This window comes from Amphiura filiformis, chromosome 11 (assembly GCF_039555335.1).
Source record: "Amphiura filiformis chromosome 11, Afil_fr2py, whole genome shotgun sequence".
NCBI lineage: Eukaryota > Metazoa > Echinodermata > Ophiuroidea > Amphilepidida > Amphiuridae > Amphiura > Amphiura filiformis.
In genome coordinates, this window is record NC_092638.1 from 52,379,369 (window position 1) to 52,451,457 (window position 72,089).

At 37.0% G+C, this 72,089-nt stretch overlaps 3 protein-coding genes and 1 long non-coding RNA gene across 5 annotated transcripts; all 4 read left to right on the forward strand.

Moving 5' to 3' along the window:
- The first annotated feature begins 1,134 nt into the window (after positions 1-1,134).
- Positions 1,135-5,414, forward strand: LOC140164988 (uncharacterized). The gene is made up of 3 exons (XR_011860617.1): positions 1,135-1,228; positions 3,110-3,238; positions 5,341-5,414. It is a non-coding gene; the product is annotated as an uncharacterized lncRNA (long non-coding RNA).
- Positions 5,415-15,564: 10,150 nt separating this feature from the next.
- On the forward strand, positions 15,565-38,240 carry LOC140164986 (death-associated protein kinase 1-like). Of its 2 annotated transcripts, XM_072188392.1 has the most exons (15): positions 15,565-15,681; positions 16,297-16,398; positions 17,392-17,493; positions 17,839-17,937; positions 18,641-18,739; positions 18,940-19,014; positions 19,341-19,469; positions 20,162-20,392; positions 20,866-20,977; positions 21,075-21,229; positions 22,187-22,363; positions 22,677-23,852; positions 23,991-24,024; positions 24,550-24,900; positions 38,109-38,240. In XM_072188392.1, the coding sequence occupies exons 2-15, from the start codon at positions 16,345-16,347 to the stop codon at positions 38,141-38,143; spliced, it is 2,829 nt and encodes a 942-aa protein (XP_072044493.1). In that variant the 5' UTR covers positions 15,565-15,681; positions 16,297-16,344; the 3' UTR covers positions 38,144-38,240. The 2 variants fall into 2 exon arrangements, with proteins under 2 accessions (XP_072044493.1, XP_072044494.1); XM_072188393.1 differs by lacking the exons at positions 15,565-15,681; positions 16,297-16,398; positions 17,392-17,493; positions 17,839-17,937 and having other exon boundaries at positions 18,682-18,743; positions 38,109-38,238.
- A 565-nt stretch (positions 38,241-38,805) lies between these two features.
- On the forward strand, positions 38,806-40,378 carry LOC140164987 (lengsin-like). Its single transcript, XM_072188394.1, has one exon. The coding sequence runs from the start codon at positions 38,808-38,810 to the stop codon at positions 39,585-39,587; it is 780 nt and encodes a 259-aa protein (XP_072044495.1). The 5' UTR covers positions 38,806-38,807; the 3' UTR covers positions 39,588-40,378.
- Positions 40,379-63,395: 23,017 nt separating this feature from the next.
- LOC140163763 (uncharacterized) lies at positions 63,396-67,144 on the forward strand. The gene is given in 4 exon segments (XM_072187079.1): positions 63,396-64,601; positions 64,603-64,861; positions 64,864-66,152; positions 66,599-67,144. Coding segments are annotated over 4 exon segments (2,844 nt in total). The 5' UTR covers positions 63,396-63,851.
- Positions 67,145-72,089: the final 4,945 nt, after the last annotated feature.

The following is a 72,089-nucleotide window of genomic DNA, read 5'->3' on the forward strand; positions in this document are numbered from 1 at the left end:
AAGTTGTTGTTAAAATCGCAGGAAATATTTAAAAAAAAATGCAAACAATTGTAAATCACAGGAAATAATCTGAAAACATCCTAACATTTATAGAATTCCAGGATATATTTTTACAATGTCCCAAAAATTGCGAAAACACAGTAAATATTTCAAAATGGGTAAAATATAAGTAAAATCACAAAAATGGCTTCAACAATTAAAAAAAAAGAGTGAAATTGGGAAATATTCAAAAATCGCTTTAACGATATTTAAAACAAAAGTAAAATCACTGGAAAAAATCTAAAATCGCAACGCATTTAGAAAAATAAAAGTGGAAATATGTCAAATATGTTTATAATAACAAAATGAAAAACATTTTGAAATAATTAAAAAGAAAAATTGCTTCAGTGTGATTTCCCATTTTCCACCATGAAACACTCCCGGGGAAACACTCCCGATCCCCCGGTCGTTACACCTCTGAATAAAGGGCAGGGCAGAACAAATTTTTTGTCTAAATTTTTAGGCTTGGGAATTCCCAAAAATTTTGGCTAAAATTTGCTTGTCTTCTTTAGGGACACCGGGAATTCCCAATTTTTAAAGCATTTTTTTTCTGACAGTGGGAATTCCCAAAAAAAGGGGCAGCATATTGATGAAACCCTAAAGAAGACATGGGAATTCCCAAGAAAAGTGCCCCTTTTTTAGGCTTGGGAATTCCCAAAAATTTTGACAAAAATTTGTATGTCTTCTTTAGGGTCACTGGGAATTCTCAAGTTTTTTGAGCATTTTTTTTATCAAAATGGGAATTCCCAATTTTTTTTGCTAAAATTTTGGTATGGGAATTCCCAAAAATTTTGGCAAAAATTTGCATGTCTTCTTTAGGGTCACTGGGAATTCCCAATATTTTTAAGCATTTTTTTATCAAAATGGGAATTCCCAATTTTTTTTGCTAAAATTTTGGTATGGGAATTCCCAAAAATTTGGCAAAAATTTGCATGTCTTCTTTAGGGTCACTGGGAATTCCCAATATTTTTAAGCATTTTTTTATCAAAATGGGAATTCCCAATTTTTTGGGATAAAATTTTGTTCTGGGAATTCCCAAAAATTTATGGTACAAATTCACATGTCTTCTTTAGGGGGGGTGCCATTAATTTCTGGAATAGCCCAATGCCTGCTGCCGAATTTGAACATTTTTGGTAAGGACAAGGATACACACCACATTATGAAGAGAACCTGGGATTTCGGCAAAAATGTAAGAATTTGTTGTTTCACGAATTTACGACCAATTAAAATTGCATGTCGAAACTTTTTCAATTAAATGTCCGTCAAGAAAACAATTGCTTAAATTTTTATTAAAAAGAAGAGAAGAAAGCTCTCCTCTTTAAATGTTTGTTTGAAGGGAGCGAGTTGTTGTCATTGAACTGGAAAACAGACCGGCAACCATGGGCGTCAATCCCGGGGACAGTGGGGACATGTCCCTCCACATTTTGAGATGGGGGGCCAAATATCAACCCCCCCCGACGTTTCGGCAAATACTTCCTTGGTCTAAGAAGTTACTGTAAAAATGCAAGCAATATTCGGTATTATACTTTGATTTTTGGCTAAAATAATATGAACTTGTAAATTTTATCCTCTATATACATGCAAATTCACATTGATTGGGCTTGGGGGCTAATATATAACTTGGATCTCGGTGATTCATTCATCTTCAACATTGACCATTGCGTTTAGGATTTGAAATCAGCACACTGCAAAGGTATATAGACCTAAGTGATTAAGGTTAGCAACTATTTTAAACTGTTGCGATTTAGTAGTTCACAGCATCTTGCGAATGTTGGTGAGCTTTGGCAAAAATTGTATTGATCATTTCATAGCGAGTGTGTAGAAGAATTCAAATATCACAGATATACTTTTGTTGGCCCTGTTGTTCTTGAGTTATGTTGTAAAGAGGGCTGAAACAGCAACACTTTTGTAAAACGTACATAACTCATTAACAACAATATATCAAGCAAGTTTTCAAAGTACACCAGACACAAAAAGAAACTCGTCAGTTATATTAATCCTTGCTGTTCAATAACTTGATAATTTTGAATTATTCTGAAATATACATTTTGTTAATTGGACTTTGCTTTCTCATTTGACACCCTGTTCGTGAAAAATGAACAAGAATTGACCAAGATATGCGCCTCCAAAGCCTCAAACACCAAAATCAAAAGTTGCATTTTCAACGATTTTCAATGGGAACGCATCGTTGTATTGCACACAAGCACCACGGGCCAATCAATAAAGCACACAGTGTACATGGTGTAACAGGCACAATTGAATCGTTAAAATTGCAACTTGTGATTTTGGGGTTTGAGAGTTTGGAGGCGCATATCTTGGTCAATTCTTGCTCAATGTTCACGAACATGGTGTCAAATGAGAAAGAAAAGTCCAATTAACAAAATGTATATTTCAGAATAATCCAAAATTATCAAGTTATTGAACAGCAAGCATGAATATAACTGACGAGTTTCTTTTTGTGCCTGGTGTATATGATTTATAGAATGAACTTGTACAAAACATCAAAGTGTTATTTTTCAATAATATATTGATTTCGATAATGAAAACCGATTTTTTTTGGCTGCTTCGACCACCAAATACATCGTGTACCCCTAACTATTGCAATCACATACTACATTGATCCACACTATAAAAAAAATATAGATTGCTTCATGGCCTATGTAAATTAACATTAAAAGCTAAAAAGTAATGAGTATTCAATAAAAATTTAACAGTTTTTTTGTTAGTATTGGCAAACCGACATGATCCATGATATTATAAGCTGTTGAGCAGATGAATAAGGGGTGGTCGTCGAGAAAGTTACCAGTATATTTATTAAACGTGATTTGTTAAACTCAAATGGCAAAGATGTCCATCTGAGCTTCTCCCGGGACCGGCAGCTACTATATAGATAATGTTCTCATAATTGATAATGACATGATTCAATCGGAAAATTAGAACCCCACTTCTGCCATTCAAGTGCAAGCAGTTTTTATAATGTTTTAAAGCGTCCTATACTGTACCATGCAGGCTTATTATAAGAACTAATATAAAAATCTGAAAAACTTGGTATTGCATTTTTTACATTGAGGATTCGGACTCGGAAGCCGCAGAGGACTGGTACTCGGATGATGAGGACTCGGACATCCGCACCTACTCGGAATTGGACTCGGATTCCCAGGGCTCGGACTCGGATACTGAGGACTTGACTACAAAATTGGTGTGTATAGGCCAATTAAGTTTTTTTAAACAATTATTTTTAGCATTTTTGAATTTGAACCTGGTGTAAACTTTGACCTTGTATGTTCGGATTGCCCATATGAACGCCCAATAATTTCATATATCGACTCGGACGTACGTCAACATAAAACAAAACAATGTTATTCTTATATGACCTTTTCGGTAAATCCCATAATTCTTTGCGGTTATACCCGATATATCGTCATGTGACGTCACGCCGATGCGCACATCGTCCCAGCAAACACAAAACGTTTTCGACATCATTCGGAAAAAGTTATAAAAGGTTGTCAGAAAACGTTTAAATGTCGGGTTATATAAAGGGTATATTAAGAGTATAAAACGTTTTCATAACTTTAAAAAACATGTTTTGATAATCTACAGCTCAGCAAACAAAAATGTTTTACAGAAAACGTTTGAATGTCGGGTTATATAAAGGGTATAAAAACGTTTTAATAACATTCCAAAAACATTCTTGAAAACTTGATCTAAAACATTCTAAACAGAATGTTATTTTGGGGTTGAAAAAATATTTTGCAAAAAATATTTGCCCAAAATATTTTCAATAACGTTTTAAAAACGTTTTCATGACCTTTATATAACCGACATTTAAATGTTATTAAAAGGTTTTGAAAAATACATTTTAAGAACATTTCTGTGTTTGCTGGGTTCAAACATTTTAACATAATGTTATTTAAGTATTGACACAATATTTGGCAAAAATGTTTGTAAAAATAGTTTACAATAACATTTTTTGATAACATTTAAAAATATTGTTGTAGTGTGTTTTCATACAAAACGTTTTAAAACGTTATCATTACCTTTATATAACCCGACATTTTAATGTTATTAAAACGTTTTTACCTAAACCAAAAGCCAAAATATAACCTATTTAAAACGTTTTTAAAACGTTTTTGTGTTTGCTGGGATTTACAATGGTTTAGCCAACATCGTTACTGCGCATTGCAATTCGGCGTGACGTCAAATGACGATATCTCAGGTCTAACCGCAATAAATTATGGGACCGAAAAGGTCAATTCTAGTTTTCAGCCAAGATTTATACAATTTTGTCGTCGTCATTGGTTTAGCATGTTAAGGGAAGGGGTATGAACGTTTGGACAGTATTTATTGTGGGACATTAGAGCACATCAGACATATCGAATTGCATTCTGAATACGAAGAATGTCCTTCTGATATCAAATAATTTTGATTTTTGAAATTCGCAATGTAATACACATTTTATGGCAAATCATTAAAATTGATATTTTTAATATTTAACAGTACTCGAAGTAAACTTTATAAATCTGATGATTTATACTTGAAGTGTATGTAGGTGGGATGAAATGCCGACGATCAATTGAAAATTTTGACCTTTCGTATTGAAGATATGGATTTTTTTCCCAAAACACCAAAAAAAATTAGAAAAAAAAAAAAAAAAATCCATATCTTCAATATGAAAGGTCAAAATTTTCAATTGATCGTCGGCTTTTCCTCCCAGCTACATACACTTTAAGAATATATCATTAGATTTATAACATTTACTTCGAGGACTGTTATATATCAAAAATTTGAAAATATCAAATTTTTATAATTTGTCATAAAATTTGTATTATATTGTGATTTTTAAAATATGAAAATTATTTGATATCAGAAAGACATGCTTCGTATTCAGAATGCGATTCGATACGTCTGAGGTGCTCTCATGTCCCATAAAAAATACTGTCGAAACGCTCAAAACGCTCATTCCAGATCCCTTAACCCAAAACTATAATATGACAAATAATTCTGAAAGTGCAAATTTTATCAAGCAATACAGTCTAAATCCGTTGTGATGAGATAGATCACTCCAGTATACATATAAAGTTTTTTTTTACAGTTTTTTACTGTTTTTCGTGTACGGTTACGATATTTTATGATATAATTTTCAATGATTTGTAAACGACGGACAAAATGGAGTAGTAAGAAATCTTGTCTGCCACGTGGGATTCCCGGGTTCGAATCCTGGCAGAGGAACTAGTTATTTGTTTTTGTCCATTTTGTTTTGTCACTCGCGCATTTGTTTATCTGTGTTTGTACATTTTACAGGACGAAAAGACAACACTTTACAAAGCTGTCGAGACGGGTTCTATTGACAAATGCCGCTTGTTGCTCGCCGCAACCCCAGGCCGCAACAGGACAAGACCTGGACGCCCGAAACGAGGCAAGCTTTTTAAAACATTGCCATCATGATTAGGCCCACAGCCCTATACACAAATAGATTTTTGATTTTACGAAAAAAAAAACCGTTTCCCTTTAGTTCGTAATTTTGGGAGGATGATAGAGTATATTTTAAGATGTGTAATAGGTCTGTCTTCGTGTTATAACATAATATTCGGAAATAACATTCTCAATCATGAAACAACTGAAGGTCCCTTTACTGATAATATTTGAAGCAAGAACGCATAAGCCTACTACCATAACATTCAACGGATATCAAAATATTGAATTTCTTTCTTATTTATTTTTCCGATCCTCTTCTGTTGTTATTCTTTCCCTTTTCCTTCTCTTCCTTAATGTCCTTATCCTTTTCTTCTTCTAGGATGACCAATCAGCGCTTGACATTGCTGTGTGGAAAGGGGATGCTGCCATTACGCGTCTCCTAATTACTGCGGGAGCGAGTTGTACAACTACAAATCAGGTATACTTAAGGGGTGGTGCAATAATTATGTGTACCCGGGGTGGTGAATTCCGAAAATGGTCTGCCAAAAATCTTTGCCCCCCTTTGGCCGTGCCAAAAATCTTTGACCCCCTTTCGATGTGCCAAAATACCTTTGTCCCCCTTTCTATGTGCCAAAAAATCTTTGCCCCCCTCCCTTATACACATGAATTTAAAACCTTAAATTGTCTTATCATATATTTACGAGGGCAGCGAGCAGGAACTTTTTCATATTAGAACGTGTTCCTAACGTTTTACTACACCTTTTTTAGGGCGTAATATAGAAACGGTGCCAAAATATCTGTGCCAAAAATCGCTTGCCCTCCGCCCTTTCGACCTGCCAAAATCGCTTGACCCCACTTTCGACCTACCAAGAAATGCTTGCCTCCCTTTTGGCCTGCCAAAAAATCTCCCCCCCCCCTATAATTCACCACCCCGGGGTACACATAATTATTGTACCAAACCTAATAATGCCAATAATCACATTTATATTTCCAAATATCAAGCCTTGGTATCTCTCTTTTAGAGCCCATACTATTCTTCTTGTGTGCCAGCTTTATTTGTCTCAATATTTGAGTGCAACCAGGCGAACCGCCTTAATGTGATGTAGCTTGATGTATTTGGCACTGTGTCCGAACTACGTTAACGAAGGCTGCCAATTTGGGTTTACTAAGCTAGTCCAGTTGATATTAAATACCGTAAAACCTCGTCTACAAGCATTATATAGAGTGTTTTTAATGAAAGCTAAAATTAACATATGCCAATACAATAGACTGGTCTTACAATAGTACTTGTTTGTATATGCGTGTATCAGTAATTTAATTTTGTCGATGGATGGCGCATGGACTAATTTAGCTTTCATCAAAAGTACTCTATATGCTTGTAGACGAGGTTTTACGATAATTAATAATTAATTATTTATGAATTGATAGCGACTTTACGATTAATTATTTCAGTTCAATCAAACGGTACTTCGGTTGGCAGCAGAATATTTGTTTACTCATATGCAAGAAATGAAAGCGGAATCACCTCAACAGTCAGGATTTGACATTGGACGCCTTACGGAAGAGAATAATCAAATCTTCAAAAAGAGACGCATGGAGTCCACCGACGTTGTTTCCTCGAATGAATTGGAAGGACAGCATTCGTCTGATGAGGACGACGAAAGTGATGAACATGATGACGATTATGCCGCTTATCTGGAAACTTTTCGAGTTTTGCTGGTATCAGGGGCTGATCCGAACACAATCTGGGTAATTACTAATTCGTGATATAAGAAAATGTTTTGATAGATAAAAGTCGAAAAATCGTATCTCTACGAAAGATAAAAAGCCAAATTTGTTCTCCATCGCTGAGCGATTGGTATTTGATCAATGAGGTAGCGCGCTTTTCCCAACTCAACAAAAAGCGCGCTACATCATTGGCTAGAAACCAATCACTCGTCACTCAGCGAACGAGTATAAATTCAGCTTAATGCCGGTTTCATTCTTTCCTGCCGATTTGCCGCTCTGACGACGATTTTGCTTCATTGCGCAGTCACACCAGAAACACTAGCGGTGACCAGCGGCAAGCTCGAACACTCCGTGTACCGCTTTGCCCAAAAGCGGCAGATAGGGTTGAATATAAGTCAACTCGGGAGCAGCGCCGCTCTGATGTATGAGAACAGGAAACAAATTTTGGCGGTGTTGAGCGGCAACATTGGCTTTTATAGCTATCTCTCTGCTCTGCAGTGGCGTGCCGCTCCGCTTGCAGAAAAGTACAATGAGCGGCATGATGAAGCGTCCCGCCGCTCAGCACCAAGAGCCAGAAAGTATGAAAACAGTAGCGAATTAATTATAGAAATTATGTGTAGATCTATATACTTCTAAACGTTGTGTTTTCTTTATACCTTATGCATGGTCCCGGTACATGGTATGAATATCTATAGGACCAAGAGTCACATCAAACTTTACTGAGCAAAGCAGCACAAGAGGGGTACGTTGAACCATGCAAGCTGCTGCTACTTGCCGGAGCCGATCCTAACCTCTCAGATGGGGTAATTATATTATCTGATATTTAAAAATTGAATTCAATTAGTTGTTTAGCATGTTAGGTACCTGAAAAGGGTATATGAAAAGTCAGATAAATACAAGAAACCTCTTTGGAACAGTGCATTTAGACCTATTTTTAACACTGTCAGAGACATGGTCAAATTCTCAGAGGTAGCTTAAAAGTAAATCACTAAGTACAGGGTGAGTAAAAAAACTGCAATAGAGCAAAGAATCAATATTTATGTAAGAACCAAGTCGAACTTTCCTAATTTTGAAAAATGTTATAAATGCTACACTCAATGGCCACCTTCTGTGAAAATATGAAGTGAATCGCGAATACCGTTTAATTTTTATGAGTCCTTTTGCTGCGATACCCAATTTCGTTATTTGTCCACGAGGTACCATGTATTTTGAATGAGAGCACAGAGTGCACGATAAAGACACCAGATCTTAAACTGACTTTAACTTAAATAAGGTTGTTTTGGCGTTATTTCAATTTCTTCTTTTTTTTCTGTTCAAACAAACTTTCTAACATTACTTTAAGTCCTTCATACCTCACTTGACTCCAACACCAGTTTTTTTAATCCCAATATGTCCAACTTTTTGGATATTTTGAAATTCACTCCACTTCAATTTGCGCGCATTTCATTTTGACATTTGAAAAACCCGCCTACAAATTTGTATCTTTTTGATAGAGAAAAACATCTTTAAAGTAAAGGTAAAATGAAAATAACAACAAATAATGTTTCTTCTCCTTAAACAAGACCAAGGGCAATAACAATTTGGGTGCTCCATTTTATTTTAATGCCAATGAGGTTAAGAAAATGGCAGTTGTTCCAAATCTACCTAACACAGAGTGGGCTGATATTCAAATTTTAGATGTCTCTTGGACAAATATTAAAATTGGGTAGCGCTATAAAATGTGTCATAAAAACAAAACGGTAAATGCTAATTCCTTACTTTTTTCACACAAGGTCACTGATGGATATACCATATATAAAATGTTTTAAAACCTAAAAAGTTCAACTCGGTTCTTAAATAAAAATGGATTCTTTTCTCTATTGCACTTTTTTTGACTCACCCTGTATTACAAGGAGCATCCCTCATTGTTCCATACATGATATTACAATTTATTTTCCATATAATTAATGTTTATACAGTTGCTTAATACTGCGTTACATTCTGCAATCCAACGTGATAATGAATTGGTCTGCAAACTATTGATGACATCGGACACTGAAATAGTACATGCCAAAAATCAGGTTAGATTATTATCGTTTAAAGAAAACAATATAAAAACGATCTTTATCAGTTTATTTTAAACGCTTAATTGTTTTAGAAGATACTTAGTACTTTTCGGTAGATTTATTTGTCATTTGTCAAAAGTTTTTAAGTAAATTTTATCAGTGTCTTGGTAATTTATTTATTTAGTGCTTATGTATCTTGTTTGATTGCTTGCTCGCTTGCTCGCTTGCTTTATTGATTGATTGATTGATTGATTGATTTCATTAGATGGGAAGATCTGTTTTACATCTAGCGGCACACCGGAACTTCTCTGGCATATGTGAATTGCTTATACGACAAGGAGCCAACCCTTGCGTCGAAGATGAGGTAAAAATGTCAAAAAGCAAATATATTCCCCAGTTGTTTCTTCAATTAAGTTTTAAAGTTTGGTCGAAGCCATGCAATTAACCAGATACCGTAAAACCCCGTCTACAAGCATATAGAGTGCTTCTGATAAAAGCTAAATTAATCCAGGCGCCATTATGGAATTAGAGCAAATAAATGATAGATCCAAGCACATACAAACAAGTATTATTGTAAGACCAATCTATTGTATTGGCATATACGCATGTATCGTATTAATTTAACTTTCATCAAAAACACTATAGGCTATGCTTGTAGACGGGGTTTTACGGTAGTGCGAATCACAAAAAGGGAAATCCTTTAATATTAAGGCTTACATGCAGACCGGTATATAATCTCGCCTGTCTTAGCGGTGTTTGCGCTCGAATATTGAAGCAAATTAAGCTGACACACAAGAGGAATGGTATGGGCTCTATCATTTCCGCCCCATTTGCATGATTTTTCTTAAGAGAGGGAAAACACCAACCCTGTAACTAATTTCCCATAAGATCAGTTATAATATCAATATTTTTACTTAAGAAAAATAACGGCTTCTGCAATCCAACTCGCCTTAGGACAACATTCATAGCACACCTTAAGGGATCTAAAATTAGCGTTTATTGCGTTTCGACAGTATTTTTTGTGGCACATGAGAGCACCTCAGACCTATCGAATTGCATTCTGAATACGAAGCATGTCTTTCTGATATCAAATAATTTTCATTTTTTGAAAATCACAATATAATACAAATTTTATGACAAATTATAAAAATTTGATATTTTTCAAAATTTTGATATATAACAGTCCTCGAAGTAAATTATATAAATCTAATGATATATTTTTAAAGTGTATGTAGCAGGGAGGAAAAGCCGACGTTCAATTGAAAATTTTGACCTTGCATATTGAATATATGGATTTTTTTCCCAAAAAGACCTAATTTTTTTTGGTGTTTTGGGGAAAAAATCCATATCTTCAATACGAAAGGTCACAATTTTCAATTGATCGTCGGCTTTTCATCCCACCTATACACTTTTAAGTATAAATCATCAGATTTATAAAGTTTACTTCAAGTACTGTTAAATATCAAAAATTTCAATTTTTAATGATTTGCCATAAAATGTGTATTAAATTGCGAATTTCAAAAAATCAAAAATATTTGATATCAGAATGACATTCTTTGTATTCAGAATGCAATTCGATATGTCTGATGTGCTCTAATGTCCCAAAATAAATACTGTCCAAACGTTCATACCCCTTCCTTAAACACTACATCAGGCATGACAGACCAATTTTAAACTGATATTTCTTGCAGAGTGGACAATCCCCGATTCTTATTGCCGTTACTGGTGGTCATTTAGAGTCGACTCAAGTTCTTCTCCAATCACTTCAAGTTGACATAGGACATAAGTATGCGGTAAGTAAGATTTTCATTCAAATGCCAAGTCCAACTTTCACCCAATTAAATAGTTGGCTAGGCTCTATATATGATCCGTATGCACAAAAGAGTTAGATCGGGTCTAAAATTAGACCTGGTCTAAGTGGAATTTAGTTCCATCAGGAATGGTCCTTTTGTCTTATTTTCTTCCTAGAGTAGCTAGTAAATTCTAAAGATTTTAAAAATGCAGAGTACAAAAATAATACAAAATAACTTAAGCAAATGTAAAGGAAAATGTCCTTTCTCCTGGGACTAAATTCCATTTGTTAGATTCTAAAGGAAAATTGTCATGCATGTCGCAACGGAACGGTGCACGAAAAACGTCGACCTATAGACGAATCCAACGAGCCAAGTCATGGTCAGGATTTGGTCGGCCATCTTTGGTTTCCCGCTAGCACCAACCTGGTGTTTTGAGTTTGATTGTGCAAATAAAAGCCGCCTAACACCTAGAGAAGATGCAAAGACGAGGAGGGTTAATAGAATAATATATACAATAGAGTAATCCTGTCGCATCTATTCATATATAGTCCTTTTGTTCATCCATTTGTACATCTATGAATAGATGCGACGGGATTACCTGCGGAATTATCTCTATTGTATTATTCTATTAACCCTCCCCGACCTTCTCTAGGTGTAAGGCGGCTTTTATTTGCACAACTGTTGGAACTGTATTGTGTTGTAAACTTAAATCATTCTTTTGTCTACCTGTGTTTTCGCGGAAGGTGTAAAATGGGTGATGGAATGCAGTTTAAAATTTCCGCCAAGGCCGAATCATTTCACATTTTGGATGCATTTTAGCCGACGGGGATCCAACTAAAGGCTGCTAGTCAGGTGTAGGAATGCGTGTATTTGGATTCGTCTATAGGCCTACGAGCTGGTCCTAAATAACCCTTACCCCTAAAAGTGGTCTTGGCTATTGGAGCTTATCGGAAAGGAAAGAAGGAACGAAAAAATGAGAGAATAAAGAAGTTGTTTGTTACCGTCGGGATTCGAACCCCAGACCCTCGCGCGCGTGTCAACCACTACATCGCCGACCGGTAGCCACTGATGTTTCACTTGCCCGGCCAAAGAATATAATGACTTTAATACGGTGATTGCGTCATCGCACCATGGGATCCATGCATGATTGTGGTTTTGTTTCATAAGATTTTACAGCGTTATGGTTAATATAGCTACCCTGATCATAATTAATATTCTTGGCCCAAATTCGGACACCATTTCTAATCAAATGAGGAAACTTCTTATATATTTTTTAATGATTTCAGAATTTTGAAGAGAGAACCCTTCTTCATTTGGCTTCAAATGGTGGGCATGCTGACATATGCGAGCTTCTGCTGGTCACATTTGGCGGTATTTATAGCATAGATGAAAGGGATAAGGTATCTATTTAGATTTTTTTTTAAATCCCAACAGTTAAGGGATCTGGAATGAGCGTTTCGACAGTATTTATTGTGGGACATGGGAGCACATCAGACATATCGAATTGCATTCTGAATACGAAGAATGTCTTTCTGATATCAAATAATTTTCATTTTTGAAATTCACGATATAATACAAATTTTATGACAAATTATTAAAATTTGATATTTTTCACATTTTGATATATAATAGTCCTCGAAGTAAATTTGATAAATCTAATGATATATTCTCAAAGTGTATGTAGCTGGGTGGAAAAGGCGACGATCAATTGAAAATTTTGACCTTTCATATTGAAGATATGGATTTGTTTCCCAAAAAGACCACCTACATACACTTTAAGTATAAATCATCAGATTGATAAAGGTTACTTCAAGTACTGTTAAATATCAAAAATATCAATTTTTAATGATTTGAAAATGTGTATTACATTGCGAATTTCAAAAATGAAAATTATTTGATATCAGAAGGACATTCTTCGTATTCAGAATGCAATTCGATATGTCTGATGTGCTCTAATGTCCCACAATAAATACTGTCCAAACGTTCATACCCCTTCCCTTAAGCGTTAAGAAAACGTTTGTAAACTAAGCTAAACTAATCAAAATTTTAATTGAGCTGTTATTTTTATCTTTCGCTATTACTATCATTTGATTTCATATTACTTTTCAGGACCATAGGTCGCCATTGCATTTAGCAGCTATTGGAAACCACGCAAAGACATGCAAATTGCTACTTTCAAAAAACGCTGATTTTACAGTTAAAGACAAGGTTTGTTTGAATGAGTTTTACAGTGTGTGGCAGAAAATATGTATTACCTAGTATTACACGTCTCACTTGTATAGCTCAATCAGCATAGGCCCCCATAACGTGGCACTGGAAGAGGTTCCCAACGAAATAAAGCTATAAAAGTGAGATTTTTAAAATTAAAGCCATAATGTACGATCTTATAATATGAAATTGGTTAATGTTTTTAAAACCTGATTTTTTGTTGTTGCATATTTGTAATGTTTACACACGTCCCAACTTGCACCTAAATGGAATCGGCCAAATTTGTTGTCTTTGTAGGTCAACAGAGCAAAGTTCGACATATTATCATAATTTAAAAATTATGATAATATATGTCCTCCCATAGAACTGCGTGTTAAATGGCCAAAACAACCAGTGGGGTTTCTTTCACTTTACCTTGTTATTATTTCAACCTAAAATGGACAACAACCCTTCTCGTCAGTTATTACTAATATTATTTCAACATTTTGAATAAATAATAACAAAATCAAAAGAAATCGTACGGTACATTAAGGCTTTAATGCAAAGAATTACATTGTGTTATAGATAAACCTTGAAACGTGAAACTGACGTTACACACAAAACCAAACTTTTGTTTTTACAAGAAATCAGCTCTCATTCATCGCGGTTTTGAATGTTCATGCTCAGAGAAGTCATGTTTCCTCGATGCAGAGTTGCCGTTATATTGTCAGCGGTTTTGTGTGTGACGTCATTTTCACGTCTTGCGTATCCGGGAGATAATTAGCATAACCTCACAATTGTGTGAGAAGAGAAAGGACCTCTTTACTATAGCTTTACTTCGTGTTCGCACTCTTGATATTATACATTAGGCCTAAGTACTTCGACGATTGCTCACACGAAACCAATTTAGCTGAATACCTATAGCAATAAGCATGAGGGTTTCAAAAAATTGAATTTGACAGTAATCATTTTGATACTTTATTCCAGGACAACATGACACCACTTCATCATGCGGCCAGAGAAAACAATGATGCAGCTTTGAAAACATTAACCGAGAAGGCACGCGAGACGTATTCCGATGAAGAGCAAAGAGAGGAGCTATTGCAGTTTGTAAACGCAGCAGCGGACGTAAGTTTATCGTGCCATACTCTTTCTTGAGGATGCTACTCCAAAGTCCAGATACAGTACTAATTTTTATGAGATTAAAACAATACTGAGTAACATTTCACAGTGGCGTACCGTGGCCGCCCCAACCCCGGGGGCTGAAGAAAATTCAATTTTGCCGCCTCTTCCTCAACAGCCCGAAAAGGTTGACCCAATTTTTTTCTCGGTCGTTTGAAAAGTGAAGAGCAAAAAAAAAAAAGGGTTTCAGGCGCTAGCGCCCTAAAAGCAGCACATTTTGATGTATAGTACCATTTTTCAAATTTTTCCACCCTTTTTTTTTCCTAATTCTTTTTGCCGCCCCTTCGTTTTTGCCGCCCTGTTTTTGCTGCCCTTCTTCTTCCGCCGCCCTTCATTTTGGCCGCCCCTGCTTTTACCCCGGGGCTGGCGCCCCAAAGCCCCCCCCAAATACTCGCATGTTTCATCTTTCCCTAGGGAAGTCCTTTTCAGAGGACTGAGCTTTCGGAACTCTAGCGAGTGCCATCTTCAGAGCGAAATACTGTTTTTCCAACTAAAACTATAAGATTGGGCTATGTTTCATTTGTCAGAACCAGACAAAATTAGTGCTGAAATTTTCTGGCCCACATTTTAATTTTTAGCATGATTTCCAGATTTTGAATATTTTTTGTATAATTGTTATTTCTATTTTCACAGGACGGAAACACAGCACTTCATTATGCGATGAAGAAAGCGAAATATGAGGTGTACAATCCCCTCATAGAATGCGGGGCTGATCCGTCGATTAAAAATCAAGTAAGGAAAAAAACGATTCACTGTTTTAACAATGTTACATATCTCAGTAAATAGATGCACTTTGTAGGATTGTAGATTAAATAATTAAACATTTTGCTAGGCAAATCCAATAAAAAGTAACTCACTACTTTAGCTTTCGCCATCTGTGCTGATGGCTTGATCACAAGTGTCTTTGGTCCACTGCTTTTCCCGCGAAACGGCTTGTTGACATTTCCCGGAAGTGATGTTGTTTTTGTTTTTAATGTTACGTATCGTTGAAAATTACCAAATCATTATGAACCATGTTAACCTGAAACATTTTTTTCGTATCACTTACACAAAAAAATTATCGTTTATCATGTGCTGTTTCTTATTGAAGTTTTCTGAAGGTTATGAATCACTAAATTAACACGAAACTCATGTTTATTGTTTCTTTTGTTTATCATTTGAAAATAGACTGGTATGTCACCGTTCCTCATAGCCGTTCAAAATGCAAAAAGTGCTGATCTCAACATCGTCTTTAACTTGCTGCTGGGTTTCTCGTATATGCTATTACAAACCTCAATACTGACACGGATTCGGTATGTCTGAGTGGTTTTTTTCCTGTTTTTTCTTCCTTTTCCCCCATTTTTAAATGTTAATTTACATTGTTTTCGCCCGTCAAAATATGTCTTTTAGGCTTATAGGTCCTAGTCCTACCAAAAGAACCAAATTACTTTAGGTACCGTATACATTAACAAACGCCTGGTCATTTACATAATTATTACATCAGAAACTTTTTAGGTTGGAAGAATTTTGGTTTGAGCAAGTTAAGGGCCGATTCACATTCCATGCATATTCGACGTTGAATATTCGATGTCGAATACTTTCTATGACGTCTAAATGCATTCCACGTTGAAAGGAGTATGAACTGGCCCTGATGGAAATAAAAAACGAGTCACTTTTAGCACAGCATATTATGCATCGATGATCATAAAACACAATTACAATCAGATGTATTTTTTGTGTGATTTTTTGTGTGATAATTAAGTGTCTGTTTTATGATATACGGTATTGTTGTCCAAGTTTCATAAGCTAATTCATCGTTATATTCAACTTCATATCGTCTTTTAAATGCAATAAAATCCTAAGTGCATCGTGCATATAAAATGTATGGCACTTACGACTTTCTTGCATTCAATTTCATACCTCATCAGGAAGGGAATACAGCGTTACACATCGCGGCAAGAAAGGATAAAAAGGACATGTGCGAATCCCTAGTGAATAGGTATGAAGTAGATGTCGCCGCCAAAAATAAGGTAAGATGAAATGATTACGAATAATCATTTTCAAATAAAAATGTGCCCAGATCGCGTTTTATACTACGAAATTTGTACAAGCGATGGCAGTTTTTGCCTTTATTACACGAAGCAGTAATACCTATGATGATTGATGACACACTAGTTTAGATTTTTGACAATGCATGTGAGCTCATGTGTCCCGGGTTCGATCCTAGGCGGAGGAAAAATGGGAATTAATAATTCCCATTATCTACACAACTACATTTGAATTATGGGGCAGATGAAGCGGTAGACTGGCCCCCAGTCTCGGTTCGGTTCCATCTCTGGATAATGTAACAATAAATAATTACGTAATGCCTTATGAAAAAAATGCCAACTCCCCCCCCCCCCTTATTTTCTTCAATGCCAAAAACCCATTCCTCTTCATCCACAAATCGACGCGACGCCACTAATTATACCCACCACAGTCAACCATGCATCAATATAGAAATATACTCGTATTATAAGTGAACGCGAAAGTCCATTGTATTGGGTTGATTTTTAATGCTATGTAATCTACATTACCAGTCGTTCTCCACGGACCCGAGGGAGGGTCTAATGAAGCGGATGACAAAGAACTCACAACAAGTTCCGTTCAGGGTCATATCTGTCTGTTTGTACACCCTACCATAGCATACGGTACATGAAAGAATAGTGTTTGCACATTGATTGATTTAGACAGGGTAAGGCAATAGAAACAAATTAGTTCGATCTTTCGATCGACCATCGATGCTTGGTCGACCATTTTTATTTATAAAATCAGCTAATTGACTATGTTAATTGTAATAACATATGAATCTTTGCATGTACTGATATTGACAAATATAAATTTAGCATTTATTATGAACAAGCATCGAAGCAGCATCGTCGGTCAATCCAAAATTGAACAAATTTATTTCTGGTTCCTAAATGCGATATAAATGCGATGTTAGGAGCAACCAATAATCACGTTTCTCCTTAACTATTTTACAGAATGACTATGTTCCTCTTCACTTTGCCGCAACATTAAAACGTCCAGGCATTTGTCAGTTCTTACTTGACAAAGATAAAGACTTAGTCAATGCCAGAGGAAAGGTTGGTGTATTTGTTTGTTTGTCTTAACTTAATCTTGAAATAATCAACAAATACATTTTTTAAATCCATGCATCATTAAAAGCTCGAGGAAGCTCGATCGTGAGAAACGGGTTCAATGGTTTTGCATTCGAAGGAGCACGTGCAAACTTGTGCAACGTGCTTATACTATGTAAACCATGTGCTATATAGAGTAACGTATTTAAGCAAGCTCGTTACAAGCTTGTTGCAATTTAAAGGTTCCTCGTTTTTGATCTGATAAAATGATAATCTTTTAAAAAAAAAAAAAAAATTGATTACTACTACTAATAATAATACAAAGTAAAAAGCTTTTGTTGATTCAATTAGGACGGGGTTACCCCTCTACATCTGTCTGCACAACGTGGTAGTGACAAAGTTTGCAAACTTCTCTTGGATCGTGGATCAGAAATCAATACTGAAGATCAGGTTAGTCTTTCTCTCGGATCGTGGTTCAGATACTGCAGGCATGAGAATTTTCAGTTTTAAAACTGATTTCATTTTTTATGTCAAAATTTCAGCAACTTTATTTAATTTCGGCCTGTTTTTGGTATTTTTTGCCCAATTTCACGCGCATTTTCAGGTTTTTTTTTAGGAAAGTGCAGTCTCACGCCTGATACTGAAGATCATGTTAGTCTTCATAATAAATTTAATGGGTATAAACCGAAGAGATATCAAAACCAGATGCTCGCATATTATACTCTATGATCCGCTGGTGGTGCATAGCGACATGGGACATAAAAGAAAAACTAAATGATTTTGCGAATACACCGATAGTTTTCTTTATTTTATCCCCAGAATTTTATCCAGCTCTGGAAAGGATTTGTGCTCATAATTTGTGTCATGGTTCTCCATCTTGCACCATTAATTTATTTAGCAAACTCGTTCTATTTGCACTATTAACATGATCAATTTATTTGATGTATAAAGTTTATATATGACAAATATTTAAAAAGAGAGAAAACAAAACAAGAAGAGAAGAAAGAACACAATCATAAACATTCACGGAAATTATGAGAAATAGGTAGAAGAAAACTAGTACAAGTGGTGAAGAAACGGGATGGAAAGGGAGTAAAACGAAAGACAAATAGGAGGAAGAATTTTTTCTTTTCTTTTCTTTTCTTTTTTTCAGGCAGGAGACACTCCCTTGCATTACGCAGCACGTCGAGGAGATGATAAGATATGTGCTGCCTTGGTCAAATGTGGAGGGGACGCTCTTGCCGCCAACAAAGTAAGTCAATGTTGGAAGAAACTTATTAAATGGACACTGAAATCCATCTTGTTTTCATTAACTAACTAGCTTCCCTTCATGACAATTTGATCCAATAATAGTTCTGTATATCAAACGAAGTATCTTTTTGGAGTGTTTGTCGCAAATACTTGAATTTGCATATTATTAATTTATATTATTGTAATTGATAATCTTTTCAGAATGGCGATATACCAGAGGATATATGGCCTGAGGAAAACCGGTCCGCTGCTAAAACACTCAAACGAGAAAGAAGGGTGAATAACCTTAAAGATTTTGAAGGAATCAAAAAGGAAACACTATTGTTCGTTAAATCTTAATACTGATTCGGGTATAGACAAGACAAAAATAATTAATTTTATTCTATCAAGCTACCTTTTTAATCTTCACTTATTCCTTTTTCTCTATTTCATTCTGATATCTTCCCCATTTCTTTATTTCCCGTGATCTCATCATTAATCCTATATTTGGGATTGGTTTGATATTTTCTGAAATGTAGAATTTGTTGGATATGATCCGGAGATTATAATCTTTATAATACAGTGTTTTTCTACCTTAAACAATATTTAATATTTTGTTTTAGAATCAAGCAAATCAAGAGCTTATGAAGACCGGCGAAAGACCGATAGATATTGTAAAGCTCTTTTTAGTCGGGCATCCCGAAGCTGGAAAGACGACGCTGAAGAATTCCATGGACCAGGAGAAATATGTGGTATGGGTTAAAACACTAATGTGTAATTTGCATAAAGAATAGATTTTATTTGTTTCCCACAAAATGTTAGTTTTCACTGATCACATTGTCCCCTTTTAATTTCGAGCCAAACAAATGATGTAAAACGAAGAAAATTGCTCTTTCATTCAAGCGCCTATAATTATCGTCAATGCGTGTATTGCAGCTGGGACGTATAAATGAGACGTACTATAAATAGCGATATGCTTACAATTTATACGTCATCGTCACTGACTCAATGATACACATGCACGAGACGTGTCAGCCATCACTCGATCGGTGAACTTGGAATAAAACCTGAGATCCCCGGAGTTCATTAATGTTATTGTAATTAAAGCACTTATGGCTTAGTCTTTCACAATGGTATTCTTGGACACCATTGGAATCATGCATAAAGTTGAAATTCGAGACAAATTTAGGGCGTCACTGGGGAGCAAATCACACATTTATATCATGGCTTTAATTTCACGATTATAGCGTGACATTCAGAGTCTTGCACCGGATGTATGTAATTGACCTTAAAGTCTTCATTATGCATATTATTATTATTATTAAATAAGGTTAAATACGTTCATATTACACACATAAAACTAAATATATCTCGACTTGAGGTTTTGTATTAATGTTTTGCTTCCCTTTAACATTGATGTCCACACTCAAACTTTGCATTATAGGTCGACAAAAGCTTTTACACTCCAACCCCTGGAATCGCTGTTGAACGAAAGCTAGTAGGCCCGACTGGACAGTTAGTTTCGGTGTGGGATTGTGCCGGGCAAATGGAGTACCGTGTTACGCATGGAATGTTTTTAGGAGCACAAAACGCCATTTTTCTTGTGGTGTATGATCTCTCGAAAGAAGCGTGTGATCCAGAGCAGAAGCGAGCCAAACTGCGTCAGAGCGAAGAGGTTACTTTATCTTCATTTTTTAGTCATGTTAATAGAGTTTTTGTTTTTGTTTGTTTTAAAAAGATTATATCACTTTTGATTATATTATAATACGAAATGTTGCAAATATGTTGTTTTTTGGCCAATAAAGGCAAACTTATACAACATCGCTCGCTTGTTCAGTTTAATTTGTTCTTTTTAAAGAACAAATTAACAAGTTCCTTTATATGCTGTCAAATCAAATGTGAATAACATTTATAAAGGGACATTTCGTAATTTTGCCGGCTCTTTGCCAGACGACGGAATCTGCAAGACAGGTTAAATATGCACACAAACATTAAGTTATAGGTTTCTGATTAGGGGATGAGGATGTGGATCACGAAATGTGCCCATTCAATAGCATTGAATCTATAATAATTATAATACAAACCGTATAAATTAATGTGTAGTTGTACAATTCTTATTTTCCAACTTTGTATTTTAAATTCAAACAGATTTTCTACTGGCTTGCCTTTGTCAAGGCTGTCAACAAATATCTCAATGGGAAGAAACCTCAAGTGGCCATAGTAGCAACACACTGTGATGTCATCCCTGTAAAACATAAAGGTACCTTAAATAAATGATGGCTTTGATAGTTTATACACCAATACATTATATACATAATTGCCTAGATGCTAGCATAATAATCATTTATTTTCAACAGATCATTACAGGGACATCGCGACAAAGAATGTTAATGAAGCACGAGAAAAATTCTCAAGGTTCTTGGATATTTCTGACAAAGAGTTCATTCTAGGAGAGTCATCTGACATGTCCGATTTCCATACCAAGTTGGAAGGGATAGCTGACTCGTTAAGGGTAAGTTAGAGAGCGAACACTTATTTTTTAAGAATTTTCTATTTCTGTCTTCATTTTTAGTTAAACTATTGGAGACAGTGTAATCGACGGCCCCTTTATTCTACGTTCCTTCTAGTTTCTTTTAATGCTTCTGTACCATATAAAACAATACAGCACAGAGCATTAATAAACACACACTACGGAGCGATTGCAAGACCATTGCATCCCGCGTGATTCGATTGCGCGCTCCTCCGAAACTATAATAGAGAGCTTGCGATTTCCAAACGTACGTATGCTACATCCATGCATGTATTCAAAATCCCGTCATATGAGAGTGATTTTGAATAGATGCACGGGCGTATATATGATACCTATGTTTGGAAATCGCAAGCTCTCTCAAATTTATACACGATCTCGTACGTTGGCCGAGCAAAGGTCGTACACGCGTGGCTTACTATCCCCTGTCTCGTGGTTGGCAGCCGGGGGATCGGTAGTCCAAAACCGGGGCCGATCGGAGAAAACAATTTTTCTCAACATCGTCTTTCTTCCTTCCCTAGCCCTCCATCTTTCCCTACATCTTTCTTCCCTTCCCCAAAAAAGCAAAAGGCCTTAACTTACCCTAACGCTACTAGACCATACAAAATAATACAGCACGAAGCGACTGCAAGCCCATGCATGATCCAATTGCGGAATTCTCCGTAACTACATTATACACACGAACTCGTTGGCCGGGCAACAGTCACACGTGTGGCTTGATATCCCCGGTCTGGTGGTCGGCAACTGAGGAGTCGGTGGTTCAAAATCGAGGCGGAGAAAACGTCGTTTCTCTTCGTCTTCTTTCTTCCCTACCTTATTTTGGTAAGACAACCGAAATGATGATGATGACGATGATGATGACGATGATAAAAATGATGTTCCGGTAACAATATAATGTTGTTCTTGGTTCTTATTTTTGTTTTGATGTAAAATGATCAATAGAGGACAAGAAAAATCAAAGGACTGTGCTACAAGATTGAGCAAAACAAAGACACATGGGTGACTGCAGGACCACCTATAATATCATTCTCTGAATACAGCGACAAAGTTAAACAACTTGATGATGTATCAGAAAGACTGATTAGAGCAACAACGATCGACCTACACGACATGGGTGTGGTAAGTTGGCATAACATATATCTTGTATTCGCCGTAGAAGTGATGGTGCAATGCATAAGTACCGCATGAACGTTGTAGTGCAGGGCGATATATTCAAAAACGTTTTCTGGTCACCTGGTAATGTGCAATGTTCTATTTTCTATTCTTCTGTGTACTTTGAAGGCTTGTATTTTATTTCAAATGCATTATATTTATTATGTATAGTGGTGATAATATCGAAATAGGCCTATGAAATGAAATGAAATGAAATGAAATGAAATGAAATGAAATGAAATGAAATACCCCGCCAAGCATTTATGTATTTATTTGATAGATTTACAGAGCACATATACGGAAGGAAGGTGCAGGAGATGACTTCATAGTACTTGATCCCAACTGGCTCTTCTCAACCATAGTTGGTCGTTTGTTTGCCGGTACCAACATGCCTAGCTCTCGACCAAAGCTTAAAGCAAAGCTGTTTTACACGTCGTGTGAAATCTGTGAGGTTCTTGAGGTGGCGGACATTGACGTGAAGTTACTGATGTCATTCATGATGCACCTGGAATTAGCTGTACCATTTGGTGCAGACAGATATCTTGTACCTGCGAAGCTGCCATCTGAAATGGAACCACACATCTGGAGTCAGAATCCAGACCCTCCTTGCAACGAAATATACGGTCGACGTATACAATGCAGCGAAGATGTTATCGATATATTCACACCAACGACCTTTCCTTGTCTCCAGACGAGATTCTTGAAGAAGTACGAGCACACTATTGCTGTTCAGAATCGGCTGAAGTTTACTGCTAGTGGTATGTCCGTTTTAGTGCAAATGACTAGAGATAAGCGAGGCATTGACGTTATTGTGCGTGGACGTGGAGAAGACGAGAGAGCTCTATGCTTTGAGAAGTTACGAGAGGCACTGGGGATTATTTCGACGGAGTTAGAAGAACATTCTCCTGGCACATCCACACTGATGTCGTATCTCAGTTCCAGTTTTCTTAAGCAGGTCTCTCCGCTTTCACCAGATTACATTCGAATAAGAACCTTCACTGCGCAGGAACTTGTGGAAGCAGAGACACACCACGCCGGGAAGGTGTACCACGATCAAACGGTACTTGACAGATACGACCAAGTAGAAGACATCATCTGTCTCGGGTACGACCCAATCTTCATAAGACATCTAGGACTTGAGTGTCATGCCAAATGGATACCAACCTCTACCTTGGAGGCAATGGATGACTATCTTGCATCTGATGACGCTGAATCTGACGGAACCTGCTACAGGTTTCTGGCATCTGCTTTTGGGATTCTGCGCCTAGAAAACATTGAGAAGGAATGCGCCCGTACTCGAAGTAGAATCACTCCGGTTGTCATCGCTGCGTGGCTAAATGGAGACAAAGGAAGAAATCTTGGTAACCTAAGAGCTACTATAGCACACCCGGGACTGGTGGGAAACAAGAAAGCAGTTGAGGTATTTGACGAGATGCTTGACGATCATGACATACAGGTAAGGCATTAATATTGTTTTGTAGATGTGAGTAGTTTTGTTTATCGTTTGATTTTCTGTTTCTGCTTTCTGGCTAAAATGTATAGAAAAATTACAAACTTACCCAATTAAATGGTACATCTTTGCTTCATTTTACAGAGACCATACGATAGACAGGGAGGTCTGCCATCAGGTAAATATTCTACCCCGGGATATCTGCATCCCTTTTGTCCTATTCATCTTACCATTTATTTCACAGTCATTTGTTAGGGTTATATCAGGGGTTACAAACTTTTTTTCCCGTGATCAACACATAGGGCACAGCCAATTAAACCACTTCAAATGAATGCAACACCTGATTGGCCAAAGGTAACCACCTTCAATTCGACTTAAAGCACAATATCACGAATATTGACGTTTTCTGAACCCTTGAATAGGATATGCAAGACGAACCTTAAGGTAAATCAAAGGAAACCACCTGTTTGAGATTAAACCAAAAGTGACTTAAGATGGAGTCGTAGAGTTACGGGAAAAAAGTGCAGTGTCTTATAGTGTGCTCCGCACAGACACCACCTAGACGTTGATCCACAAGCCTCAGCACACTTTACAGTTAACACAAGTACCGTAATGATGACATTAACAATGAGCAATTGTTGGTAGTGTAATTTCTTTGATACATAAGATTATTATTAATAATTTACTTAAATTTCTCTTATAGATATTAAGACGCCCTCACCGGAAGTTCTTGCAAGCAGAGCAGTACTTCGACATGCTTGGTGTAGTATACGAGAAGGAACAACAAATGTAAAGCTTCTTTCTTTGGTGCAAGAAGTGTTAACACTAGCGGAGAAGGAAGAGATGCAATTTTGGATGACTAATCAAGGCCCTACGAAAGCAGCTAATCGACTAGCACCGATGTTATTGTCAAAGCCGGAGTGCGCATGGTTTCCGCGTCTACTGCAAGCTTTCGAGCAATCCAACGAGCAGAGATTAGGGAATATTGGAAGCGAGATGAAAACGAAATACGACAACGACTACAGAACATTACAAAAGCAATGTGAAGATATGGGTCTGTAGGCATTGTTTAAGGATAATTACATAAGCACATTAATTAGGCACCAGAACCAAATCTTTGGATCGAAAGTCGATGCTGCTTCGGGACTTGTTATTTATGAATAATTTTAATAACCAATTAATCAGAATTAATGGTTATTTAATTTGTAGCTATTTGTATTGGTCAATATCATTAGATACATAAATTTATATATGATCACAATAATTAACAATAATCAAATGATCGATTTCATAAATAATAAGGATCGACCAAGCATCGATGGTCGATCGAAAGATCGAACTAATTTGGTTCTATTGCCTAATTCGGACTGATCTTACATGTCCGACTAAATGCCGACGGTTTGCATAGATCCATGAGACAGGCGCCATGTTTTCGGTTGTACGCACCGATTTTCATCTGTTCGGGCATTGGTTCTCGACTGCGCTTCCGATCAATTTCTACAGGACTTTAATTTCCTTTTCTGCCAGGTGGTGGATGACGTGCATTCCCTAAATTCAGTAAATTTTCATCGTCAACCGTGTAATTGAATGGGATTATTTTGAAATTTTAAAACGCTTCAAATATCACAAACAAATAGGCCTATGTTGATAAATAATATAAATACAAGCTAAAACCGTTGGGGTTCGATAATGAACCCCACAAAACTAACCGAGTATATGGAAAATGCCATACGGCCGGGCGGTTTCACGAGTTGCCGGCTCGATCATGTCATCCGCCGCCTGTTTTCTGCAGCGAAAGATGCTGCGAAAAATCATGAAAGAAAGACAAGTGGACAATTTTGCCGCTCGCCATCAGTTAGTCCCAACGGAAAAAACGACCGAGTGAAAAACTCTAATGAGTTGTGACATCATCACCCAATTTACATCTCGCCGTGATTTAATAGTGTATTTACTTCTGTGCCATCAGATCTAGAATAAACCAAATGGGTGGTTCTAATATTTTTGCTACGTTGCGTCCGAAAGCATCGGACTTCGTCAAGCATCTGATCGAAGATGTTGTGATGACGTCAGATGTTGTGACGTCAGACGGCGAGGAATGTCTCGTAACGCCGGCCCAAAAGTTATTTGACACTTTGTATCGCAAACAAAGCGCACGCCTATGTCTTTGATATATTTTCTATAATGTCATACAAACCCAAAAATAAGCGAACCTTAGAGACTTTGGCAGGAGTTGGATAGTCATTTCCAATTTTCAGTTTGTCAGGATCTGTCGCGATTCAGTCTGCACTCACTACATGACCCAAGTTTTTCAGTTTTGTTTGACCAAATGTACATATCTTTGGCTTTAATTTTAAGCCAGCTTGACGAAATCGGTCAAAAACTTGCCTAAAATGACTTAAAGCTCGGTAAATGAGCTGCTGAAAATGATGACGTAATCTAAATCTAAAACGACCTTCCAATTGAGACCTCTCGAACCCTCTCGCATCGCCCTTTGAAAACTCGCGGGCGCATTATGCAAGCCAAATGGCATTCTTTGGAACTCGAAAATCTTGTGTCACAGAGTAGCTTTGCACTTTCTTCTAAGACACTATTCGGTATGTCCGGAGGCAAGTTCCAGAGTGCAGAAATCTCGTTACAACAAATGGTAACAGAATCTGTGTTTTGGGTATTATCATTCATATCAATGTTTTCTGTCATGCCGATAGACAGCATCATGAATTTAATATCTATGTTTCCACGACGATGGAGCAGAGATGGAGTTGGACGCCCCTGGACCATTCTTACAATTTTTTTTTTAAATTCATAGTGGTAAGTAATTTTATACGGAAGCGTTACTGTGAATTTAATTTAGTGGTGTCAACAACTTTTAAATTAGGCATGTGGTAGGCCAAATAATGCAATAATGTGTTGATTTGTATGTAGCTATATTTAAATTTGCGTTATGAAATTCCATTGATATTCAAAGCTTTTGTAATGCTATGGGCGTAGTTATGATATACAGGTTCCCGCTATTTTGTGGCGAACAAGGAAACATCAATGGAATTACTGCTCAAAAGTTTTCAAAAGTACTCAAAATTGCGCCACCCTGCGGAACTGCGTAGGTTGTACTAAAGTTGCCAAATATCACTCAATGTGGCCATGTGGTCAGGGAATGTGCGGCAGCTTTGTGCAATATAAAATGTTGTGAAATGTCAGACGTTTTTGGACAATTTGGTCAACTTTGGGCATTTGCCCCTGTGACATGTGGCCTCTTAATTTGTGCAATCACCCTGTACTTTTCATTAACGACTTCATTTCTGTTTTATGTCGGCTGTTATACACCGAGTGTATTTTGTTGTATATCCTTTAAATGATACACAACAAAAATACACTGGGTGTATAACAGGCCTGTTATACACCCAGTGTATTTTTGTTTTGTATCCTTTAAGGGATCTGTTACCCACCTTTGTACAGTATTTTTGTGGGCCCTGAGAGCACATCAGACACACCAAATTGCATTCTAAATACGAGGCATGTCCTTCTGATATCAGGTAGTTTTGATTTTGTGAAATTCGCGATATAATACACATTTTATGACAAATTATTAAAAAATTACATTTTGACATTTAACAGTCCTCGAAGTAAACTTAAATCTAATAATATGTACTTGTGTATGTAGCTGGAAGAAAAAGCTGACCATCATTTGAAAAAGTTGAAGAAGATACACATTTTTCCCCAAAAGATTTGTTTTGATTGAAAAAAAAAATGAATTGAAAAGATATAAATCAATAGAATTTGGTGTGACTCTGATGTACTCTCAGGTCCCACAAAAACTATTGTGCAAACTTGAGCCCTTAAACTTGGGTAAGAATGTGTTTTTGGCCTTGGTCTTTCTAGTTCCTGAGAGTTAGTTAAACATACAACTCTTTTTTGCAATAAAACAGAACAAATCGTGTGAACCGCGTAAATCATTCAAAAATCACTGAAATCAGTTCTTCTTGCTCAATTACTATAGTATCAGATATTGCGCGTTTCCCTACTATACATTATAAACATCTAAAAAAAAAGTAACTAACCCCCTTAAATATCGGCCATTATTCAAAAACGGGAGATTGTATTACAAATCTGCAAAATGCGTTGGAAGTAGAATTTATTTTTGCGCATTTTGACACCTCATTTGTAGCACTTGTCTAAATATTGACATCATAGCAATCAATGTAACCCAAGATTTGATAGTTGTAGTAAATTCTATAGAGTGTATGCAATAAACCAACCGGAACGGTATAAAAATTGAAATGGCTGCCATTAAATGAGTGACGTCGTATTTAATTGTTGTTCTGTTATAGTTTATATTTGAATGAAATAAAGATGAATGAATGAATGAATACCCTCTATTGTTTGTATTCAGTGTAAATCTGCGAAATGCTACCTGAGTGTTTTTGTATTGTTGTAAGTGCATGACAACTTTCAAATCTGGACCACGCTACATTAAAGTGACCGGTGTCGTATTGTTTTCTGGGCTGTCGTATCAAATGGAACCGGTCTCGTTGACATGTACATCAGAATATGAAATATTTATTTATCTTTTAATCTGTTTCAAGTGGAAAAAGAAAATCATTAACAGTAAGACAATTTTGTATAATAATGATGTATATTCATGTACGTAGCGGTAAACGTAAAATCCATATCAAAACGATGCACTTGTCGGCTGCTACATGTGTCTCATTTCACATAATAGCTAGGAACAAATATCAGACTTATCTCAAGCAGAAATCACTTCAAATCATCCAAAAAAGTCACATGGTTTACTTAGTAATGTTCTAATTCCCAAACCATGTGACTTGGGGATGATTTGAAGTGACCTCCACTTGAGATGAGTCTGGTATTTGTTCCTAGCTATTATGTGAAATGAGACATATGTAGCAGCCGACAAGTGCATCGTTTTGATATGGATGTACACATTAATAGAAAGCAAATGTATGCTTCTACGCTACTCAAATTTGGTACACTAACCGGAGCGCTTTCACCGGGTCATCCGGCGTATTCAGCGGATGTTATTGAGCTTTATTGCTATGAAGATTGTTGTTGCTAGTGATGTAGTACTAGAACACCTCTGATGACGTCACAGATATTGATGACGTCAAACTTGAAGCGTAGAAGTATAAATTTGCTTTCAATTTTGTATTGTTGTGTAATCGATGCATTCTTTTGATTTCATGAAGGAATTAGGGGTTCATTTATATATTTTCATGACTAAACAGTTGTTTATGCCCGAGGGGCCGCTTGCCCGTTCATACATACCAGAACATCTTGTGATTCTTATTTCATTAAAATAATATCAAAAAATTACAAGTGACATCATTAAATAAAAATTCCTTTAAAAGGAATAGGGTGGGCAAATGAAAAATTGTCAAGAGAAATGAAAGAATGAGTAAGTCAAGTTCACAATTAAAAATAGGAAAATATGACACAACATCGATTTCCAATAGGGGAATAACACAAAACGTATAAACAAAGTTAAAAGAGTTTTTAACTTTATACGTTTATACGCTTGTTATTCCCCCATTGGAGGTTGTGTCATATTTTCCCTGATTTTAATCTGATCTATTGCTTATCCTTTGTTCTATGCTGGTCAGTTGGAACAGATTTTCCCTGTTTTTATATTAACCCTTCACATCATAACACAAGACGTTTTATGTTAACATTTTATATAAAACATGGTTATAAAACTTTTGTAGATAATCGTTATTTAAAACATTTTCGTAATCATACCTAGAGTTTTTTTTCTTTATCATCAGATAGAAAGACTTCTGCTCATCTTCTCTGGTGAGACAACAGGGCTGGGGTATCTTTCCATATCAAAGTTTAAAAATCTGTCATATCAATTTCCTCAATTTGTTGTATTGCAACTTATGAGTGGAAATGTGTGATTTTACAATATTTCGATCTTATTTTTTAACTTTGTAACTTTATTATGATTAACATAACTGTATTTCAAAGCGTCAAACTATATCATTATTTTGTCCCAACAAAAATAATCCAGGGAATAAAATATTCATTCATATGTTTATTTATTTTATTCAACCTGGGCCATTTCTACTGGTGCACATGCATTCTAATAATTTGTCTATAATACCTTATACAGGCATCAAAGATTTGAAAAGTAAATAGCCTATGTACACACTGAACACAATGCACATACAAGCTGTATTTAAGTACATGCCGAAGCTGTCAGTATAAAATGATATATATGACCTTCACGATGCTATTAATTTAGCCCAAAGATTAGGAAAACTAGCAAAACTGGTAAACTGGTACTGTTCAAATAAAAACATCTGCAAATCTTGCTGCAATTTCCAAATAGTATTTCTATTACTTAAATAATTATTTTTGTTATTTCTTTTAATACAAACACATTACTGCCTATGACGACTTTATCGTATTACTTACATATCAAAATCAAGTAATAATTACAAAACTCGCCGTAAACTATCACCTCTGTGGGTGTTTGGGATATAACCGGCACGAATATTTTCTCAACACTGCGGCATGTGAAAAAGTAGGTCAATAGTCAGAGAATACAGGGTGGGTGCGGCACGCCGCACCCACCCAAAAACACGATTTCCTGCATTTTCCCTACCCGACGATCTCACATCCGGGACACCGGGCCTAAACGCTGTTTACGCCCGGCTCTCGACTAATCACGGGCGCTGTTATATCGCGTGTATGTATGAACTCTTGATCAATTTGATGCTTTCACTGATTTACATGTATAGCCTCCCTAGTAAAAGTGGCACAATGGTGATTTTATACTTTCGTTGTTAACTAAATATATCTCGAGATTAAAACAAGCAAATTGAACAGAACGAACGATATTTGAAACCTAAAAAAACTGCGCCCTTGACGTCGATGTAAGCATGTTACAACAGTATTGCCACAGACTTCGCTTTTCACTTGCACAATTATATTTGAGACAGGCTGTATTCCATACCTTACACGCATTTCCTTCGTATTATTGACAGCAAGTCCTAATTTCGACATTACTATTGCAAAAGTCACTCCCATATTAACTTAGTAGATTTTCTTTGAAAAACATATCACTGGTGCCTGATGGGAAACACCCGTCCGCCATTTCATAAACCGTTTTCGTTTTCGCCCTGGCGCGCTATATTCACATTGAACAGACAAAGTTCGCAAAACAAACGGCGTCATTATTCGCCAACTTGATCATGGGGTCGAATGTGAACTATTCATTACGGATCGATAACTGGCCTTACTTTCTACAGTTTGTTCGGCTTATATAAGGCGGAAATGATTAAGCTTTTGTTACTGCGCACGTCAATAAAGTCCCAACTCAAGCTCTCGTGATTTCACATAAGCGTGCGCCAGTCATGCATTACGCAACACACAACTAGCGTAAGCCTTGCGCCCAATTACGTGCATGCCATTCTATATCAATACACGGAGGTATAAGTCTTATTTTTTCCGCCTTATATATACCGAACAAACTTTAGCTAGCAAACCAACGGGATTTTTCATAGGTTTGCGTTGCTTATCAATAGAACAACCGGGGATTTAGTGTCACCCACTTGGATTGGAACATTACCGTAAGTATTTTGCGTCTTATGAGGTTGTAGTAGGTATAAGTGCCTATTTTGGAAATGGTACGGATCACCAGTTTCACTTTGACCTGGCTGAACTTGAAACAACAAAATCTTTTGTACAGTGTGTGATATTCTTTGGAGCGGAAAATCCAATCAATCACAAAATTTTTGCTATATATACGTATTCCGTATGTATGACATTGGCGGCCATACATGTACGAGAAAAAAAGGAACAAGTTATTTTGTGTCGTAAAGCAGGTGAGGTTTTCATTAATTTACCTTTGATCTCCAATATGAGTAATATTTCAGCCATTGCATGAGGCCAATAATGAATTATTGTATTGTTTAGAAACAGTTATTCATTACACTGCACTATATACATCGTGATCATGGTAGTCAGATGTATCGGTATCGCCCATCGATACACCTTAATTTGCATAGCTATTTTCTGTGGCAGGAGGGCCTGTGAAAGGCACTTGGATTCTTCGGATTCCTCAACAAAATCATAAAGCTGCTAGAAGCACTCTACCTGAAATCAGAAAGCGCTGTAAGAGTTAATGGACAGTTAACGGAATGGTTCACTACTGCAGTTGGAGTGCGACAAGGGTGTGTGATCTCACCTCAGCTATTTAATATCCTTCTTGCGCTGGTCATGTTATATGCACTTCACGACACAAATATAGGAGTAAACATTCAGGGCAGCTTACCAATAACCTACGCTTCGCGGATGACATCGCACTTGTAGCTGTAGTGAAAAAGACCTACAAACTCTGGTAAACCTTGTGTATAAGAGTAGTACAACACTGGGACTGAAAATCAACATAGGAAAAACTGAAGTACAGGCAATCACCAAAAATAACACAATAATAAATATAAATATCAATGGAACACCACTAGCACAAGTTGAGGAGTTTACATACCTAGGAGGGAAGATCTGTCAATTTGGATCCTGCACCGAGGACGTAAAACTACGCATTGGGAAAGCCATAGGGACTGTTCAAAAACTCCATAAGATATGGAGTGCCAAAGACATCCAGAGAAGCACAAAGATCGAGCTCTATAAGGTACTTACGCTCTCGATACTATTATATGGAGCAGAAACTTGGACACTAAAGAAGGAAGATGAAAACAGACTTTCAACATTTGAAATGATGTGCCTTCGCAAAATAATGGGAGTGTCACGTCTCGACAGGATTCGAAACACCGCCATTCGCAAAACCCTCGACATGGAATTTACCATCCTGGACAGAATCTCAACAAAAAGACTCCGGTACTTCGGCCATATACAGAGAATGCCACCATCACGTTTTCCTAAACTAGCATTTGAGGCACATATCCATGGCAAACGCCCAAGAGGGAGACCCCAAAAGATGGAGTGACTGCCTGAAAGCCGACTGTAATAAAGTAAACATCAGCTCTTTGGTCAGCGCTAGCAGGCTAGCTCAAGACAGAAGGAAGTGGCAGGACATCATGAAGCAGATGGCACCACTCAACCCCAAGTTGGTGTGAACGCCATAGATACGAGATAGATACGATTTTCTTATGCGCGAGAGGAGCGAGAGCTAAATTGGGCCAAAAATAGGGTTAATTCAGGTCAAAAACAGACCAAATGCTAAATTGCAAATGTTTGTTAAGTTTATCTCTGCATCAACTTCCCCCGTCCCAGTATGTATGCACAATTTAATAGACCTATGCCACTAGCTGCCACTGGCGCTGATGAATGGGTGTGGTGCGAAGGGGGTGGGGGGGGGGGGGGGTGACAGATCACACATAATTATTGCCAATCTTGCATAATCATTGCATGCACTCATCATTGTTATCCATAACATCCTTGGGCCCAGTATAGTATTCAATAATTGGACACTACTATACCGGGCCCAATGATGTACTCCAATTGGCCCAATTTATATCAATACCTGACGGGCAGAACTTTAGTCACCAGCTTCTTCTGTTAAGCGCTCCACAGACTCCGAGTATTGTACGTACAATATTGTATGTAACATATATACGTTATTTAATCCATTGCCATTCTATTTCCAGTAATGTTTAAGTTCTAACGAATGTTTGATGACGAAAAATCGATAATATGTTACATACAATATCTAACATCAATTAGACATGTTCTCCGAAACAGTGGTTGCAGCATGGCTGTTTTTTAAAAATTTAAAAATTTAAAGAATTTAAAAATTCTCATGTTTTATATTTATAGTGCTGTGTTTGGAAATATTGTTAAATTCTTATGTATTCTACTATAGTGCTTTGTTTTGGTGCTGTGTTTGGAAATACAGCATGGATTTTTTAATTCTTATGTCTTCTGTTATATAGTGCTGTGTTTGAAAATACATCACTTTTTTCATTTCCTATGCAGTGTATCATTATTTGTGATGTGTGGTGTTGGGCTCGGGTAGCAACGTTTGCACAGTATTTTTGTTGGACATGAAAGCACATCAGACATATCGAATTGTATTCTGAACACGAGGAATGTCCTGATGATATCAAATAATTTAGATTTTTTTTTTTAATTGGCAACATAATACAAATTTTATGGCATATTATTTAAAATTTATATTTTTTCTATTTCTCATATTTAACAGTGTCTTGAAGTCAAATTTATTTATAAATCTAAATGTACTTAAAGTTGGGAAGGAAAAGCCGACGCTTTTGAAAATTTTTGACATTTCGTATTAAAGATACACATTTTTTCCCAAAAGACCTACATTTTTAGGTGTTACTGGGAAAAATCTATGTCTTCAATACGAAAGGTCAAAATTTTCAATCGTCGGCTTTTCCTCTCAGCTACATACACTTTAAGTAAGTATCATTAGATTTATAAATTTTACTTCGATGACTGTTAAATGTCAAAAATATTAATTTTTAATGATTTGTCATAAAATTTTGATTATGGAAGGAAGGTTTTATTTCAAACTTTAATGGTGACCCGCGGGTCAAATTGCTAGAATTGTACATTAAACACACCTAAACAGACACAATGCAATTTGCAGGCAGCAGCTTAATCAGCGCCAATATTGCAACATTGAAACAAACAACTATACAAACATCCAACCCCATCCCCCAGTAGGCAATGAGGATAAAGTGCCATGCCCAAGGACACAACACGTTGTCACGAGCGGGGCTCGAACTCGCTACCTATGGATTATGAGTCGGGCGCCTTATCCACTCGGCCACACGTGCTCCCAATTATATCGCCAATTTCACAAATTCAAATTATTTGATACCAAAAGGACATTCTTCATATTCAGAATCTAATTCGAGATGTCTGATGTGTTCTCATGTCCCACAAAAATACTGTGCAAACGTTGCTATCCGAGCCCTTAATGTTACAACTACTAATATATTACTTCAATATACCTTCTCATATCTCTCATCTTCTACCTGAAGAATAGAAATTTGTGGTCGATGGTCTTCATATTCGCTGTCGTAGTGCACGTTATAATATGACCGTTGCCAGGTCAACTGGATCACGCTTTCTTTGTTACGAACCACTGATCGAAATGATCACAACACAAAGACTATGGCATATCAAAATTCGGAACAGGTGTATGAGCCCATGCTTGGAGCAGTAACCAATGGTTACTAACGTGCACTACGACAGCGAATTAAAGGGTATCCGTGTTATTGTGTCTGGGTATGGGTGCGTGTGATTCTCTACCAGTTTGACGTGTTAAACCTTTACTGTTAACACCGCCTCACTTGTTAAAGCCATAATATAACATTTACTGAGGAGGACGCCCGCAATATTTTTTAAAATTCTGTTTTTTACAGTTACAGTATTATATTAATGTACTTCGTTAAACTAACATACGCTGCAAAAATCAAGACTCTAGGTGCTGTAGTTCTGTCACAATCCGAGATTTTCAATAAAACCCAGGAACCGTCGTTTTATTATTACGATGGAAATATTAGTCGAAACGCGTACACGATGTGCAAAACACAGTACGTACATGGCGTACTGTGCATAACACAGACGTACATGGCGTACGAACAGTGGTGACATATTAAAAGAACCGACACGACTGAGTGACTCGCATTGGCGACATATGCGCTGGTGTTAAATAGCGATTTCTTTGTATTGCCTCGCACACCGTCATCATCCCTATATCTTCGTGTCAAAAATTGCCGTGATAGTACGATGAATCCTCACGTTTTTCAACAGCTACGCATGGTGATTTTATTCGAGATAGGCCGAGCGACTCAGGCTAGCATACAATTTGAGATTTTGAAAGCCTGCCACACTGTTTCTATTCTATGTTTTACGATTTTCGCATGATCAGTATATGGCTGGCCGTAACCGCCACAACGTGGAGCTGCTACGCGTAGCTTACTTTTCGCTTCGCGGAGCTAAATTGACCAATCATGTTAGATCTTTTCATTACGCGGAGCCAGTGGATGCATCCTCGTTCCAGAGAGAGAAAACTCTTGCCAAAATTAATGTTTACTATGGGGATTTTAAATGAATCGATTGTAAATAAACCACGACCAGTTGTACAGGATCAATACCATTGTTTGATTAGTGTATAGTCAATGTTACCTTGCATGCATGTGTCATGTGTGTGGCGTTTTGTTTGTTTGTTTGTTTGTTTGTCTACTGTGTCAGGCCAGGATCACTGACACCCACGGTACTGATACTGTCATACTACCACGGTGATCATATTGTTGAATGTTGTTGACTTTAAAATAATCATGATGCAGTCATGTCTACAGTAGAATTCACCACGACCTTTGAAGGACTTAAACCCCATTAAAAGCTATTAAACCAAGATAACACTCAATGAAAACAGCTCAACTATGTTACATCAGATCTTCTCTGGTTAAATACACACTGCACTTGTGTCTATTTTACCTGTGCAATGAGCAATGAGTTGGTATTATAGTTTCAGTTGGGTGAACGATTATAAAGCGAACGCAAGGTAACAATACTGTGGGCTTTTGTTTACGAAATGAGACAATAGTCTGCTTATTGTTAAAGCGTTCTTGAAAATGAGAACTTAACACGGTTTAGAAATAATTTCTTCATATTTTTTGGTGTTATCTGTCGTTTACATATCCTTCCTAAAACACAAAAGTACCAATATTTCCAAACACCTAAATTAGCTAAAAATTTAGGACATGTTACAAACTATATTTTCTAGAATTTCAGAGAATACTTTAAATATTGGCCGGTTATTTTTTACACAGTGACGTCAACTAGGCAATGGCCTATACTTCTAACATACACTATTTGTAGAGGTCACGCGTCAATGCTGAGCGCACTGAGTATTGTGTATAGGAAAACGGACAGTAACTACAGTATGTATGGCCTACTACTAGTATATAAAGTAAATCCGAACTGGTTTGCAGTTTGCTGAAGGTCGAATTCCGCAGGCCACACAGCGCAAGTTATACAAATTAGCTCCCGGCGATACACTGCAGATCGCAGAACTGTGTGCATGGTTTACCACCACTCTGCCTAGCTATATAGTTATGTACAATACTGTATGAGTTTCTTATGAGTGCATGTCCATCTTAATAATAAGTCGGTTCGTACTTTTCATAAACTACTTTTTGAATCATAACTTTCGTGACCGAGGATATCTTGCAACTACGTGACGCTCGTCTGGCAAATTCTTAATGAATAAATTCGCTTCACGTAATGAGTAAGTCGTACTTGATTGGTTAGTTTTACCTCCGAGTAATGAAAAGCTCTAACATGATCATGATTGGTCAATTTGGCTCCACGGAGCAAAAAGTCAGCTACGCGTAGCAGCTCCACGTTGTGGCGGTTGCGGCCTACCATATTAGTATCCCATATGATATTTCTATTGCAAGAAAATTTTATTTGTTGTCAGGTATCACAGGTTTTATCTTAAATACACTAACTGGAAATTAAATACACTAATTAGTGAAAAATTTGAAATCCTGGGTAAAAATTGTGATCATATTCAACTCTTTGAGAAATAATTATATAAAGGAATGCATGTAAAATCAAGATGCAATACAATGTACATTATTGACACACTATCACTTTCTTTATCTACGTCAATAATAGAATATCGATTTCAATCGAATTGAATACATTGCTCAGTTTTGAGTTTGTAGTTGACTACTAAGCGACCTAAGCGATCGATTGCTAGCCAATCAGATAGAACTCCTTTTCTTGCGTTCGGTGAAATACCACTCGCCCGTCGCTCACCAACGGAGTATTAAATTTATATTTATCGTATAGGACATCGACACTGTGCCTCGTCTGGTTGGGCCCAAATTAAAAGAGGACAGTGAAAACAAACATTTTATATCACAAAAAATACACTTATATTTCTTATGGAAATGTTATGATATGGCTTTAAATATTTGTTCGTTCTCTTCCTGCCTCCACCATGTTTCATTTTAGTATATTCCTCTTCACGTTATCCATATCCAACTTTTTTTATAAATTTATTATTAATTCATTCATATTTTATTTCCAGAAAAATCAAAAACACTACAAAAAAAGACATCATAAAATATACAAACACGAAACATAATGAAGAAAAGGCTGGAAGACCAAAAAAGCCTGAAAGTTAGCCATTTTGTAAAATCAAAGGAACTTAACAAAATAAAGATTACTAAGATTCATTAATTTTCTGTTATTTCTAAAAATTAATAGATTGGTGTTTTTGTTTTGTTCATTTATGATAAATAGGAAAGATAACAAGATGGACCTGGAGAAAGTGCTGATATCAATCAAGACAAATAACATTGACTATGTTCGGTTTGAAATCGCTGACCAATATGGTGTTGCTCGTTGCAAAACTATTCCATCTAAACACTTTAAAGAAAAATCCAAACAAGGCCACAATTTTCCATGTGATGCATTTGTAGCTTTGGACCCGGAGGGTGGAATCATCCAAGGAACAGGGTATGCAGAAGAGATCAATTTCGCCGATGCGGTCTGCTTCCCAGATTTGGATACTTTTGCTGTGCTTCCATGGTGCAAGAACACCGCTCGCGTACTTCTTGATGCATGCATTGTTGGAGAACCAGTCACTGGATTCCCTAGGGAGGTTGCAAAGGCACAGGTCCAAAGATTGTCAGAGTTGGGATATTCTCTTCTTTTAGCTCATGAGCATGAATTCTCTTTAATGGACAAAGATACTCATAAGCCTGCATTTGAGACATTTCAATGGAACGCTACATCGCGATCTAGTTTCAATTTGGATTTCACACAACAAGTTGGCCATGATCTTCCTATAGCTGGAGTTGATATTGAGACTCTCGAAACTGAGATTGTTCCGGGAATGATGGAAATAAGTAAAAGAGTCCAAGAGCAGAAATATTTGGTGTCAAACCACATTTGTATAGATTTATTTGCATAGCAAAATTAAACACGAATTTTCGGTCAATGATGGAAATAACATACAAACCAGCTTTCGGCATTCGAGCTGCAGATAACGCACACACCTACAAGACAGCTATCAAAGAAATTGCGTATCAGCACAATTATAAAGCACAATTTATGACCAAACCAACGCCTGATTCGTTGTACGGCAAAGGAGACCGGTGTAATGGAGCACATTTGAATCATTCACTTTGGGATGCAGATGGTAAGACTGCCATGTTCTATGATGCGTCCTCTTCCACAGGTCTCTCCAATGTAGCTCAGCACTGGATGGCAGGTATTCTTGAGCATGCTCCTGCAATAACCCTTCTTCATTCTCCAACGATTAACTGCCTTGGCCGTCACCGAATGGGGTCAATGGCACCGAAAAACGCGACTTGGGGGTTTGACAACCGAACCTGTCTACTACGAGTGAAGTTGGCTGACCAAACTAGCACCTATATCGAGAATCGGCTTGGATCCAGTGCTGGAAGTCCGTATCTTAGTCTTGCTGGATTGATAATTGCAGGAATTGATGGCATTCAGCGGCAACTTCCACTTCCTAAGCCAATCACTGGGTCTGCCTATGAAGAAACGAATCTACCTCCAGGAACCAGTCGACTACCAAACACGATGAAAGACGCAATCCAGGCATTCCTAGAGGATAAGGTGGTCACCGAAGCACTTGGAAGTGATTTTGTGAAAGCTTTTATCGCTGCTAAGATGCATGAGATGCAATGTGAAGAGAATGCTAAAGCAAAAGGATATGAACACTGGGAAACTAACTATTATGCATTTCTGTAGACAATAATATCAGCTACAATGTCACCCTTTTATCTTTAAAAGAGTTTTAATCCATGTTTTTTAAAAATAAATTTGATCGTCTCGTCACTTCTATACAGGTGTATAGTTTCAGAAAACTCCAGACGAGCTCCTAATAAGTCCTGTTTGTGTAACTTAAAAGATTATAGTTGTAGAAGTCAGGAATTCGTCTGTAAGGCTCACCCAGAACCTATTTTGCAACTCGAATTAGAGAACGTAGGATATTTGATGTACTAGTAACATATCTACGTTATCTAATCCATTCGTATTCTATTTATAGACGAATAACGAATATTTGATGACGTAAAATCGATAATATGTTACGTAGAATATCTGGAAGAATTATATTATCGATTTTACGTCATCAAACATTCGTTACAACTTAAACATTTATACTGGGAATAGAATGGGAATCGATTAAAACTGTTATTAGTGAAAATGTTGAGCTCTAAGTGCAACACTATGCATGAAATGTGCGAGAGCCAGAAGGCCCTAAATACAAAAACGCTTGTATCATAATGGGCTGTTCCAGAAAATAAGTGCACACCCCCTATAGAGGAGTAACTTTTCAATCAATGAAAAGTCTGGATTTCCAATTCTACTTTCTGAAAAAGACTGGAATTCCAGTTGCTAACGTCACTTGTGTAACTTAAAATGTCCAAAATGAGCTCTCAAATTGAGGATTTTTTATTTTGAACTATTTTTGTGCTGGATTTTTCCACCTTTGGACACTTTAAAAAGCCTATATTGCCAACGAATCACGACTGGACAAAAAGTCCTCTATAGGGGGTGTGGAGCTATTTTCTGGAATAACCCAATATAGCGTTTTTGTACCCATAGGGCCTTTTGGCTCTGACCCCTCGATTATGCAGCAATAAACTTAATTAAGGTTACGGTTAACTATATAATAAAAGTTGCATGTGCAAATAATATTTGATGATTTAGTCATGCTTAATCATTACATGTATATGGTCAATTCCAGCGAAAGCGGGACAAAATTCTCTCTATGTTAACTTTCCACTTTAAAATGTCATTAATAAAGGAAATCACGTTATTGATGGAGCATATCATGTCACGTCCAATGTGCTCTCTTTGTGAAAATATAGGCCTTTACTCGCAAGTCATACCAGGGGACAAGTTATGGAGGCTTAAATGAATTGGCGTTACCCACGAATTCAAAGATAAAGCACCATATATGTCATATAATGTCCTTCAATCAAAATGAAATTATTACCGTTAGAAAGACGTTTGCATGATCTCTCATCATATGTAAAACGATTGAATTCCACCAAAGTTTGTGGACTCTAGAGGCCATTAAATCAATTTGGCTAATAATTTTGTTACCCGCGTATCAAAAATAAAATGATCGTTCTGAAAAATGTTAAGTGAATATGCCACAAATGACTATATCATGAAACGAAGTTTCGTTCTATAATTCTGAGATCCAAGTGATTATTTGATGCAAATACGTTTTACCCATAAAATTCCATAAAATCAAATTTGACGTTACCCACGTATCAACTGTTACCCACGAGTCTAGCAAACATAATTGCCATAACTTAAATTAACATTTAATGACTTTGGACACTGAATTTAGTTTGACAAGCGCTTAAAATTGTAAATCGTAAAAATACGTTCACCGCTATAAAAAAGAATCTACGACGGTTTAATCTTTTGTTACCCACGAATCCCGAATAGATGCTAACCTTGAAAAACAAGGAGATTGTTTATTTTAAGTTTAAATCAGCACATATTCAAGCCATGGGTATGCTATAATTTTTACAGTACTTACAGTTTATGCACCTAAGAAACGCAAACCCCAAACGGTACTATAGTACTTATAGCTTTACCCACGAATTCGCCATTACCCACGAATCCAAGGATTTACTCGTAAATTATATGTTTCTTATGCATCTTAACATTTTGAAAACATGCGAAATAGGTTCCAAAACAGTCCTGTTTAATAGCGTCCTCTTGAAGGCATACTGAAGCTGTATCATGAAGTTTTGATTGATTATCGTAAATTACCATTTTTTGGGTAAATGCAATTGGTTAGAGAAACGGGAATCATTGACACACAATGGAGGAATAACCGCATGATGGTTTCCAACCTTCTGTAATATTTTCTATTTTGCCGCTTACCAATACATACCTTCAAATATGTGTTACCCACGAATCCCTACTTAAATTATAGTTAACAATGTATTGATAGTGTTTTAGTTCATAGGAACTGTCAAACACGAGTTAATAGAATATTGCTGCATGAAAATATGGAATGATTTTACTAAAATAATAATATAAAACTGTTTGCTCTGTCTATTTGAATTTGGCAACTTCATTATTCTCAAAATTTTTATACCCAAAATGCCATAATGATCCATTCTAAATATTCCATGTAGTTTGTATTTTGATTAAAATTCATTTTAGTGCCATTGCAGCCTGAATTATTGACATACGGAAAAGTACTTTTTATTTTTTATTAAAAAAAAATTAATAGGAATGGCTATTTTCCAGACGCTGTTACCCACAAATCCATCCGAGATCCTCATCCTGCGACGAGATACAAAATCTAACTTTATATTTATATGAAGCATTTATTCTAATCTTTCGAAATAATACAGTAATGTTAAATGATATCCACTTTGGAAAGAGTTCGAAGAATTGACACAATCTTAACTGTACACCTGGTTCTTTCTTAAAATTTGTAATAACCAAAATATTTCTTTGTAGATAAATGTAATAAAATTCTATTTTACGTTCAAAGTCTTCACCGATTTCTAGTGTATATGAGTCACACATAAAATATTGAAAGATATTAAAGAAAGTGAAATTTTATGGCGTACAACAGGTGAAAAAGGCCTGAATTCGTTGGTAACATGCATATGCGCATTTAACACTTTATTTGGTCTAGCAAGAAAAGTTATTTTTCAATCCGATGGCACTTCCACCTGATGATTCACTAGATATGATCGTCTCATTATTTAGCGTGTCTAAATAGAACCAACTTACCTCAGCAGAGAATGGTTGAGCCCGTTGTTAGGGTATTGGTTTCAATGCCATGTCGGGCTCTTCCGTTCATCCAATGGGCGTTCGCCTTTTTGTTGGTGCACTGTGACGTTGGATTGCTGGTTTCATTTGAATCGACACGGTTGTTTGATGGGATCATTTATTAGTTTTTCAAACAAAACATCATGTACAACTAAATTTTAGGCTTAAAACAGCTAAATATGATATCATGCTAATGTATACAGATGCTTTTGAGTCATTCTCAACTTTAATTTCCCCTCTTTTACAAAATTATTCACTTTTATAGCTTTTTCGTATATAAAATGTATCTATTAATGACAAAATTGGTGGCGCTATTTAGTTACTAGAAATTACTGTTTCAAGCTTTTAATACAAATAGTTCCTTTTATTGTTTGATAAAATATGTTTATAAAATTTCCTTGTTGCTTGTTTCACCTATTCCAGCTGTTTTAATGGCAGTATTAATTACCTACCCCTTGCAAATAAAGAAATATGATTTAGGATAAATAGCGCCATCTATAGTTTGCATTCGGTTAATAATGAAGCCAATTCTATATACATCAAACAACGTTAATCGTAACTTTTTTGTCTGCAATTGCTCAGAGTGGATCGAGATGAATTTTACCTCCCACCCAGCCATAAGGTTAAAATTAAGGGCGGTTTATTTTTATACTATTTCTTAATCATGTAAATGATATCAATTCCATCATATGACCTAATAATAAATATTAGGTTAACTTAATAAATACAGCCTGTCTCAAAAAATTGTGCAAGTGGAGAGCGCCATCTTTGGTAGACTTCTCCGTAGTCCACTTGCCCATTGTGTATACTCTTGCTATTACATTTAAGCATAAAACTCTGATTTGTATTAATTTGTGTGCAATTGATAGATTTTCACATCCGATCTTTTCAGTCACCGTACTAGCTCTGTTTGTTAGCTTCCCACGTGGACTATTTACTTTAGATTGCGGTTACTTAATACGATTGTCTGTGGATGAGATTGTCGGATTTCCAGCATTTGGCCATGATGTAATGCATCTTTAAGGGTAGACAAGGTATTGTTGGTCGAAGCAGCCTAGCCAAAAAAAAATCAATTTTCATTATCTAAATCAATATATTATTGGTAAATAACCTTTTGATGTTTTGCAAAAGTTCATTCTACAAATCATATATTTTGTAAAACTTGCTTAATTTATTGTTTTAATGAGTTATGTGCGTTTTACAAAAGTGTTGTTGTTTCAGCCCTCTTTACAATATAACTCACGAACCACAGAACCTACAAAAGTATATAATGTAATATCTGAATTCTTCTACACACTCGCTATAAAATGACCAATGCAATTTTTGCCAAAGCTCACTACCATTCGCAAGATACTGTGGACTATCAAATCGCAATAGTTTAAAATAGTTGCGTTGCTAACCTTAAATGGATCTGGCTTGTGATTGGTCGCCCAGATATCGCTATGGTTTAAAAACCCTCTTGGCACGTACCATTACCATTTACTACGTCGTACACAACAATCTGTGGAATTTGTGGTGCTTACTTTGTGCATGAACGTACGTTTAGCGCGTCTTGTAGTACAAGGTTTAGTACCTGTGGTTAAATTGGATTGATAAACAAGTATGATTGACAGTGTGTGTTAGAGACAAAGTCCCGCGGTAAAGTTCTGCTTAAAATTCAAAGCACATAGTCGGATTTATCACTCTGGCTTTCGCGATCAATAAGCTGTAGATTTCAAAATCAGAATTGGTCAGTATTGAAGTGAGAGCCATTATTATTATGCGAGATATGTTCCTTTTAATAACATAGTCAATAATTATATAAACTCTTTATGACCATTTTACTATTGAACAGTTTAAGGGTATACGAGGTATTGTTGGTCGAAGCAGCCAAAAAAAGTAGTTCGCAGCAGCTTGCGAATGGTAGTGAGCTTTAGCGAAAAACTGCATTGCTCATTATCTGAATTGTCATTATCTGAATCAATATATTATTGAAAAATAACACTTTCGTATTTTGCAAAAAACATTCTACAAATCATATACTTAGAAAACTTGTTGTTTCAGCCCTCTTTACAACATAACTCAAGAACCACAGGACCTACAAAGGTATATCTGTGATATTTGATTTCTTCTACACGCTCGTTATGATTTGAGCAATGCAATTTTTGCTAAAGCTCACTACCATTTGTATACCCTTGATTTTAATAAACATCAGTATAATTTTGAGTTCAACGGAATGCGTACATATATGATTAATGATAACATGTTTTTTTATATATATCAAAAACTATTGTAATATGATGCTAACATCAACGTCAAAGGAGCAGTCCTAGCTTTCAAATACCGTTTGTTTCATTCACTTTGGTTTTGGCAATCCAGAGATCTGCTTCACTTATAACCAAATATAGGTATGTGCTTACAGGTGGGATGACATGAGGGTGTGTGGTCCAAATCATTTCGTTCAACAATGTTCTTTGCTCTCTCCAATCCATTTTAACTTTTTTCTCTTGATATCCAAGAAATGAAAATTGGTGAAAGTTACATCAGTCACCTATTTTATGCTGATCAGCGACACCGTTTTTGGCCTACAACGTCAATTTTTAAATTGTTAAGACAGTTTGTTCTATGGTGCGAACTTTGGGGCACAAATGGAGCTATATTGATTGAAATAGTTCACTTAAGGTTAAACAAAGTGTTGAAGGGCTTTACCTCCAGAAAAAATATATTATTACCTTATACGTAAGAAAATATGTCTACTTATCATGTGAAATAAAAAAATCCGGAAAAAAATGTGTGAAAATGTGTTTTAGCCTATTTTTTTAGCTCTTGTCAAGCACTATTATTCGATTTGTTTACAAGCGCCAAGCAACTGTCGTCTAGGAGAGTGATTGACATCTTTATTATTAGAGAAGAATTCATGGAATCTGTATAGTTCATGAATATTCATGTAGTATTTATACAACCTGTATCCCAGCCATTTTGCTTAGCTATCATAATCGTTCATATAAGACGCCCATATGATCCATGGTGTTAAACTGATATTCAACAACTTTATATCTCTCGATCTTTGCGATCCGAAATATTGAATTTCAACTTTAGGCACTCCTCTAGCAAGATAATTAAATACCTGTCACAAATATAGGTCTTGAAATGTTACTTGCAACGTTAAAAATGTGAATAGAGAACAAATCGGGTTCAAACATGCTTCAAAAATATGAAAGTAATTGTCAACGCCTACTACCAGAATAGCCGGAAGAGGGCAGACTTCATAAGGGAGTGTTCATAATATATTTTAGTGGGGGACAAAGAATTTGAAACTTATTTCGGGAAATTTCCTGTGTTTTTGGTTTTGTTTTTTTATTTTATCTTCCTGTTCGGGTGTTTCGGTTGGCACATTTTCGGGGCATTTTCATGCACTTCACAGGAGTTTTTTCGTGGCTTCTCTGTAGCTGTCGTGTGTCTTTTTCCCCATGTACAGGGTATAAATAATAAATGAATAATAATATAAGAAAAAAAGAATCTGGAACTTCAACGTCAAAAAACAAAACAAAAACAAGACAAACTGTACCCTGCTAAAAATATCAACCCCTATCCTCTCTGAGAATAAAAATAATAAGACTCCAACCTCACCTGCAAAAAAAAAAATTTTCGGGGGATAATTTGGGATAAGTTCGGGCCTATTTTATTGCGACAATTTTCCAAATCTATAAGGTGAAATACGGTGTCGTGGGGATGTGCGGCAGATTTGGGGTGCATTTTCAGCCATTTAGTTTAGACTCTGTTGCATTTTTAGCCATGATTTTATTGACCCTCAGTGTCTTGAAAATTAGGTTTAAGAATGGTATTTTTCAATGATTTTCTCGAAAAAGTAAAAATTTGCGAAAACTTTCAGTCCAAAAGTTGATACAATTTTGGGTCTGTTTTATTCAAATTTGGTTTAAAATCGTACCGTAGTTTTTCGGAGTCACAGCCTCACATCCTTACCCAAACCAACTTGAGAATGTTCCCCCGGGGTGTGTGCAAATTTGCAATTTATAGGCCTACACTCATCATTTAAGCCTAAAATCAAAGTGTTAATACCATTAACACTACCATGGCCCGTTTTGTCGTGATGACTGGCTTCCAAAATGTAGGCCTATTTTAAATTATAAATCTGGTCCCGCTAGAGGTGTGTTTTTACCCGCGGAGGTCTCTCCCTCGGGTTCGTGGATGTGCCACAGTTTTGGAGTAGGCCTACCTTTTCAACGACTATGATGGGTGGGTTTACAGCGAAGACCAACTTTTGGGCGCATTTTGGCAAAAGTGCCCTTAACAAAGCGTCAAATTAGGCCATATGTGGGTGACTGCAGTCCCCGCGGTACAAATGTTTTGAAGAGACCCGCCCGAGGCGTGATAAAAAAAATGGTCGGGCCCGCCAAAAAACCTCGCGGAATCAAGCATGGGTAGGCATACCAAAATGCCTTGAGACCCCCCCAACCCAGCGCCGGGACCTCCATGACATGATATTCTCCGCGAGTCCACCAGAAAATATAAAAATATAACATTTTGATAGGCCTACTAGACCTAGGCCTATATTTGTCTGTAAACCTTTCTTGTAGTTGTAGGCTACCGCGTATGTCTACCGTGATGACAGTAGCGTAGCTGTTGGGGGGGGGCAATTGCAAAATTGCCTATTTGGGCCCCCGCCCCTAGTGCAAGGAAAAAAGAGGGAAAGAGGGGGGGAGGGAAAAAGAGAGGGTGAGAGGAGGGGCAGAGAGATGGGGAATCCAAACGATATGCAATAGGCCTACAGCTCAATAGGCCTACCATATACGATTATTATCAATAAGCCTGGCAAAAATTGTCTATTTGGGCCCCCGCCCCAGTGGGAAATTTGGTGGATTTGGGCCCTCAAAAATCCCAGCTACGCCGCTGCGTGATGATGTTGCAAAGTTGCGGAAGTTCATTCATAAATTTCCCATTTCCACTCGACAACAACCCGGGACAACAACAGGCCAGCACGCAGCGCGCAGTAGCTAATCCCCGAGCTAATCAGAGACATGTGCGTTTCTCTTTCAATGTACGCTTCAAATAATTATGCTCTCGGCGTCGAAAGTATGATAATGGAAAATATTTATAATGAACACTCCCTTATTTAGCCACACCTCAGTTCCTTTCTCGGGTTGCCTGGTATATCAGCAAAATCCTACACCTATCGCCTTCCCTTGGTAAAATCCCTGATAAAAACTCGTGATATTGAAATTGAATTTCCGCAGCGCCAGAACTTCCGTCATTCTAGCATCATGGATGGATATGCAGTGGCGCCGCTAGAGGGGGCAGTATTTCCACCAATATTTTTTCTTTCCCACCCAGTTTTTAGGCAAAATCCCCACAATTATGTAATTTTCCACTTTTTTGCGGCAATTTAGTGCAAAATGATGATTTCCAAGTGCCCGGCTCCAATTCACTTCCCCCCGGGCCCCCTGCCCCGCGCAAAAAATTCTGGTTCCGCCACTACGGGTATGGCCATAGCTAGGGGCTTTCCCACCCACCCCAGTTGCCCTTGGTTATGCTGGACGTATGAGAAATTTAGAGCTTGTTCAATTCCACCAATTTTAGAAATTTTAAAGGTATATACAGTGTATATAGGATCACAGTCAAATAAAATATCGTAGGCCTAATAATTTTACCAATGGCATTTATTGAGCTGCTCCTATGGTTTAATATTGATATTATATAATTGAGCTCCTTGTCAAGCTCCTGAGTACAGTGACTAACTGAGCTCCCGCTATTTTCAGAAATGAAGGCCTGGCCTTAAATGAATAGGCCCTAATTAGGATTGAGGCAGCCTTTTGTTTCATTTTACAGAACTTTTTTTAATCCCCAAAATTAGTGGGTTTTTTTAATGGGGAGTAGGCTTTTAAAACGAAATTCAAATTTGGCAATATTTTCCATTGCTTAACGAATTGATCTGCGTGAAAATGCCTAAACATGTGGCCAGAGCGGGATGAGTGTTATAAACATCTTAACTTGTGAGAAAGGACGTAGGCCTATGGGGTTGTATGAGGTTGTGGATCACGAAATGCCCCTTTAATGTGTGCTAGGTAAAGTCATTCTTCCTCCCTTTCGACATGCCAAAATTTATTCCCTCCCCGGCCCCGGCTTGCCAAAAATTGCTTTCTCGAAAGGCTGTGCAATCAGTAGGCCTACCGGTATTAGCCTACTAATTATAAGCCAAAATTTCCAAGCGACTCGCTAAAATCGCTTGCCTCCGTCTCGGCCAGCCAAAATCGCTTGTCCGCACCCCCTGGACTGCCAAATTTTTGTGGCCCCTCCCCCTTGGCCTGCCAAAACTGTGCCCCACCCCCTTTGCATTGGCCTAGGCCTATATGCCAATTTTTTGGGATCCCCAATTTCCATACCCATACCTTAAACCTGTTGCAAGCGCAGCAAGCATGAAAATGTGCACATTTTTTTTTTCGCGCCCTAACTACCCCCCACATTTTCCCTCCCATGCACCAGGTTCATTGGCGCTAGATTTTAAGCTAGAAAATACCTAAATATTTTAAAATCCAAACTCGGCAACACCACTTTATCGGGCAAATAGAGCCCGTCGTATACGTAAACAGCGTGTTTAAAAAAAATGAGAGTGTCACTTTTGTCCAAAAATTTCGAATTTTGGCCTTGAGCAGCGACAATCAGAGGTAAGAAAAACACAGTATGACGCAGCTTGAAATATAGAATCACTATATCAATTTTGAAGTTTGTACTTCAAAGCACGAGCCGAAACGAGGTGAAATGGTTCTAAAAAAATTGATTTCGCTGTATCTTTTTATCGCGAAACTAGACAATTTGACAGCAGCGAGTCGGAAAAATAGCAAATATCTCAATTTTCTGCTATCGAAATAAAAATTTAAATAGCACCTGCATATAGAAGAGGGTTTATAGAAATAATGTAGGTCAGAATTTTGTCTATGAAATCGTGCACGGAATTGTTATTACTGGTTACAAAACGACATACAAGTGGAGGCCATTTTACTTCAAATTCGGCAAACATGTAAGCTTACTAAAACAAATCGAGACAAGCAATATCAAGAATGAATATGCACATTCTTTTATTGACTTGTTTGTAATGTGCGTCGTAGTTCCCAACAAAATCGCCACTTCCACTGAGAAATTATGGCCGTGTTCCCAAAAATCTTGATGCTCCGGATATTGAAAAAAATTGAAATGTTTGAAAAGTACATTTCTTTTTGAGCCAAGTGGAAAATTCAAGCATAATAATAACCAGTACACTTTCAGCTTTTAGACGTAGTTTGCGTTTTCTCTCTACGATATTTATTTCCAGAAATAGATAATTTTAAAGGGGGCTACATGCAGTCTCATTCTGGATCGATCATTACAAAGTTTAGTATAACCTTAAGATTTTGTAGATATCTCCTTAGTTTACCCAAAACTGCCTCCAGCGATGCTGAACTTAGAGGTGAATTGGGGAGACGTCCTTTGTTGGTTCAAACTATCTTGCGTGTCATCAAAATAATACTGGCTACATATTTCTTGATTTAAATCATAATCTGATATAGATTAATCTGATATAGAACGTTTATATTATACCAGTGTTATAAATTTCCAGATAACAAAGCCGAACGTGGCCTGGATTGATGGGCTCTCAATGTAAAAAAATTGTTTTCCTTTAGTTTGGGGCAAGATTGGCTTGCGCAAGGTGTTACTAATAATAACTTGTTTCTATCTTTTAAAACAACGTTCTGAAGATATGGAATTTCAGCGCTTTTCATTTTCAAGCTCTGTGGGATCCAACTCTAAACTGAATTATTACTCCGGCTTCAAACAGGAGACTGCTTGTGAAAAATATTTGTAAGTAATTTTTTTATTTTTTGAGAATTCTTTTATCCACATTAAGACTTGGCATGTTGAATATAGAAATAGAAGTGGGTACTTTGCCCTGAACTTGCTATGTGTCAAAGTGGCAGTGTGAGGTATAATTCTTTGGAGCGGAAAAACAATCAGTTATTGTGCGTATTAACGCCTAGACGTTGATCCACAAGCCCCAGCACACTTTACAGGTTGTCGCTGACCACTACGGCCCCACAGCATTCCATAAACCATTAAACAACAAATCAGGGACTTTGCTGCTTCAAGAGCGCACACCCTCTAGACATTCCACAAATAACCTTCGCAACCAGGGTCAGCTCTCCGAGTTTCGTACGGGTTACAACGAGACAAATTAGCAGTAAAGTTCCTTGTCAAGGGGAATTTCAAGCTCACTCAATTATTTCCACGAGAGCGTACTAGGCACCGCCAGGGTTCGAACCCGCAACCTCTCGCACCATAGTCGAACGCCTTATCGATTGAGCTAACTTGACGTATAGTGTGTATGGTATTGGCAGCCAAACGAGTAAAAAGGACTGCTACAATTTTGGGTGTGTCATAAAGCAGGTAAAGTTTCATTACATTTACCTTTGATCTCCAAAATGAGCGATATTTTAGTCATTTATATGAGGCCAATTATTACACTTAAAAGCAAACATTGATTAGACTTGTTCTCCGAAACAGCGATTGATTACAGCATGGAATTTTGAATTCTTATGTTTCATATAGTGCTGTATTTGTAAATATTTGTTAATTCTTATGTTTTATATTATAGTACTTTGTTTTCGGGCTGTGTTTTGAAATAAAGCATTTAATTCTTATGAGCATAGATTGTTTTAATTCTTATGTTTTATATCATCTTATTATGTTTGATGTTCTCTTCCTGTCTCCACCCATATGTGTCATGTTTTATATTATGCTGTGTTTGCGTGCTGCGTTTAGAAATACAGCATGGATGTTTAATTCTTATGTTTTATATTATGCTGTGTTTGCGTGCTGCCTTTAGAAATACAGCATGAATTTTTAATTCTTATGTTTTATATTATGCTGTGTTTGCGTGCTGCGTTTAGAAATACAGCATGGATTTTTTAATTCTTATGTTTTATATAGTGCTGTGTTTGCGTGCTGTGCTTGGAAATACAGCATTTTTTTCATTTCCTATGCAGTGTATCATTATTTGTGATGTGGGGTGTTAAGGGCTCGGATAGCAACGTTTGCACAGTATTTTCTGTGGGACATGCAAGCACAGCACATCAGAAATATCGAATTGTATTCTGAATACGAGGAATGTCCTTCTGATATCAAATATTTTTGAATTTTTTTAAATTGGCGATATAATAAAAATTTTATGGCAAATTATTAAAAATGATATTTTTCATATGTGTATGTAAGTGTATGTAGCTGGGATGAAAAGCCGACGATCATTTGAAAATGTTGACATTTCGTATTGAAGATACATCCCCCAAAAAAAAAAGACCTACATTTTGGGGGGGGGGAATCTCTTTAATAAGTATCATTAGATTTATAAATTTTACTTTTTCAATAATATCAATTTCAATAATTTGCCATGAAATTTGTATATATTATATCGACAATTTCAAAAAATCAAAAAATTATTTGATATCAGAAGGACATTCTTCGTATTCAGAATGTAATTCGATACCGTAAAACCCCGTCTACAAGGATATACCTAAGAAACGCCCTCAATAAAATTGGTTGCTTTTTGTATTTGGAGTTTGAGCAAATATATACTGGCACTGGGTGGCTATGCATTCCATCTAAGTATGCTGTAACACCAATCAATTGTATTGACATAATAACGACTGTTTCGTATATCAGGATCGTATAGCTCAATTGATAGAGCGTCAGACTTTGGAACTGAAGAGATGCTGAAGAGAGCATGGTCCGGGCACCGGTTCCGTTTTTTCATTCTCGTTTAATTTGAACTTTTTAACATGTTCTTTTTATCTTTCTTCAAATCTACCTTTCTACTTTTAATTTTAGGTGTTTTTTGTTTTTTAGTTTTTTTATAGTTTTTTTTAGTAATGTTGTGGTTTTATAGAAACTAGTAAAGCATTTATTCTAAATAAAAGCGAAACCCACGGTTAGACAGATGTGTTATAACTACTCGTCTTTGCAATAAAAACCTATGTTGCACCTTTGTGCCATCCCAATTCTTGAGGAATGGTAGGTAGGGTGCGTTTTTGGCTTAAGCACGATTTTGTTTCTACTTGAAATGAAATCAAAATAAATATTGTTCTGTTGCCACAATTGCAGTTTTTTCAATAAAAAAAATAGATGAGGAATAATAATTATTCCATATTTGAATCTATTGTCCCATCAAGAATAGAGTGTCTTCAAAAACTTCAATCAATTCATCTGACAAAAAGGAAACTATTCTGGTCATTCAATTTTGTTTCGCTTGCACCTGTTATATCACAGGCGTTGGTAGAGAAGGCACACTTCTCTTGTCTTCACCGAAGTAGTGATGCACACCGTCGACGTCCTATACGATAAATATAAATTTAATACTCCGTTGGTGAGCGACGGGCGAGTGGTAGTGAGCGACAGGCGAGTGGTATTTCACTGAACGCAAGAAAAGGAGTTCTATCTGATTGGCTAGCAATCGATCGCTTAGGTCGCTCAGTAGTCAACTACAAACTCATGCATTCAATTCGATTGAAATCGATTATTCTATTATTGACGAAGATAAAGAGCCTGATAGTGTGTCAATAATGTACATTGTATTGCACCTGGTTTTACCAGCATTCCTTTATAAAATAATTTTCTCAAAGAGTTGAATATTATCAAACTTTTTACTCAGGATTTCAAATGTTTTACATCAAAATTGCAGTTAAACATATCCACAGCAAAATACCGGTCCTCACTAATTAGTACATTTAATTTCCAGTTAGTACATTTAAACGAAACCTGTGATTTACGTGACAACAAATAAAATTTTCTTACAATAGAAATATCATATGGGATACTGATATGGTAGGCCGCAACCGCCACAACGTGGAGCTGCTACGCGTAGCTGACTTTTTGTTCCGTGGAGCCAAATTGACCAATCATGTTAGAGTTTTTCATTACTCGGAGGTAAAACTGACCAATCAAGTACGACTTACTCATTACGTGAAGCGAATTTAGTCATTAAGAATTTGCCAGACGAGCTTCACGTAGTTGCAAGATATCCTCGGTCACGATAGTTATGATTCAAAAAGTAATTTATGAAAAGTACGAACCGACTTATTATTAAGATGGACATGCACTCACAAGAAACTCATACAGTATTGTACACAACTATATAGCTAGGCAGAGTGGTGGTAAACCATGCACACAATTCTGCGATCTGCAGTGTATCGGCCGGGAGCTGATTTGTACATCTTGCGCGGCGTGGCCTGCGGAATTCGACCTTCAGCAAACCAGTTCGGATTTACTTTATATACTACTAGTAGGCCATACATACTGTAGTTACGGTACTGCCCGTTTTCCTATACACAATACTCAGTGCGCTCACCATTGACGCGTGACCTAGTGTATGTTAGAAGTATTATGCCATTGCCTATATGACGTCACTGTGTAAAAAATAACCAGTCAATATTTAAAGTATTCTCTGAAATTCTAGAAAATATAGTTTTGTAACATTTCCTAAATTTTTAGCTAATTTAGGTGTTTGGAAATATTGGTACTTTTGTGTTTTAGGAAGGATATGTAAACGACAGATAACACCAAAAAATATGAACAAATTATTTCTAAACCGTGTTAAGTCTGCAAACCATTATGCTTCTCATTTTCAAGAACGCTGGTTAACAATAAGCAGACTATTGTCTCATTTCGTAAACAAAAGCCCAGACAGTATTGTTACCTTGCGTTAACTTTATAATCATTCACCCAACTGAAACTATAATACCAGCTCATTGTTCATTGCACAGGTAAAACAGACACAAGTGCAGTGTGTATTTAACCAGAGAAGATCTGATGTAACATAGTTGAGCTGTTTTCATTGAGTGTTATCTTGGTTTAATAGCTTTTAATGGGGTTTAAGTCCTTCAAAGGTCGTGGTGAATTCTACTGTAGCCATGACTGCATCATGATTATTTTAAAGTCAACAACATTCAACAATATGATCACCGTGATAGTATGACAGTATCAGTACCGTGGGTGTCAGTGATCCTGGCCTGACACAGTAGACAAACAAACAAACACGCCACACACATGACACATGCATGCAAGGTAACATTGACTATACACTAATCAAACAATGGTATTGATCCTGTACAACTGTTTGTGGTTTATTTACATTCGATTCATTTAAAATCCACATAGTAAACATTAATTTTGGCAAGAGTTTTCTCTCTCTGGAACGATGATGCATCAACTGGCTCCGCGTAATGAAAAGATCTAACATGATTGGTCAATTTAGCTCCGCGAAGCGAAAAGTAAGCTACGCGTAGCTTACGGCCAGCCATATACTGATCATGCGAAAATCGTAAAACATAGAATAGAAACAGTGTGGCCGGCTCTCAAAATCTCAAATTGTATCCATAGCCTGAGTCGCACGGCCTATCTCGAACAAAATAGCTCAAAATCACCATGCGTAGTTGTTGAAAAACGTGAGGATTTATCGTACTACCACGGCAATTATTAACACGAAGATATAGGGATGATGATGGTGTGTGATGTAAACACTAACATGATTAATTACCATAGCTAGCAATGGACATACACTATTTTTTGTTCCACTTGAACCCATACTCATAGGCTATTCGCTGTCGATGTGACGTAATTAATCGGATTAACTACCATAGCAATTGATGAATACAATTTCGAATATATAGCCATGCACTTCATCGTTCACGTGGCACCTATGCATTGAACCATAGTTGTCAAAGAAATGTTAATCACTCGCCATGTAAGATTAGTATTTATGAAAAGAGTGGTATTCAATCTATGTTTGGTGACATACGCGGGTGATTAGTGCAATCTGCTTGATGGTAGTTATTGCGATTATTACGTCACTTCGACAGCGAATTGTAGTATAGACGAATCCAACAAGCCAAGTGATGGTCAGAATTTATTCGGCTATTATACGCTGATGAAGTTACGTAATTAATCGGATTAATTACCATAGCAATAGGTGAAAACAATTTTGAACATATCGCGCTGCGCTACAAGCAGGTTACACTCATCACCTGCATGACCTGTACTGTGTATGTCTGCAATCATAGATTGAATACAATACTGGTCTTTTCAAAGATACTAATCTTACAGGTGCAGCATGATATGGTTCAATGAAGAGGTACCGCCTGAACGTATCAGTGTATAACGCGGTATATTCAAAAATTGTTGTCACCTATTGCTATGGTAGTTAATCCGATTATTACGTAACTTCGCCAGCGTATTCAGCATCGAAGTGGTTACGTAATTCGCTTGGTTACCGGATCACGCTATTTTGATATGCCTTCAAGCAACGCACTGAATGGTCTATTGTTCTATTGTGTCCGAATTGAGCGCTGACATATTGGAAAATGTTGCCAATCAATATTCATGAGAGTGTACATTCAACGTCCAATTTTCGAAATTGGGTGACTTGTGCTTTGCAGGTGTAAAATACATCTGACTGGGCGTTTTAAATACGTAACGCATAAAGGCATTGCCATCATCGAATGGCTGCCTATAGTGCTGTTAGTGTTAGGCCTATATGTGTGTGTGTGGGGGGGGGGGGGGCTGTGTTTAGTTTCTATAATAATTATTATAAAAGGCCTACATTTATTTGTCATTCATTTCTTTTCCTTTCTCTGTACTTACTAAAGTATCACTCCCTCTCTAGCTCCCTTTACTTCTCCATCCCCTCTTACGTTTTGTCCCCTCTCATTCCTATCATTTTCCTTATTTCTATTTATTTACGTCTATTTATTTATTTCTCTTTATTTCTTCCTCTTTCTCTCTTCCTCCAGTCCCCTCTCATTCTTCATATCCCCTCCTCCACCCTCATCCCCTCCCAAGACCTCTCACAGAAGAGCTTCCCCCTTCAGTACGCCACTGATTATGATATTCCCCTTCGTAAAATAAAATAAAATAAAATCTCAATTTGTAAAACAACTTTTATATAGGCCTATACCGGTATACTTATTATATGTTACATGTATACGTAGCTCCCGGGACGTAGCTATTTAATACCATTATTGTACTATTGACATGCAGACACATGGCAGCCTTGATGCGTAATCATTCAGCAAGCGCATTTAATTTATTTAAATGAAGCACCTAATGTCAGTGGGGTGACAACGAAATATGCATTAGCGGCTAATGTGTGCCTTTTGTGCTTACGGCTACTCAATCACACCCTTGGGTTTATGTATAACAATAGGTACTTTTCGTACAATTAAGCGCTTTCACGCGACTTTCATTTGATCACTTATTGACAGTAGCCTGCTAGGTAAAGCGTTAATACACTGTCGGGTCAGCTTACTGATTTAATGGCGGAAGCCCTTTGTCCCAAACAAAAGGTACCTTTCGATGAATAGCTTGTCAGATTTCAAATCGGCACAAGGTTTCAATGCGTTACGTAATCTATTTCCTCTCCATCTTATAATAGCTCCATGCCTTCAAGTGCCATATACTTTGTGTGGTGATTGTTTCGATCGTGGTTCATAACTCAAGCGCGTGATCCCGTTGACATAGTAACATTACGTAACTTCGATACTGAATTGGAATAAAACAGGAGGATGTGAGTTCATAAGGGCAATGTCGGGGATTATAGGTCACAATCGATGTGGAGAGATGAGAGGTCCGACCAACAGCCATAGCGAATGGTTCATGTTCAACTAATTCCAGCGGACGGTCTGTGGCTAGTAAGGAATCGTCTTTGACCACACGCGCAGATCTGTCTCGTCAGGAAGATATTTAATATCCCGAATTTATAATAGGCCTATGCCTACCAGTTCCATCGTATAACCGATCTGCTAGAGAATATTTGTTACCATGTTTAATAAATTCGTATTTATCGTATAATAAAATGTAGCCAAATGTATATTATGTGTCACACGGTTTTCTGCTGAACCACTAGCAGGCTATGTTACCACATCTATGACAATGACAAAGGTGAATTTTGATGATTTTTACGATCGTCCGGATGAGCAAATCACTGAATGGGTCTTTAGTTCCCTCCTCTCCTTATCCTGCCAATATTATATGAATCAAAGAAAAATAAAGAAAAAATTAAATTAAACAAGAAAAAAAGACAAAGAAAAGAAACAATAAAAGAAAAACAATAGAATAAATTAAACTAAATATGAAAAAAAAATGATCACGAAAGGAGTCTTTAGAAAATGCAAGAAAATATAAATGAAAAGTTTTAACAATATTTTGTTTATAAAAGTTTGTGTGACCGTGATGAGGCTCGAACTCACCATCTTCCGATCTAAAGAACCAAAGTCTTATGCCTTGCCAAGTGAGCTATGCTCGTGAGATGCGAAATAAAGATAAAATAATACATTGTATACCTGCTTGTGTCGGTAAATGATTTGCTCAAATTCCATAATGATATAATATTGTGGAGGGCGCTTGCCTGAAATATGCTATCATCACAGTCGCTACTATTCCTTATAGACGGGTTTCTACGGTATGTCTGATGTGCTCTCATGTGCCACAAAAAATACTGTGCAAACGTTGCTATCCGAGCCCTTAATGTTATAACTATATAACTTCAATATACCTGCATACATCTCCCTTCTTTTACCTGAAGAATTAAAATTCGTGGTCGATGGTCTCCATATTTAAGGGTATCTGTGTTTTTGTGTGCGATTCTCTACTCTACCTCAATTAGACAATCATAGTGCAAAATTTGACCGCAAATTGCAGAGTATGAGTTGTACCCAAATTTTCAAAGGTCATTCAATGAATGTACAAACATACCGTATTGGGGTTAAAGAAATGTGCCCTGAAATATGAGCATGTTGTGGATCCTAGTACGTGTTGAAACTACTGTTAAAGGATGACTCCGGTAATCACAACATAATGCCTTATACGTTAGAAAAACAATTCTCAATCACGAATCACGTGGTTTTATTTGAAACAAACTCATATTGACCATAAAAACGAATAAAAACAGCCTGCTCTCTCAATATTCAAAACTCCCGCACCGAAATTGTCTAGTGCAATGACGTCATAAGTCTTGTGCTCAATAGTTGTCAGTCTTCATTGTATTAGTACTTGCACTGGACAATTTCGGCGCCCGGGAATTTTGAATATCGCGTGTTGAGAGACGGCTGTATTAATTCGTTTTATGGTCAATATGAGTTTGTTTCAAATACAACCACGTGATTCGTGCTTGATAATTAATTTTCTATCATATAAGGCATAATGTTGTGATTGCCGGAGACATCCTTTAACACTGTTTAATATTTGTTTGTTCTCCATATGAAAAGGTTTGACTACAAAAAAGATTCTCTTATAAATGCATCTGCGCACAGTTTCCACCTCGATACACCCGAGCACACAGATATTTCCAGCACAGCGAGTCTAGCCTAGTACGCAGTCTGTGTTAAACTACACGGTTGAGTGCATAGCATTTTATAAGAGCTAGTGGAAAATAAGATTATTTTTGTCAAAACCTCAAGTGTTCCCTTCATCCAATCAGAATTTTGTTATATCAAATGAAAGCTGACACTTCCCCCTAAAGCACCTGTCCCCATTACGTCAACAGATATTGCAATTTAATTTTTTAGCAATCCGAATGTGGTAAATCTGTTTAAAACTACCTATCCAAACAAATTTTTTGACCAAAACCTCAAGTGTTCCTTACAATATTTTTCAAATTTTATGTCATTAAATGAAAGAGCATACAGGGTGTCCCAGAAAAAATTACCGGGCAAATGAATTTGGACGTAAGTCGAAAAATAGACATCAAAATCCAAAAAACTAAACATCAGCGTGTAGTCCATCTTATACGCCAATTTTACCGGAATCGGTTGACTAATCGCAAAGAAATGAACGATTACATAAGGCATGTGTTAAGGCATGGGTTCATTAAAGTAGCGTTCTCCGAAAAGTTTTTCGATAAATTCATTAATTTCTCAAAAAGTAAAAATCTCAGTTTAATAAATAACGGTTAAAATGAAAGCCATTATTGGGGGCCTAATTATCGTATCATTATAATAAGTCTAGCACCAATGCAAGCATTTGTTTCGGTGTCCCAAATTCATAGTTAAATATGCTGACGCTATTTTTTACAAATCGCCTGGAATTGCATATTTAGGTTTCAGCGATTGCTGAAAAAGTGGGTATGCTTATGAAAAGCGTTTCCGCTTGGAATGTAGATAGTTATTGTTGCTATTACTGTTCGCGATTTTAATTTATGCACTCTTTAGCCGACAATTTTCAATGCATTTTACACACTCAAAATGTCGCTCGCGTAAATACTGATATTTTAAACAGTATCCGTTTTTTAAACAAAACAACTGTCCACATTAGTTCCCAAGACTTTGATGATAACATAGATACCAAATCAGACTGCATGTGACGAACAGATTTTAAACTAGAATTGACAGAACCAGCATAGGCCCTATGAAAATGCTGTTTCGTAATAAATCGCGTTGTGATAAAAAGAGGGAATTTTTGTCATTCTTTTGGCTGTTTTTTATACCAAGGAAATGCGTGACCTACACCAAACTTCTCATGTAGCCTTGACTTAATGTCCGTGGCTGTTTGATATTATTGAATTTAAACGATTTTAACTATTTACTTACATTTAACCCGATGTTTGGCCAGAGAATGTTGTATTATATTCCAAAGATGGCGACAGCTACAGACTCACTTTAAAATAGGAAAAAGGACACGTTTCTGCTCAGATGTTTCAGAGTTTGAGACCCTATATTCACGGTTTTCCTACTAGCATTCAAACCTATGACAAATTTGGCTGGTTTGCGATATGCGATTTTTCATCCTGATGTGGTAGTATAGTGATAGCCTGAATCCTTCCAGACCCAGAATTGCGGCGCCTTTTATTACCCACAATCCTTCACGTTGCCTTATTCAGCACAACCCGATGACCGTGCGTAGATGTTGAAGGACTTGGAGGATTTAGCCTAGTATAGTGATGTCAGTACAGTGAGCATTTAATTGGGCACAGCCAAATAATTACTAGCATTCGGTCAAAGCGCTGCAGCGCGCTGGTGTACACATGCACACGCTTACGACGCCACATAGATGCGCGAGCGAAACAGCTGCTTCAACGCGCTGACGTTGACTGCCATAAGGGTGAAAAATGGTAGGCCTACATGTATGACTATAAAACCTCAAACTCGCCCCTCGATAAAGGTTGAAGGAGGCGGCAGTTTAGTGAATATGCGAGTGCAAGCGCCGCCCTAACCGTGGAAGGTTTCCGCATACCGAATATAGGTTTATATCATGGCCTCTAGACCTCATGGTTTATTTTTCGAAAAGAAAGCATAATCAATTGAGAAGGGAATGGATATTGCCATAATAATATCAAAGTTAATACTTGTCGTCCATAACAAGAAGGAATGCATCACGATTGTATAATATCCAGCTTTGGTATTTCATTTTCACTAAACATGAAGCTTTATCTTTACTAGATTTATGAAATGAACGTTTGCAGACCAGGCCTTCTACATGTAGTGAGCATCACATTAGATTGTGTTTAAAAGAAATATTTATAAAATAAATAAATAACATTAATCCATATAAGATTTATATAGCGCACCAGAGGATACAAAGCGCTGTAATTTTGCTGCTACTAGTGAATTATCAGAATCAGATATCATCAACTATGCCGATTAACCGATTAGATTGTAACATCCACTTATTATCTCAGCAGTTCTCCAAAGTCCATTGGATGAAGAAAGATGTGAGCGTTATGAATTAATAAGTGTCGCCTCCTAGAAATATCCTAGATAACCAGCTTGGATGATAAAATATTATCTAGAACCACGCATCTGTTTTTCAAGGTCTCCCTTTCATCTTTCTGACCTCAAAGAAAGGATTAAAATTATTGAATAGAGTCCATGACCTGATGCAACGCATTATTAATGAGTAGCTATTAGGGACAGTCATGCTGTTATGGTTGAGCGAGCAACGTATGACCACTACACAGGTCAATGGCCTGATTGCGATCTGGCGGGTTTTTTAAAAGCACGGTCCCTGAACTACGGTGTACCATGAGGGACATGCAAACTTTTTTACAAACTCAAATATTTTTTTACAAACTGAAATGATTTTCTACAACTCAAATAGTTTTTTTACAAACTCTAATAATTTTTTTACAATCTCAAATAACTTTCTACAAACTCAAATAATTTTTACAAACTTGAAATATTTTTTGCAAACTTTCGACTTTCCCGAGAGAGCAAGACTCCCAGCGAGACTCAGGCTATCGAGATTGAGTATATGCGCGATGCGATAATATGATTTTTTTTAAAAGAAGGGTCTTAGACGGCTCGGCCACACGACTTGTTGGTATCCATCTTGAATTTTTTTGTACATATAATCGCAACCTCAACATAGGCTTACCACGTGGCAAGCAAAGACAGAAAACGTACCATATTTTGGAATTTTATTTGCTTAAAAACATTAATGTGTATTAATAGCGCTCAATTGTTGTTAAGAGGCGCACCATTTGATTTCCAGGGGGCATGGGAGTTTTTTGAAAAAAAAACAACTTCGCCCACTAGTGAGACGAAAAAACAACTTCGCCCACTAGTGAGATGGAAAATAAATCCTCCCTTTGGAGGCGATACAAAAATACAAAATTCGCCGTTAAAAAAAAAAAATTCTGCCTTGCCCCCTGCAATTCTCCCATGCACCCCTGAGAATCTAATGGTGCGTCCCCTGCGTGATCTAAATACAGAAATCCGACAATAAATGGGCCTCTACATGCACAATACATTATATTAAAGTTTGCCAAAAAAAATAGTTTGTAATAATTATTTGAGTTTGTAAAAATCATTTGAGTTTGTAAAAAATTATCAAAGTTTGCAAAAATTATTTTAAGTTAGCATGTTCCTCATGGTACACCGTACTGAACATAACATATCCGTGTAGTCCATACAGGACCAACGCAATATTTAGTACTATAATCAACGCCGTCAGGCGTTGGTCCTTACAAATCCGTTCGCTACCCCCAGCAGTGCACCCTCATTATAATAAACAGTGACCAAAACCAAACCAGTCGATAAGTTACGTCATGAATCCAAATATGGGAAATAGTCCCGCCCATCATTCGGGCCATCATTCAACCGCATCTATTACATAACTGGGACTCTCAAGTCATCTCAAGTACTTGGTATCCCAATCGATTGATTTTGATAATGCAATCAAAGCAATACAAACTTTTGAGGTCGCTTACCAGTGCATGGAAATATGAAAATATGTGCGTTTGAGCGCCCTCGGCGAATTAGCATATATTTATTTTCTTCACGTTACGTCATAATGAATGACTTGGGTGTGCGCCGGGGCGTGTTAGTGTTTGGTAGTCACTTCAGGTTGGTAGCACCACGCAGCACACACGCTTTTTTCAATACCCCGGTTCCGTCTCAGCTTCAGTGACGTGGCATTGGTGTTAGGCCTATATTAATATGACGGCCGCAACGAAAGAAGACATTCAAGAGTTACTGAATCAGTTCAAAAGTAGCCAAGCAGAGCTAAAAAGTTCGTTTACAGAGTCACTACAGTCAGCAAAGGAGGAATTTTGGCAAGAAAATAAGAAAACAGCGGAGTGTTTTGAAAAGAAGTTGGCGACGGCCTCTGAAACAAAGTGGAAAAGAGAAGGAAATAAACGGCAGTACGAGTTTAACCAGTTAAGTTTTCGTTCCGTTTCTGTAGTACTTAAAATGATTAGATTTATTAGAAGGATAATTCAGCTCCTATTATGTTTAATAAGAAATGGTTGGCAGCAGCTTTCTGGTCAGTTGTAATGGGTCCAATGGACCGTGTCACAGTGGACCGTGTAATATCAATAGGTCTGTTCTGTGTGCAAGGTTAACTATAGCAAAAGGGCAGTGATACGCGTGGCTCACCTTTTATAGAAATTTTGTTCAATTGGTATGAGCTAATGTGTCCGAGTAAAAAGAAATCATCCAGCGTGGAAATGTATTGAATTATCACAATTGGTTGATTGGCGCGAAATGTGCGATTTGGCGCGTATATGATCTGATATGAATTGTCTCTAATAAGTGTTACGTGTTATTTACTTGTAATATAGATCTGTTGACGACCTAATAAACAAGGCCATTGATGACCCAGTTGATGGTAAGGTGCACCTACTTAAAGCGAGAGATACCATCGGTACAAGACAGAAGTTTATAAGACTGGCTGACATCAGCGAGCATGGGTGGGCGACCGTGTCAGAGTATGAAACCAATGAGTTGGCAGCTGATGAGGATGATCACAAAAGAATTCAACGGGCCGAATATCGAGCAGGAAAAAAGATCAAGCAGAAGCAAGCTAGCAAGCAAGCGGCAAAAAAGTTCAAAAAAGATGGCGGCGCTTCCGTGGGTGGTGGTTTTGGTATGCCTGGTTCTTCTAGTCAGCTTTTTCGTGCAGGAGGGTCCTTCACTGGGCCCATCAGCAGGCAAGGCAAAGGCAGTTGCTACTTCTGTGGGAAGTTCGGCCACTGGAGAGAAAGTTGTCCAGCCAGACGGCAGCAGTTTAGTACAAACCAGCCGCAAAATGCAGGAGGCATCTAAAGTAAATAGAGCTAAAGTTAAGTATGATAATTCATGTAGTGTAGATGAATGTGTCTGTATTTCAGATGATATAGTATTTGATTATACAGATTATGAGAGAAGCGAAGGTAATATTGCGATCAAGGTTTCAGGTAGGCTAAAAAGCCACGCCCAGTTTTGGCGGGAAATTGGGGCACCACAGTTTATAATGGAAACTATTGAAAACGGATATGTAATTCCTTTTTATGACGAGCCTCCGATGCAATCATCCAAGAATAACAGGTCTGCGTATAATAATCACGAATTTGTGTCTGAGGCCATATCTGAGCTGGTAAAATTGGGGTCTGTAGAAATTTGTCAATCTCCCCCACACGTTATTAACCCACTCACTGTTTCTATTCAGCCAAACGGAAAAAAAGAGGCTAATTCTTGACCTGAGGATGGTAAACAAGTTCATTCGCAAGCAATCTGTTAAGTTTGAGGATATGAGAACAGCACTGCTGTTTCTTAGGAAAGGTGGTTTCATGTTCAAATTTGACTTGAAGTCCGGGTATCATCATATAGAGATTCACCCTATGCATAGAAAATTCTTGGGATTCTCATGGAATCTCAATGGTAAAGTGCGTTATTTTAGATTTTCGTGCCTGGCATTTGGTTTGAGTTCGGCTCCATTCATTTTACTAAAATAGTTCGACCGGTGGTAAAGAAGTGGAGAAGCGAAGGCAAGGCAATTGTAGTATTTCTAGATGATGGTCTAGGTTTTGGTGGGTCTGTAGATAAAGCAAAAGAGGCTAGTGATAGTATTAAAGCCGATCTGATTAAATCTGGATTTGTGCCGAATATCCAGAAGTCGATTTGGAGCCCAACAATAACATTAGAGTGGTTGGGATATGATATTGATCTAGAATCGGGTGCATTTGGGGTCACCGGAAGAAGAGTTCAAGACATCCATCAAAGTACTACCACTATTCTTAACTACAAAGACAATAGTGGGAATTTAAATGTGAAGGCTAGACTTCTGGCTAGTGTGGCGGGAAAAATTGTTTCCACTAGCCTGGCAGTTGGAAATATAGCAAGATTAATGACGAAATCTTTACATGTCTGTGTAGAAGGTAAAGAAAACTGGGAATCCTTTGTTTGTGTGTCGGAAGAAGCCATTAGTGAATTAGAGTTTTGGCGGGAAAATATTCGTACTCTCAATTGTGCAAAAGTTGAACCGAAAACAGCAGCATCTAAAATAGTATATTCAGATGCAAGTAGCACTGGCTACGGTGGGTATGTAGTAGATATGTCGGATGATATTGCTCATGGGCAATGGAATCAAGTTGATGCAAGACGAAGCTCGGCATGGAGAGAGCTTAAGGCCGTAGAAATGGTCATGGCTTCATTTGTCAAGAAGCTTGGGAATCATGTTGTGAAATGGTTTACGGATAACCAAAGTGTTGCAGCGATAGCAACAAAAGGCAGTATGAAAACTGATTTACAAGAAATTGCTTTGAACATTTTCAGAATTTGTGTCCAAGATAATATATCTTTAGAAGTGGAATGGGTCCCTAGATCAGACAATGAAAGAGCTGATTATATCAGTCGCATTATTGATGCTGATGATTGGGCTATCTCAGATTATATATTTGAGAAATTGGACACAAGATGGGGTCCTCATACAATAGACAGATTTGCCAGTTTTTACAATGCAAAGTTGCCAAGATTCGATTCGAGGTTTTGGAACCCAGGTTGTGAGAATATAGACGCATTTACTGTGGATTGGTCTAATGAAAATAACTGGTTAGTGCCACCTATCCACCTCATTCCAAGAGTCCTATTTCACATGATGCGTTCGGGGGCAGCAGGAACTCTTATTTGCCCTCAGTGGTATTCGGCCCCTTTTTGGCCGATATTGTTCCCAGATGGACAGACTCCTATAGTTGGAGTGGTGGATATACAGGAATTACAGTATTTCCTGGTATGTTTGTAAATGGCAGATACAATAACGAGCAGTTCGTTACAACAAATAGCCAGAAGTGCTATTCTGGCGGTAAGAGTCCAGTTTTAATCGAATGCGTTGAGCAAAATCGGTTGGATTTGAAATCCTAATAAATTTGATATTTTAAGAGAAACATTCTGTAAATTGAGTATGCCATGATATTGGTAATGAGTTTTCGAGGAAATACAAAGAACTTTATATAAATGAAATGCAACAAATATCAAAGCTTGCAACGAAGAAAGAGTTACATGCTAATATAGCAGGAATCTATGAAGATTGATTTGGTACTCAATGCGTGAAGGACGGCATTGACAAGAAGTGAAAATTAGTAAGTAGGTAGAGTAATCAGACAATGTTAGAAATATTAGTAGGCCTAAATACATTTGACTGCGGAATTCTTAAAATTGTTTTCATTTCATTTGCAGGTAATCTTCCAGAGTGGTATATGGTCAGATGCGGGATACGAAGAGCATGATGAACTGAACAAATTAGCATCAGAATTGCCTGGTGTGACATTAAACTCTAGAGCCGATTCAACTATAAAACAATATGGGGGAGCATTTTGCACTTGGTGCACATGGGCTGACAGATTTGGAAAGTCAAAAATTCCAGCGGATCCCTATTATGTTTCATTATATCTCATTCATGTCAGTCATTCAGCCAACACACCAGCACCTATTTTGAAAGCCACTGCTGCTATTTCATGGGCTCATAAATTGGCCGGGAGTTCAGATCCTTGTCTTTCTCCAATTGTTAAGAATGCTGCTGAGGGTTTGAAACGTAAATTAGCATCTCCTACCGTTAAAAAGGAGCCTATAACAGCAGAAATTCTGGTTAAAGTATATGATCACTATTGTGCAGATTTGTCCATCAAGAATTTGCTTACTATTAGAACTGTAACAATGTGCTTGATAGCTTATGCAGGGTTTCTCCGTTTTGATGAACTTTCTGAGATAAAAGAGAGCATATAACATTTGAGTTATCACATATGTCAATTCTGATTCCTTCTAGCAAGACGGACATTTATAGGCAAGGTAAATCAGTTATTATAGCACGTCTGACATCAAGAGTTTGTCCTGTTCGTATGTTACAGAAGTATTTAGAGTTAGCTCAGGTCCAAGATTCATGTTCATTCATTTTCAGGAGTTTGTCTGCCACAAAAATGGGTTACAAATTGCGCAAGGATAACCGACCAATGTCATATACTAGAGTTCGCGAAGTCATTTTGGATGCGCTCAAGCCAATAGTTGGCGACACATCAAAATTCGGTGTCCATAGCCTGCGTTCAGGGGGTGCCACAGAGGCAGCTAATGCGGGGGTGCCTGAAAGATTATTTAAGAGGCACGGCAGATGGAGGTCTGATTCAGCCAAAGATGGCTATGTCAAGGAAAGTTTACCAAAATTGCTTTCTGTTTCCCAATCGTTGGGATTGTAGATTTCCTGACTTTTACTTCATTGAGCTCACGATTCGCTGTGGCCGGTGCAAATAAATACCAACACAACGCAAGCTTATGTATTAAAAAGCGTTTTATTGGCGGGCATTGGTGTCGTTCTTTGGGAGTATAGTGGAGAAATGAAAATATGTGCGTTTGAGCGCCCTCGGCGAATTAGCATATATTTATTTTCTTCACGTTACGTCATAATGAATGACTTGGGTGTGCGCCGGGGCGTGTTAGTGTTTGGTAGTCACTTCAGGTTGGTAGCACCACGCAGCACACACGCTTTTTTTTCAAAAATTTTGTTAAATCCAAAAATTTTAATGTGTATTTTAAAAGGTTTTGCCTCTGTCGGTTATCCAGGGTGGGTATTTGACTGATTGTTCGGGGAGGAAAGAATTCAATCATCAGGTTGACATGAGGTAGAAAGCCAGGGTCATCGTACGTTCTCAATTTTTCTCCAAAAATAGTAATCGGGAGTTTTTCAAGAGTTTTCGTAGCCCGCTCCTACCGCGATTGTTTTCTTTTAGGCTTTAGGCTTCCCCATTGTATTAGTCTAGGATCCCACTGCATTGTTTGTACAAGTAGAGTAAGAAAAAAGATTCACAATTATTATAATAATTGTGCCTGCTCTCATTGAGCTCACGATTCGCTGTGGCCGGTGCAAATAAATACCAACACAACGCAAGCTTATGTATTAAAAAGCGTTTTATTGGCGGGCATTGGTGTCGTTCTTTGGGAGTATAGTGGAGAAAGTAGATATCTACTATTTCCATGACCAGTGTAAATCGGGCTGGTATGAATTAAATGAAAGTTTTTTGTTGCTATATCAGTGCAGAGATAATGTAGGCCTAATCAGTGTTAACAAAAAGTCATTTGTATGATTCTAGGTTTGTTTTCTTTTTTTATTTAATATTGTCACATTTGTCGATAGGCCTAACCGTGATACCATTAAAAAGCTAAAAGAACATCAATTCTACACACCGTTTATTTGGAACTGAACTTTGATTTATTAAAGTCATAATGTACGATCTTATAATATGAATTTGGTTATTTTTTTTCAAACCTGATTTTATGGCATATTTGTAATGTATACACATGTCACAACTTGCATTTAAATGGAATCAGCCAAATTTGTTGTGCTTGTAGGTAAACAGAGCAAAGTTCGACATAAAGTCATAATTCAAGAATTATGACTTTATATCCTCCTATAGAACTGCGTGTTAAACGGCCAAAATAACAAACAGTGTTTACCTCGTTATTTCAGTTCAAAATGGACAGAAGCCATTCCCGATAATTAGGGCCTATTACTGGTATTATTTCAGCATTTTGAATATATAATGACAAATTAAAAATTTGAAGAAATCGTACATTAACCCTTTAACACCAAACTGGAAATAACAGAGTGAGTAAAATAAAATAAAAGGCGATACCACTCGCAAGTAGGCCTACTGTTGAATGTGTTTATATTTCAAATACATGTAAAAAAAAAGGAACGGAAAAAAAATCACAGTATTTAATCGCCGAGTGACTACTATTTGAATTTAGGGTTTTGATTTAAACTATTTTAATATCAAATCTTTAAAAAAAAACATGGTCTTCTCGTTTTAACCGAGGGGCATGGGATTCATCACTTTTAACTACGTCATTCACGGACGGAGCTGAGGCAACGGCTCTCCGCTCCGTTGATAGTAATACTTTCCTGGTCTTTGTTTCATTTCAAAGTTACAAGCAACTAAAGACAAGACAAGACAAAATTTTAAAAAGTGCACTGCTTTCATCGTTTTTCAATTTTTGGCAGCCGTCTGTTTGTATGAGGCGAGGTCCAAAAAGGAACACTGCAAAATCTAAATGTTTATAGGCCTAATTTGCCATATTTGGTAGAGATACAGTACTTAAAAAGCTAAGGAACGTTCATAAATACTTGGGGCTGGAAAATTTTGATTTCGGTATGTCAAAACTTTTTTGACGCCCCTACACATGTTAAACTTTTAGAACCACTTTTTTTATAGATTCAAAACTTTTTGGATCCTTTTTTTGTATATACCAAAATAGTTTGTACACCCACACCAAATCAATGAAAACACCCGTTTTAGGCCTACTTATGAATTCCAAGGGGTCATAGGTCAAAAACCATAGGTCGCAGAAAAATGTTATGATTGACGTTTTTGATCCAAACATCCATCTTAGTAAACTGATACACTTTGCAAGATGTATATGTCAATTTTCAAAAAATTCCATATAAAAATGTGTTCTTTTGGTCAAAACTGAACAAAAATCACCAAAAAATGCCATTTTTACCCATAAATTAAATGTATTGAATTAAGCGATGGTCTTTTTTTTGCCTTATTCCAGGGTCCTAAAATAATGGAGAAAATTTGAACATCATTAAATGAAGAGTTTGGTTCCAAAAGGCATTAAGTCCAAAGACTGTTTTGTGGGATTTTTTATTTGAAAAATATTGAGTAGCAGTAACCTTGCCACTCTAATATCATTGGCGTAGTAGAATATATATAGTTATAACAATTTTGGCAAATAATTGCAAATCCCACGTGCGAAGAAGAAAAAGGCATCAAGTGCAATGGCAGCCATTTTAAAACCTTGGATTTGACAATTTTAGGGGACAAATCTATTATTGAAAGAGAATAAGCCAGATGTGCAAACATATCCATTCCAATCGTTAAATGTCATTTAAACTTTAGAATGTAAAAATATTCCAGCAAAATGTTACACAAGGCAGCTATTGAACTAATGCCTTTTGGAAACAAACTCTTGAAATATTGTATTAGTAAAGAAAGTGAATAGGCCTACTTCACTTTGATAGGAATAGGACTAAACTACAAAACAAGTAAATGACTACATTTTATGGCGATGTCGACATTTTAAAGAAAATTAACACAAATTGGCGCTGACTGGAAAATAAAGCTCTTCCCATATCCTGTCGGAAAACCATGTCCATGTAAAAAACTCCCTTCGTCTGTTTGCGGGTAACTTCTTGAATTCCTAGTTTATTCGAAGCATGCAAAATAGCGGCGTCATCCATTTTATAGTATTGTAAAACAAATAATAATAACTGAGGCCTAATGATAAAATGAAACGATGGCCACCCCCCAAAAAAAAACCCTGTATAATGTGCGCAACCTACAAAGTGAAGAACTTGAAAAAGAACATTTCAGCCCGAGTCACGGGTCAAATAATCGCCAAGTATCTTCTTAACCATTGATTTATATGGGACAGGAATAGAGGTTATCCATGTTCTATAAGCTGCATGTCCTATCAACGACTGCTATACCTTGTTTAGGACATTCTAAAGAAGTACCTGCATGTGCAACCATGACTGTTTCAAAATAGCCCGCCAAAGTCATGCAGGTAACTCCGAGGTCGTGCATTGAATTAGTTTGAATGACGAATACTACGGGAACCAGTGCCTTTTGTGAAGTCACACATGAGTGAAGTGGATAACCTCTATTATCAAAAGTCCCGGGGAAAATCTTCAATAGTTTCCCTATTGAAGAGGACATAGATAAATTGAATGAATGAATGAATGGACATGATTATCGATATTGTTACGCAATAGTGGTGTTAGATCCAAAGCTGGAAGCTAGTAGTTGGCAGGTGGAAGGCAAGTCTAATCTGATTGGCTAAATATCGTCAGTAGCTGTCAGTAGGCGTGGTTAGTCAGTTTGACATTTCCTTGACTTTCCAAGGGAGGATATGTCGGATCTATAAGGACCAACGCCTGACGGCGTTGATTATAGTACTAAATATTGCGTTGGTCCTGTATGGACTATATCCGTGGGCATATGACCGAAATTGCCTGGCAATTGACGTCTCATGTCAACACAGTCTATAGTGTGATTAGAACATTATTGTCTGGTGATCATTATAGTATGATCAGTACGAAAAATCCAGATTTTCAAAAATTAAAAGAACCACTTTTTAGCGGGAATTTTCGTAAGTTACACAGCTGAAGTTATGAAAGGGTTGAAAGACTACAATATTATGGCATAAACAAGAATATGTTCGATTGGTCTTTATTCCAAGTTTGCAAGAAAGATCATTCAACACAATTATGCGCACTGGTGGTTAAACTGTCAACGGGCTTCATATTTTGTTCTATGAAATCGTTTTCGTTCTTTTTAAACAACCTGTTTCTTGCACAAATATTCAATTAGGTTTTGTTCAAATTTGAAAACCGGCACGATATTGAAAATGAAAGCTTGCATGTAAGATGATGCTCGGTATTTGTAAATATCTTTTTCCGTTAATGTTCATATAAATGTTGCATAAAGAATTACTACATAAAGAATTCCAGCTGGCTTAAAAATTTCACACACACATTAATGTTTTCGGAATATTTCCAAGAAATTGTGATTTAAAGTTAAAATCTTTTAAAACTTCAACATTAATGTTGCGTGGTATCAAAAATCACACGTAAAACTGTAAGCGCTTGATCATTGTCATTCTGTGCTCTAATGTT

Excerpts from the sequence above, each read along its gene's own strand:
- LOC140164986 (XM_072188392.1), top strand. The coding sequence starts at position 16,345 with ATGTGCGAATCCCTAGTGAATAGGTATGAAGTAGATGTCGCCGCCAAA. Across the intron at positions 21,230-22,186 it reads GGATAGCTGACTCGTTAAGG|AGGACAAGAAAAATCAAAGG; the intron begins GTAAGTTAGAGA and ends AATGATCAATAG. Across the intron at positions 24,901-38,108 it reads AAAGCAATGTGAAGATATGG|GAAAGATAACAAGATGGACC; the intron begins GTCTGTAGGCAT and ends TATGATAAATAG.
- LOC140164987 (XM_072188394.1), top strand. The coding sequence starts at position 38,808 with ATGATGGAAATAACATACAAACCAGCTTTCGGCATTCGAGCTGCAGAT.